General features: G+C 41.7%; 1 protein-coding gene across 1 annotated transcript; it reads right to left on the reverse strand.

The window, feature by feature from the left end:
- Positions 1–1,338: 1,338 nt before the first annotated feature.
- Positions 1,339–54,592, reverse strand: kcnh8 (potassium voltage-gated channel, subfamily H (eag-related), member 8; the record flags this gene model as incomplete). The annotated part of the gene is made up of 16 exons (XM_083899910.1): positions 1,339–1,908; positions 6,453–6,532; positions 6,807–6,925; positions 7,938–8,209; positions 10,151–10,189; positions 10,520–10,734; positions 13,909–14,158; positions 17,299–17,498; positions 20,586–20,795; positions 23,555–23,759; positions 27,374–27,531; positions 28,521–28,758; positions 29,525–29,652; positions 32,484–32,615; positions 36,790–37,023; positions 54,517–54,592. 16 exons carry the CDS (start codon positions 54,590–54,592, stop codon positions 1,339–1,341), a joined length of 3,126 nt encoding a protein of 1,041 aa, XP_083756036.1.
- Between the last annotated feature and the right edge of the window lie 8,110 nt (positions 54,593–62,702).

A 62,702-nucleotide genomic window follows, 5' to 3' on the forward strand; every position in this document is an offset into this window, starting at 1 on the left:
ACTGCTGCCATAACCTCAGATACAGTAGCATCATTTATCACTGCCCCATACTCTTGCATTCTTTGAGGTAAAAAAATACATCTTTAGTATTGATACATTCATAGAAATATAAAAGCATCTCCATTTCCTTATTGTGCTTTTACGTGGGAATATTGCCTTTTGCTCTGTGGAGAAAACACATCTCAAGAGCTGGTTACCCTGGGTGACAATCAGAGAAATGGCCTGCATCATGGATTATGAATATTATTGGTGGTTTGCTCCAGGCCACTTCACAACAGGGGGGGGCGACTATACCTTGTTTCCTAAAAATTACTTGTTCCTAGTTTATACTAAGCCCGTGTCCAATAAATATGCATCAGTAAATGTGAGGATCAGCTATTAAAAGGCTGATGTGTGTTTCCACTAAATAGATAACATAAATGGCAAGCTGGATTTCCACAGGGTGACATGCAGCATGTTAATGTGAGTCTACAGGCACTACTCAAAAAGGCTTGGAAAGGCATGCAGAGAGAAGGAGGAAGAGAGGAGTGGGCAGGTCTGTGGAGAGAACAAGTGGAACGGAGAAAACCGAGAGGGGAGAAACTCTCCATGGGCTCAGTGTGACAGACAAGAGCAGAGGCTGCGCTTCCCGAGGCGTAGCGCACACCCCACCTGTCACCACCACCACTTCCATATCCAACTTCTTCCTCCTCCACGCCTCTTTCCTGAGGGCCAGTGATGAAGAGCACACTCTCTCTCCTTACACCGTCCTTTGCTGCCCGGGACAACCGGCCAGCGACCATAGCCACGCACTGGTCACATGCAATCCAGTGCATCAGGCATGGATTGAGTGGTTAAAAGGACATGAAATGGCACAGATGGGGCAGTTGTTAGCTACCCCTAAACTCCTCCCCTCTTTGTTTCCTCTCCCTCTCCAACATCACAGCCCTCCTTGAACCATCTACAGCCAGAGGCAAGAAGAGAGAGGACAGAAAAAGGACTCTCTCTCCACTGTATCCCTCTTGTCCTCCATTATATGGCATGTTGCTCTCTGAATGAGGTGGGTTGTAGTTTGGAGGTGAGCTGAACTCTTTGACCCAAACCTCTGTATTGTCGTCTAAAAACACTATGTTTCTATAAAGGTAAAGCTATCACACCTAAACCTTCTATACGTCTTTGTCATGCAACTGGATTTTTAATTGCGTGCCTTTTAAAATAAAAAACAAAAGGAAATCTGAGTTGCATCCCTGCAAATGTCCTGCAGTGATATGAGGGCCGTTGATCAGTCGATCAGTTCAGGAACTTATTCCAAAAAAGTGTCCTGGTAAAAAGTTGTGCAGAGTTCAAAACGGAGGGCTGCTACAAATCCTTATCCGGCGTGTGATAGCTTCCCCCTAGTTCAGTTTGAGGAGAACAGCCGGAGCTGTGATGAGGTCCCTCATCTCCCCCGTCCTGCGGAGGTGGACTCTGTACCCTTGACCTGATGGAGCCACAAGCCCTGCCTTTGTGCTGGGACGTCTCCAGTGAGCAGAGAGAAGAGGAAGGCGTGTGATGCTGCAGGTGCACAATTGATGAGTTGGGCGTTGGAGGTGGAGTCGAGCTGGTGGGGTTCGTGGTGTACCTCAGCTGGAGCTCCTGCGGTCTGTGCGTGAGAGAGTCCATGTTGCATATCGCGCCGTGTTGGTGTGGGACTGTGAGCGGGGAGGTGGGTAACGACATGGGCGTGTCTGTCCAGATGGAGGCAGTCTGAGGAGGGTAAGGCTGAGCAGGGTTCAGGTGGGGCAGGCAGGCGCCGCCGTGGGTCTGCAAGAAGTGCGCGGGGCAGCCTGCAGAGGGCGGGGGCACTGATGACATGAGGGTCTCCATGAGTTCAGCCATTCTCTTCATTACTCGTCCAAGGTCAGCCACTTCCCTGCCCAGAGTGCTCACCTGCAGAACAAAAACACAAACAAGTATTAGTACATTTAAAAGCAGTTGTGACTAGATTGCACTCTTCTATAGGAGTGCTTTTACTTTGAAATACAAAAAGAGGACACTGAAACTGTGGGAAACGATCGTTATCTTGGTCCAATTTTGCAGATTAGAGATCTAATCTCGGCTGAAAAGCATGTATCACACGGGCAGTGTTACTGTCCTGAAATGAATAGCAAGCATTTTTCAATGCAGATGCTCTCTGCTCATGCATCCAGTGTGGCCACAATTCACCAATATGAACGGCTGCATCGTGGAATTGGACCGTATATCCTGGACCTCAGTCTGGAAAGCTGCACCACGGTCAGCATAAAGAACTGTGTTGGTGTCAAGTCTAATTAATTGGATTAGTTTGAAGTTTGAACATTTTAAAAATAAAAAACTGGAGATGCGGTTTTAGAAAAGAGTTGAGCTCTGTTGATAATCTACACTCTTAGAAATAAAAGTGCTAAGTAGAACCATATAAGGTTCTTCAGCTTGTCCTCATAGGAGAACCATTTTTTGGCAATTCAACTCCAGGTAGAAACTTTTTATAAAGGTTCCAACTGGAACCCTTTAAAAATGCTTTATTCAGGAAAGGGTTTTTCAGAAGCAAATGGTTCCAGGTCTCAGCCCTTGTAGAAGGACCCTTTTGGAACCCTTATTTCTAAGAGTGTAAGTTAATATGAGAATAAAGCATAATTCCCTATGTTAGCTGCTGGGTTGTGGTCATCCGTCGCTGCTGTGTTGTCTGATGGCGGTGGAATCATGTTGACAGCGTGTCAGATTGGACTGTATACTGTCACTCTTGTCTTTTCTATTTTTGTCAGAGCCAGAGTTTCGACTCGGGCATTGAGCAGCCACAAAGAAGTCATATTGATTGATTGTTAAATATGTTTTGCCAAGGTGTCACATAAAACACAAGTAAATGTCCATTTAGTTTCACATTGGTACATATTGTGTTGCACACATACAGGCCCCCTCCCTCCCCAGGCAGATTTGGACAGATCACAGTGTTGTACGTGAAGCTCGGTCACCTCTCGACGCATTCACACAGTGGTCGAAGCAGCTCCCACCTGGAGCCATGTGTCCTGCTGAGGGCTGAGATGCACGTCCAGCAGCAGTGATGTGTGATGAATGGTCATGAGCGATTTGACTGGCAGAAGCAGATGGCACGTTGGCAGGGATTCACCGTCGTGGCCTCTGTGGACATGCCATGTGCAGAGAGCCACTAATCACCAGCCGCCCCCCACCCTCCCTCATCTGTGTAATGACCAATTATAGCAGCACGATGTTGTATGAAAAACAGCGGAAGTATTTTGACCTAAAAATGACTGACTGGAAAATACAAAATTCTTTTTATATCCTGTGGCGTTTTGCTCTTGGTTAATAGTGAATGAGTTCCTTTCTTTAAAAGTTTGTCTTAATTACATAACCAAAACATTCACGTACAAGGAAGAGACTGCACAAAACACTACAGGAAAGAGTTTTATGAACATGAACCATAGGGTTGTGCCGGCCCTATGGTCAACCTGTGACTCTCTGAGTGCCAGTGGCCGCCATTAAAACTCAATTTGGTTGTGTCTTTATGATTCAGTGATGACATCAGTCATCACTGACCAATAACAGACACAGTACTAATGGCATTTACTGTAACTGAACTAAAGCTAAGATAGTTGGAGACTAATCAGATTTAATGCCCCAAACTTTAAATTATCTTTTATCAGAGAAACCTTCATTTATTTCCATTTGGAACAAACCAAACAACTTTGAATAAATGTAGATAGACCCCCCCCCCCCACCTTTTGCCTTTATTTTCATTCATTTATGTTTAAAAGTGCAGCCTCATCTACAAGATTATAGATAATGGAGCAAACAAAAGTGCGGTCTCGGGTTTAAATGTGCCTTATTATTCTGAGTGGTACATGAAAAGAACATTATCTGACACGTCTCTCGTATTATCGTTGCAGTGAAATGACTGCAGGTCACTGACACCACTGAGATCAAACCGCTGTCAGGGATTATAATGGAAGGGTGCAATCTTTGCAAAAATTTATAACTCATTGAGAGACGTTCAATGCATATTATTGTATTATATTAGATTGTTTAGTTTTCTATGACAGACTGCACTGAGGTGACCTCACAACTGTATAACCCCCACCTGGGGATACAGAGGACATTGATTTGAATGCAAGAGGTGGTGACAGAGTCAAACTCTGCCTCAAGCAACAACAGTGATATTGCGTCTTCACTCTAAAAGCTGGAAGACTCTCAGGCCTAAAGAGTGTTAAGAGCGTGGATCATCGCATCAGTTGCTCTTGGACAGAGCATATTTTGCAATTGGCCTGAAGGCTCGGCTGAGTTTTTCCTCATGGTCACAACTTATTTACAGATGGAAAAGAATCACCCATAATCTGTGTGGTTTGTGCTTCCACCGTGCGTTACAATTCACATCCAAATTAACTGGTCTGCAGAGACCTTTTGGAACGATATGTGCACTAGTCAGAGTGTCCAAAAATCTCGAATAACATCAGAAAAAGATGCTACACTCTTAGAAATAAGGGTTCCAAAAGAGTTTTTCTACAAGGGCTGAGGTTCTACCTGGAACCATTTGCTTCTGAAAAACCCTTTCCTGAATAAAGGGTTTTAAAAGGGTTCTTGGTGGAACCTTTATAAAAAGTTTCTACCTGAAGCCAAAAAGGGTTCTCCTATGAGAACAAGCCGAAGAACCTTATATGGTTCCCTATGGTATAAGTTATTTACCTTATAGAATAGGTCTAATAAGGTGAATTGCAGTTGTAGAATGAGTATGCACAATTGTAAGAACAAATTTGGTTAAAAGAAATCACTTTGCTTTAAAAAAAAATAAAAATCTTTTTGTAGGTTTTAGTATAGCATGGTCTTAGAATAGTCATAGAAATATGTCCAGTCTGAGCTACTGTACAAACATGACAGTACAAAGTGGTGGATGACTAATGAGAATTAATTTTCATGAATAAAAACAGATAAATGCTTAATTCAACATCTAAATCAGTTGTTTAATTTTACAAACTGGACCTTTAATGGTTAATCAAAGGGACAAATCAAGCTCCATATTTTAGATTGACTATTTACAGTTAATTTACTGAAGTTGGTGAACAGTGTTGTGTTTGTACGCAGGCCCCATTCTAACATGAGTTGTAGTTTGTATCACGTAGTGTTTCTTGTAAGTTTAATTAGCAGCTACTGAGTATGTATAGGAAATGCACCCATTGTTCACGGCAGCTCCCTCTCTATAGCTGCACAGTACAATGTCCGTGACACGGTGCAAAGATCACTGCGTTAATCCTCTCTTCGGCCGCTTTTGTTGCAATTCATGCGTCCATATCCCACTAGAATAAATGCTTTCTGCTGCCTAGACACGACCTTAAAGTCAAAGGGCGAGAGGCAGAAGTCGCAGGTCGAGGCAGAGCTGTTGTTCACACAATTTGTACTTCATTAAAAAAACCAGCCACTTCTCTGCGTATCTGAGGAGAATCAGCACTTTTGGTTCAAATGGTCGTACAGTATCTCACGTTTGACCCTGCAACCGGAGCTTTGATTTTCACTGAATCGGATATCGGACAGATAAAAATGTAAATATACAATCCAAAATTATTTGAATAAAAATATGACTCTGTTAAAAAGCATTTTAGCTGAGTCATTTTTGGGCTTTGTGTTACTTTGGAGTTGGAGAATCGTGTTTTTTAAAATGACTGTTTCGGACTAATATCGGTATGGCGAGATACTCGTGTTTGTGATGTCGGTATCGGACACACAAAGATTTACTGAATGGTTAAATAACATTATCTTCATTCAGGTGATCCAACAAAAATATGAAATGTTTCTTTTGGTTCTCCATGGTTCTATAAACAGTATAAAGTACAGTACTGATGACTGAGCACAGGTTTAAATGAATTTATGAGTTGTCTGCAACGATAAATCCTTTTTCTGCCAACAAACCTATTTTTGCTTCAACCCTGCATGGGCCACAAACTAGAGAAGGACGTCATTTATCATGTGTGTGTTAAGTGTTTGTGAAGAGCACATCTCCTATGGCGATGGAATCAACCTTCAAGATCATGCAGAGAGAGTCTCCTGTAACCCACAGAGACAGAGATAGGACACCGGAGTCGAGTGTGTGCAACGCTTACGGTGCTGCACCGCTGTCTGTCACGCGTTGTTGTTCTTTGTCTGAGCATCTCTGCAAACTGTGGCTCAGTGGGAGGATGCAAAAACACTCCTTCCACAAGTATAATGTCAATTGAACAACGTGCCAATCAAAACCATAGGACGCATCATGTATGAAGTGACCATTTTCAAGCTGGGTCACGACCCCTGAGGAGTGTTACACATCCACACAGTGTGCTTGAGAATGCCAGTAGTGACAAGGCACAGCAATCCTGGTATAAAAATACAAATTTCTCCTCCTCCTTTTAAACCAGACATGCTGACAAAGCCGTGTCTGTCTGTCACCATAAGGAAACCATATTATTAATCCCTACCTGCTGGTCAAGATGCTGCAGTTGTCCCCTGGTCTCCTCTGCTTTCGCTGCTAATTCTGCCGTGCTGATCTGCAGCATATCTGTGACACAAATTAGGTTAGTTTACAAATCGCCTCGAAAAATGTTGAACAAGAACAAATTTGCACCCAGCTGTTACCGCATCCAAGGAGCTGATGAATACGCTCGGCATTGACAGAGAGTGCAAATTCACATTAATCACCCTCATTATACAACAGGTCTGCAGGGCTCTGGATGTGAACACGTCTCATGACTCAGGGCTTTTTGGTAGTTTTGGACTTATTGGGTCATAATTTGAGAGGCAAAGTGTGATGTGTGATGCGGGGGTGGGAGGACCTGTGGCAGATGCCGAGGCACTGGTCGGTTCACTGACAGGATAACCGCGGGGGGTGCAGGGGAAGGAGAAGGCGAGTGAACTCTCTGTCCGCTCACTATCTTCATTGCCGTCCACGATCCTGCAAGGAGAGAACACATTAACGTGTTATTTTCTTTTCAATTAAAGGAGACGTACTGTATTATACCCTATTTCTCCAAGTTAACCTAGCTCCCTGGTGTCCTAATGAACATGTCTGTGACATGCTTTGATCAAAATACCTTAAAGATGAAGCACCACAGCAGTTCAATCACTCTGCCAAAACAGCTCTGTTCAGAACGCTTGGTTTTGAGTGCCTGTCTCTTTAAATGCAAATGAGACACAGGAAACTACATTAGCGTCACTGAGGCTCCGGCAGCTAACAGCAGTTAGCATTTGGAAAAGCCATCATTTGGCACATTGCCGTCATGTATGACATGTATCCACTGGACACTTAAATCCTCTGAGGCTGGAAGTTTGTGTAGAACTCTGTGCTGCACTGTGCGGACAAGAATAGAACACTTCATGGACTTCTGCTCTTCCGGATCCACATTTTTTAGGGACAAAGCGAAGCTCCACGATACAACAATTCCAGGAATGTGTCATTGTGACGTAGCAATGAGTGCGGAAGTCAACGTCGCGTGTTTTATCTCCTGTACTTAGACTGAGGTGGACCACAAAAACATGACTAAGTCATCTTTTTTCACACTCATAGGGCCTCCACAGTCCCAAATATAAGTATTCAAATGATTAAAAAGTTGATTTTGCATAATATGTCCCCTTTACGAGTTCACACAATGATGATTCACTCTGTGACTTTGTTTATGGTCCAAGGTCCAATTTCCCCCTTCTGATCGAGTGTGGGATCTATGGGAGGAGGCCACATCACATCAAACCCTGCACAATATGGCACAGGATACAAGATGGAGAGAGTCAAACTTGTCTTTGCAAACAATGAAAGGTCAAACAAATATTGTTCCTCACTCAGCCCAAGTCTGTGTCACAGGTAATGTCCTAAACACTGACAAAAATAGACATGGTACACACACACACTCAGTCACAGAGATACAAGCCTGCACAGGCAGACCGGACGAATCAATGTTGATCGAACTCACCTGGGGCTGAGGTTGGAAGGGTCTAATTTGACGGGAGTAATTTCCTGGATGTTCCTGCGAGAAGTCCTGCAGTCCAGTCCCGCGGTCCTCTGGCAGCTCAGCAGAGACTTCCCAGCGGCGTCCCTGAGGTTCGCAGCTCTGTTCTGCTCCGACGACAGCGACGTGAACGTGGCTTTGTCTTCCTCCTCTTCCTCATCCTCCTCATAATCGTCCCGAGCCTCGATGATGGATGGATAACCCTGCAACACTTGCCCGTTCCTCCTCACTCCTGACTGGAAACAACAGCAGTAGCAACAGAAGACAATTCACCCATCTTTTCAGGACTTTTTTTGTGTGGAAACCCAGATTACATAAGTTTGAAAAAAGCTGAGAGCGAAGATGAGATAAAAACCTATTCATGTTGAGCTGAATCATCTAGAGCACCGGCCTTGACGATGACAGCGGTAAATTACTTGGGAAAAAATTCAGCATTTTGTGCCAGAGCCAACATTTTTATCCTATATTTCTATCCTCCTCTTTTTTCTGCTGTCTGTTGAGATGCTGAAGCTGCATTTGCTCATTAATACCATGACCCTGGAATAAACACTAATGGCTAGTAAGTCTAGGGAGGACTTAACCCTTTAACACCCAAGCCTCAAAATGTCAGTCTGAACATTTCTTTTTTTGCTTTTGCCCATTTTTCCAGAATAACTTTCAATATCTGGCAGTTATTTACAGTTTACTGCATGTTAAAATGGTGTATTAACTATTTAAAATGAAGAAAAACAAAAAGGTTAATTGAGAAAAAAACACTGTAGTTGTACACGAACACCAGAATAAAACATTTAAAGGTGCATTATGTAATAAATCTAAGTCAACTGGCCATAAAATCCTCCTAATATGTCACAGAGACTCAGGAATAATGTTCATATAACAAACTGAACTCACCAACAACAACAGCGCAGCCAAAATATTTGCATTAAAAAAAATGTTTTGCAGACTGCAAATCATGTTTATGTTTTGAAATCACGTTTTGGCATGTGGCGCCACCTACCGCCGTCTACCAATCATTGCAGTCAGTAGAGTCTCAGCTGCCGAGCAACCACGGGTTGCCAGTTACGTCAGAAAACGAAACCTAAAAGACCTCTGTATTTTGAATTTGAATGTAGTAACCATTTTTGGCCACATTCTTACATACGGCACCTTTAAAATGACAGGACAAAAAATGGTGAAACATTTGTTTTTCCAACGATCTCCTCTCTGGCCACAAAGACACTGATTCGCCAGCTTCCTGAAACGGCGCGAGTGCAATTACCATAATAACCACACGGTGGCTTTGATGTGCAAATTCTCCTCTTTCAGACACCGTTGGAATTTTACCGACAACACAAACTGGCACGCATTTAAGCTAATGCAAATTGCACTTGTTCAAACGCGTCAACTGCGATACGCTCTAGCCCCTATGCCCTAGAGTCTGGGCTTTTAAAAAATGCAAGTGTGAAATAAAAAGCCCCGGGCAAAAGCTGCAAATATGACCTGCGCTGTAATAAACTGAAGAGTGTGACAGTGAACTCTGACATGTGCTCAAATAAACACCGAGTCATGAGTCCTCATTCATCAAAACTCTGCTGATCGACTGAGCGATGAGGACGTTATTATAAGAAGAAATAAGGCCGACGATAACCTATCGATCAGTGGCCTGTGATCCAACATGTCACGGTCAATGCAGGTCCAGCAGGTGAATTGATTTAGCTGTAAAACATCCGAGTACACATTATTATATTTGTGTTATTCGTGCAGATTGTCAGCAGTGACAGAACAGCTGCGGGAGAATTCCATTGCCCTCCATTTGGCTCATTTTGGACTCGTTTTATGCAGAATTGATCTCTCTCTCTCTCCCACTTCAACCTGTCGACCAAAGAAATAAAACCCTCTTTCTTATCAGAATCATTATGACTTAGAGAGTGATTGAGTCCATTATCAGTGATGGAGCTGGGGCTCATCCTGCACACTTTTCACAGAATGGGAAAATTGATCCGTAGTTTAATGTTCATTTGAGTTTCATCCTCTTTTTTTTTTTGTTATTTTATTATGGGCTGATTAAAAAGGTTAGGAGTCGTTTGAGTAAATGGTGCACTTGTCTCAAAGTGGCGGATTTAAGTAGAAAACCCTCAGGCAGTGTGTGTGTTTGTGTGTGTGTGTGTGTGTGTGCGTGTGTGCTTGTTCTTTATTACCTGTGTATCCAGTGCAGTTGTGGACAGTCTGGCTTTCACCTGGAAGGAAGCCAGAGAAGAAACACACAGCAATTGAAGAGCAGTCAAGACGTGGCCTTTCTTTTCCAAGTTTTAATTTACAGTAGAGAGCTTTTTTTCACAAGACTCTGCAGTTTTTTATTATTATTATTTTCTAGAGTGGGCAGAAGACAATAACACATGATTGTGTGTAGCTTGTGGTAATGCAATGCTGACATAATAATTCACCTTAATACACTGTGTGCTGTGTTGAAAATACACCACAGTCATCTCAGACACACTCTGAGCTCCTGGCTTCTCCCTCTGCACACGAGCGGAGTCTTGTATAAACTTACTTTAACGTGGACTTACGTGCGTCTCTTGTCCCTCCCTCAGGTTGTACGTGAGGTCCTGCTGGATGTCCTGGACAAACTGGTGGGAGTATTCGGGGTAAAGGTCCAGCACCTCGTACAAGCCCTTCAGACTGATGCACTGCAGGTCACAGTAGGTCAGAGCTTTCACGTCCGCATTGGTTTTGATCACCCGGTCATCTAAGGAGACGTTCGCCCCGATCAGGTCTCCTTTACCTGCCCAGAGAGAGAGAGAGAGAGAGATGGACACGGGGAGGTGAGACACTCCTTCATTCAACGTTAGATTGTCCATTTACAGAAGGAGGTTCTCCGTTTGGCATATGGAGAGGTTTTAGTGCAGTGTGATGCAAAGACATAGAAGACCAAGACTTTAAAGGTGCCATATGTAAGAATGTGGCCAAAAACGGTTACTACACTCAAATTCAAAACACAGAGGACGTATCTGGCAACCCGTGGTTGCTCGGCAGCTGAGACTCTACCGACTGCAATGATTGGTCGATGTTGGTAGGTGGCGCCACATGACAAAACGTGATTTCAAAACATAAACATGATTTGCAGTCTGCAAAATATTTTTTTTAATGCAAATATTTTGGCTCTACTGTTGTTGTTGGTGAGTTCAGTTTGTTATATGAACATTATTCCTGAGTCTCTGTGACATATTAGGAGGATTTTATGGCCAGTTGCTTTAGATTTATTACATAATGCACCTTAAAGATTCAAGGCAGATTTATCCATTTTCCACGTTCCACAACTGTTATAAATAAATGTTATGAAGTATTTTTTTTTACACCCTCTCTAACCCAAAGTTCTCATAAATAGTTGAACATAATTAATCTTGTTAATACATTATGGATTGCTGATTTATGAAATATTGATATGCTCAACAGTCATCCTCTAACCACTGTCGCTGAAGGTGATTTTGAAGGGAAAGTGTCAGTTAAATTCCTAACAATTCAGGCTCATCCCCACGTAAGACTTCTTTAATGTCTCTTTCACCTTATATGAGAACAAAGAAGAGAAACGCAATATTTTTAAGCCACTTATTTGTCAGCAGCAAAATAAAAAAAACGAAGAGTCTATGAATATATGCTTAGACCACAAAATAAACAATGTGTTGAACAGAAAACTAATGACTATGTGAGCAAAGACTGAGGGAAGTGTTTAAAAGGCTACAAATAATCCGAGTAGTACGGTTTATGGTCTATGATGATTATTTATGAGTCATTATTAATGTGCTTTTAGTACATTTTTATAGCCGCGCTGACAGCTGTTTCCTGCTCTCTTGATAAAGACGAGGACGAGGCTAAGATCCCGTTAGTCTTAATGATCCTTAAGCTGTGATGAAATATTCATGATGGTCACTGTTGAACGGTGAACGCGGCGCAATTAACGCACAGCTGATGGAGCAGCAGTCGTGACTGTTCTTATTTCTCTCAGTCCACTCACCCCCCCCCCCCATTCTGTTCCTTTCTGATTCCCTGCATCTTTTATTGATCTTTCAGCTCGTGCACCTATTCCCTGCTTCTTTCCTTTTTTTCCCTTCCTTGTCTCCCCATATTTACCTTCTTTTCGTCTGTGTTCCATCACCTTTTTCCTTATCCTTTAGCTAATCCTTTCTTACTCTCTTCCATTCTTCAGCATCTCCCTTCCCTCGTTTGTTTTCTCTACCTTTCCTTCTTCTACTTTCCCCGTTTTCCTTCACACTAATTGTTCCTTCGCTCCTTTTTTCAATCTTCTCTGTGCCTTTTTCATTCAGTTTTTCTGTCCTTCATTGTCCTCCTCCTCCCCTCTCCATCCAGTCTTTCCATCTCCTTCTCCACTTCAACTCAGCTCAGATGTGTTTTGTTTTCCTGTTCCTTTGTTCAATCTCATTTCCCCCTGTTTTCTCTCATCCACACTTAACCGTACTTCCTTTTCCTACCTCAGATTTTTCTCCCTCTAATTTCTTTCTCAAATCCAAGACTCGAAGCTTTTCTTTTTGTGTTTCACCTCAACCTCTCACCGGGGCCATTCTCCTTTGCCTTGTGCGTCCAAATTAAATAAACACTGGGCAGGATTGAAATGGACAATTCTTCATACTATCTGAAGGAGGTTATTTGGTCAGTGACAAAGAGGTTTTTTTGAGGGGGGTGGGGAGCAACAACTGGTGTGTGAACACTTTCTACTTTTTATCCCTCCCCATTATGTGGCACTGGGCTGTCACTGCAGACTTGTGTTGTGACAAGAAAAGAAGGCGACAGAGAGAAAGAGACACACACACACACACACACACACACACACACACACACACACACACACACACACACACACACTGAGAAAGACAGAGAGAGAGAGAAGCATTTTTCCTTCTTCACTCAGACACTCAGTGTCAGCCTGACCTTCTGCACAGTCAGCAAACAAGTACAGAGACAATGCTCTGTGCCTGTCAAGCCTACACACACATATGCACCCACCCACACACACACACAATTTTGTGCATCAGTAAACAACTCCAGCGACTTCATACACACATGTCCAAAAACACACACACTGTCCTCTGCATTTGAATGCAGCTGCTGAGACAAACCACGCACACACACATACATTTGTTAAGTTGAAAATTGTCTTTGAACTTCATCTTAATATTTGCCAAATGGCTTATACTGTATTTCTTTTAAGCATCTTTTGTAATTTCATCTATTTTTCCTTTTCCTGTAGACCTTCACATTACTACAACAGGAAAAGTGACTACAAAAATGATTAATTTTATCATTGCAACCTAAATTCCCTCCTAAATCAATGAATCGACTTTGATTTAACGCTGCAAACAAAAAACTTACAAATCTGGACTTACGTACACACTGATGTTCAGACTATACGTTGCACGTGCATCGTTTAAACGCCCCTTGACGAGATGGAGCTGAAATGACCTGACTCTGGTGAATTGAACTGATGAAATGGACCAGGACTGAACTGGACAACACAAATTAAAGTGGGCAGGAGTGAATTACAACGCTTCTGGAACAAGACCTGACCACAGCGAGCTGGGAAATAAAGCGGTTTAACACCATATATGGGCACTGGATGATCCTGTACTGCTGAATGAATTCATGGTTCATTATATACTATAATATACATCACATCAACTCCACTGGACCAGTAAAAATGATGAAAATGGTTAATGATATCTGCACAGCTGTAGATAAGTCTGTTAGTTTCTTGCTGGTTGACCATATGTTATGGCAGTTTAATAACAAGAGGCTGTAGCCTTGAGGATAAACAATGAGCTCATTTACAGGCCTTTGATATCAAGCCATGGTGTTGGGGGGGGATTTTCTCTTGTAGATATAATCATGAAAAAATAATTAAAACTCATTCTCCCCTCCGTCCCCTTTTTTTTTTTTATCGTACCCAGGATGGCCAGCACCATGCCACCTTTCAGCACCTCCATGGAACCCGAGCAGACAAAGAAGATGGCCTGGAGTGCGTCGCCCTGTCGGAGGAGGTATTCTCCAGGAGTGCAGAAGGAGGTTTTCGTGTGCAGAGACAGGGAGCGCAGGCAGCCGCGACTGGCGGAGGCAAACATGGACAGCTCCAGGATCTCCTTGTTAAGGTGCATGGTGATGTCAGATCGCAGCTCGTCTGGGAAGTCCTTCAGCAGCTGTGGGGACGATGATGAGGCAGAGGACGAGACGGTGGGAGAAAGAGAAAGAGGCAGACGAGAGTGAGGCAAGCATGACAACTGTGAACATATCCCATGCTGCAACTGGGTGATTAAATTTCCAGTCTTGGTGGCGTTTTAAATTTGATTCTAAGCCACTGCGCTACGGGGAAACACTAATGTCACGTCAAGTTAGGTTTGTCTTTACAGCCCAGAATCAATAACAGTCGGAAAATCCACCTGCAGAAAAAAAGCTGAACGTTCTTTAATGTTATACTATTTACTTTCCCTTCAGCCAATGAACAAAAATGACAGGTGAATCTGGTGAATAAGACACCTGAAAACAAACATAGAACACTCATAAACAATAGGTTGTCACATACTCAAAAACACCATGAGTCACTGATATAACAACTGAAAATACACAACTGGTACTGACACTGGTCAACATCACTGCATCAGATAAGGGAAAAGGGAAAAACGTAAAATCAAATATTAAATTAATGTAAATGAAAAGTAGCAAAATCATTTGAATTTGGTCAAATTGTGGACTATTTGTGGCACAGCTGGAGCGTTGTGTTGTTCAAATGTGTAGATACACTCTCAGAAATAAGGGTTCCAAAAGTGTTCTTCTACAAGGGCTGAGGTTCTATTCGGAACCATTTGTTTTTCAAGGGTTCTTGGTAACACTAATGGTTTCAGTAAGAACCATTTTGATCCAGAGAACCCTTTAAAACCCCTTTCCTGAATAAAGGGTTTTAAAAGTAACACATATAAAAGGTTCTACTTGGAACCAAAAATGGTTCTCCTATGAGGACAAGCCGAAGAACCTTATATGGTTCTACTTATTTCTGAGAGTATACTCAACGTTGTGATCGCGAGGCTGTCTTGGACATGAAAAAGTGGCGTCGTCCAGCTGTCCAGACTAAACATACATGTGTATACAGGCACAAGACATAAGCAACCAAACACCGTTGGGAATGTTCCTGTCACTGAAAAGAAAAAAAACCACCCCATCGTGTCGTTTATCTGCCCGTCTCCTTCAGGACAAAGATCTGGGGCTCAGCGTCACACAAGAGTCGATCAATGAGCCATCAGAGCCAGGCTGGCTTTAATCAACAGGCCCATCTATAATTCATCTGTCTGAAATTCATCATCATCATCATCATTTCATCTGAGGGCTGGTCTGGGCTCTGACAGCTGTCTCGCAGGGACTCGCAGCCTGGAGGGACGAGCTGCTATTAGACTCGTGCCTGGTTCCTCTGAGCTTGTTAAGGAAAGGTGCTCTTTGCCTCTGTGTCGCTGTCGTCATGGCAAATTTAGCTCTTTAGTTTATATATTGACCTAATTTCCGTCTGACACAAATATACATGCTGTACATGGAGTTAAATTCCAAGATTGTCAAAATGCCTTACAATATTTATTAGCTTGCATATAACAAATATTTGTATAAAATTATACTATAAGGGCCACATTGATAAAAGAAAAAAAAAACAAAAAAAATAATTCACAGACTTCGAGAATAAAGTCTTAATTTCACTACTTTTTTCCGCATACATTTACAAGAACAAAGTCGTACTGTACTGCTGTACTAATTCTCGTAAATTTACGACTTTATTCTCGTTAATTTAAGACTTACGAAGTCTGTGAAAACATTTTTTTCTCAATGTGGCCCTAATACTCTGTAAAGTTTGTCTTTTGAATTTTGAAACTAGTGCCTAAATCTCTCAAAAAGAAGTTAAGGTTGTAAAATCTCTACATTAAAATATGTAGAAATGTAAAACAGTACTTTTATAAGCTAAAATGTTTCCAATACACTTTAAATTCATAGAACTCCTAACTTAAGGTGGTGACATTTTAATGAGATAATGCTTTCTGCATGGTGTGCATGGATTATCTCCAGGTTCTCTGGTTTCCTTCCACAGTTCAAAAACATGCAGAGGTTAATTCAACACTAAATTGACCTTAACATGAGAGCGGATGGTTGCCTCTTTCTCTATGTAGACCTGCGATGGACTGGTGACCTGTCCAGAGTGTCCTACTCCAACTTTTGCAACCTTGTGACCCTCAGGTGGAAAATAAAGCAGAAGGAGCTGCTATAATTCCCAGGCCACACCCCTAAATGACACATCGGTTGGTTCCAATCTTGAACCTTAAAACCCCAGAGGTAATTAGCACTTGGGCCAGCAGAAGGCGCACTTGGCGACGCTTGGCCTTAAATCCACTTTGAATCCATCAGAAAAGCAAGACAGTGATTGTCATGTTGTTTGTCAGAACCATGCAGGGTGAACTTCTGAAACTGAAACTGAAGAACACAAGCAAACTAAAGCATCCCCATGACGACCACAGCAATCTGAACGGTGGTGTGTGGAAGTATTCTTGGGCCTTAGATGAAGAAGTAAGGAAGAAAATCTGTGTCTGCACCTGGTCAACCTTGCATGGCTAATAGTAAGTGTAATAATGAATAATGTTGTGGTGTGTAGGTGTGTTTGTGTGTGTGTGGGTGGGGACCAGGCAATATTGAAATGTCTTTGAAAGAATGGCACGTTCCATAATTTTCTTTGAAAGATTTTTTTTTTTTTTTGGGGGGGGGGGGGGGGGGGGGGGGGGTGACAGCCCTGTGGCCTCCTCTCCTTATCCAATCATGTTTTATTCTACATGTCACTTAACAAGAATTTGACATTCACTACAAGCAGCCTAAAAAAAGGTCTGTGGGGGATTTAAAACCGCGCTGAATCTCCCCCCCCCCCCCAAAAAAAACTCTGTTGTCCACAACACGATAATGCGAGACAGAGAAGTGAAGCCTTTGTCTGCTGCTTGTCAATTTTATTCTATACTCGTCCTTTGTCCTGTCCTTGTCAGTCAGTGCTGAGGAAAACAGCATGCTCTTCTTACCCTGTAGGGGAACATGTGGTATTGATCACATTATGACGAGTTTAACCGTGGCTGATGTGTGATAAGGGATCCAGTATGTGACCTTTTTAAATGTAGTATTGATTTTTATATGCTGAGCTGTTGGGTTTCAAAATATGTTAAGTGAAAAACGGAGCAGGAGGATTTTATTCCAGCTTAAATGTACACAGTGGGAAAAGTAGCAGAAAAACACTTGAAAGTGAAAATCGATTGGCCTCGCTTTCTACCTCGTTACTGTCGATGCCGTTGTTGACCGACCAAGTCGTCTGGAAGTACTCCAACATCCGCTGCTTGAGGATCTGCGGCAGATGATGGACGCGTATGAAGTCCTTGAGGTCTTTGGTTCTGGTGTGGTACTGGGACCAGCGCGAGTACATCCTCTGGATAATGGCGGTCACGTTACCAAAGACCAAGGCGTGCATCAGTGCTGCGGGGGGAGAGGAGGAGGAGGAGGAGGAGGAAGAAGGGGTGAGTTACAGACAGAAAGAGCACAGTGAAGTCGAATGGAAGAGTTCAGACTGATAATGGTTTTGTCCAGACAAGGAAAAGACCATTTAGATCATGATATCTCACTGTGAATGTTGATGATTGGGATTTGCATGCTTTGTTTTCATGCTTTCACACCCAAATAGACTTCACCAAAACAGTAGTAGCATACACCAATGGGCAGCGTTGGAGTATATTGTTATAAATAACACTTACTGTTAGACTACTTAGATTACCTTTCAAATCAGTGGCTTTAGGTCAGCAATTCTGGAATTTCCGTAGCTGATTCAGCGCTAATATTCAAAGCAAGAAATAATTCACAAGGGGGTCATTATTTAAGAGGGAAACTAAATTTAAAAAAATGCAGTGTGCAACTTGAAACGTGATAAAGTCGTATAATTAGATCTAAAGGTCTCGACTGTTCGGTTGGTCATTTTTCTCATACGTTGGGCTCAATTCTGAGGGGGTTAACATTCATAAAAACTCTTGAAATTTGGCATGGAGGTCGGGTACGCAAACATTGCGATAATGGCATAGGGCCCCAACCCGTGCCTAGCCCCAGGGCCTCATAGCGCCCCCCCCAGAAGTCAGGCTATGGTTAGACAAAAGTAGTCCGATCTGGATGAAATTTGAGGAATTTTTTGGGGAATTTTTGACGCAAGATAAAGTGGTCAAATTTGCATAAAATGCAACATTTTTTGTTTTTTCTTTTGTGTATAAGTCACACATAGTTGTTCCAATTTGTACTAAACTTGGTACAGTTGTTGCTCTCATGATTCCAAACAAATTTCTAATGTACTTCCATTAGCTCCGCCCACCCAGAAGTCAGCCATTTTGGAAAAACTAAAAAATTACTAGGTGAGGTCGGTGAAAGGGCCCTTTCATGAATGCGTGCAGTCCTAGTTATTATTATAATTATATATAAGCTTTTTTAGTGTTTTAATTACTGTTTACTCATAATTTTAATTGCATGTTTGTTGTCTGTTTTACTTTGAAATAGTGTGCACTGTCATCCTTCATATTTTTATGACATTTATAACATCATGATTGATTATCAAGATTATTATTTTTTATAATTTATAATCTCTAAACAGTTAATTGACCAGACTAGAAGTTCACTGGCCCCTGCTTTAACGCAACCACGTGACTTTGTAATTGCAGTAACGTTGTAACCGCTGATGGGAACATTACTGTGATTAAACAACGGACCAAACCATTATGTTTGCTTTTCAAGCACTGTTTTTTTTTTACAACTGTTTTCACGAAGGAAACCACTTTTGTCCGATTAAATAAGCTCGGCCGCAGCCACCACAGATAATCACGCTCCTGTAAATGATGGCGATGACGCACGCCTCTCACTGGGAGCTGTCAATTTATGTGAGCGATTAAAACGGAAACAAAAAGCAAATAGTATGTTTACATTCATGTCTTGCACCTCCCAGAGGAGAACACACTGATGTCTGAACTGAGAGGAGCTGATCTGATTGGAGTGACATATCCCTGCCCTTTGTATGCCCACACAGATAATATATTCCCCTGATCTCGTTCAGTTCTCTCCTGCCAGTGTTGCACGACTCGAGACATGCAGGCGCAGAGACTCTGAAGGCATGTCTGGAGCGACTGTTTACCGACTCCAGTTTTCAGACAGTCCCACCTTTCAATCACAGCGCTTGTTTATTTCAATCAAATGTAGCAAATACAGCAGGGTAAAGGGTGTTTTGCTGTTGAATTTGCTTTAATAAGGTAATAATCCAATTTCCTCCACAAACTCACTGCGTTTGACCTTTGAACTGCTATAAATATGAACAGGTGTCGTGTGTTAGTTTTCATTTCACACCGACCCACAAGGGACAATATGGAGGTGTGTGTTTTTTTGTGTGTGTGTGTACTTGTTAGGACCTTCTCTGGCATAAACACTGACCTTGTCAGGACCAGAAGTCCCAGAACCTCTTCTGAGGAAGTTCAGGCCTATGATTTTAGGTTAGGGTGAGGCATTAACTGGTTATAGTTAAGGTCAGAGATGAGGCTTTGTTTAGGTTGTCCAAATGAACGGAAGTCAACATAGTGTTTTAAGAATAGCTGCACAAACTGGTCTCTCTCTGTGTGTGTGTGTGTGTGTGTGTGTGTGTGTCTCTGGGACTGTTGCTGCCCCAAGGCAGTCAAGGACATTTAACGTTTATTGCTGAAGCCGAGAGAGAGAACTGTCCACAGGGAAAATTCTAAAAGAGAGAGACCGCTCTTCATTCCTAAAAACACACCTATAGTGTAAAGAACACTTTACACGTTGATGTGCATTATTAACCGGGTGGGAGGCACAGGTTCAACTCACAATTACGACAACAACACAATACAGTGATTCTCCAAACGTCGATGTACTGCAAGAACATCATATAATGAGACCGTTGTCCATTTCTCCTTAAGCTGCTTCTGTCCTCATTGCAGCGCCACCACAAGGAGTTATGAAGCAGTGATATGCACGGGTGAGTCAAATAGATGGGAAAATGTGTTTAAATTGGCATATTTTTGTGATTTTTTAAGGATTTTTGCCTTTATTTGGATGGTTTTCAAGATATTGGCATGGTTTCTAAACTGATTTTCATTGTATACAATGACTAATTTGGCCCCACGGTTGGCGGTTGGTTAGCGAGCTTGCCTTTGCAGCAAGAAGACCCGGGTTCAAGCCCCGGTTGGAACAAGGGCCTTTCTGCATGGAGTTTGCATGTTCTCCGTGTGTGTCTTCCCAAAGTCCAAAAACATGCAATTTTGGGGATTTGGTGAATCGAAAAATTGACCGTAGGTGTGAGAGTGTGAGTTAATGGTTAACTGTCCAGGGTGTACCCCACCTATCACCCTATGTCAGCTGAGATAGGCACAGCAGCCCCCGTGACCCTCCGGTGGAGGATAAAGCGGTAGATAATGGATGGATGGATGGACAATGACTAATTCAGTCCAAATCCTTGAGGGACAGAAAACAGGGTGAGAGAGTTGAGGGGAGATCACATACACATGAGCGTGTGTTTTTGTTTACCTCCTATGAGCATCACACAAATAGAGAAGATCTTTTCAGCGTCGGTGTTGGCCGACACGTTGCCGAACCCCACGCTGGTCAGACTGCTGAGGGTGAAGTAAAGCGAAGCGACGTAAACACTCCGGACAGAGGGTCCACTGCTGGTCCCGTTGTCGGCTCCTACGGTAAAGTACGGAGAGTCCAGACGCTTCCCCAGCTCATGGAGCCACCCTGGATTTGAGAGATGAGAGTGGAGATAGTGAAGGATGAAAGGGGCTGTCACAGCAGCACAGTCAGCAAGAGGCAAATCCAGGAAAACGGCTGTTAAGCGATGCTGTTAGACCCGACTGAGGGAGCGTTTGTTGTGTATACACCAGCAGCACAGGGGCAGAATGTGTTTTCAATACATACTCAGTCTTGTGTATCTAAAAGGGATACTTGAGTAAAAGTACAAGTATGTTACCAGAAAATGACTTTGGTTGAAGTTGAAGTATAATATTACGTTTTAAAGTACATGAAATTTACTGTACTTAAGTATCAAAAGTATTTTTTCTCAAAAGTTAGAATGGAGCCATGGTAGCTCAGTGGTAGAGCGAGTTGTCTTTCAACTGGAAGGTTGTGGGTTCAATTTCTGCCTCTGCTAGTCTATAATGTGTCCTTGAGCAAGACACTTAACCCCATGTTGCAGTGTGTGAATGGGTGTGAAAGATGTGTGAATGAGTGAATGGCAAAACTGTAGTTTTCTAGCTCATCAAAGATAGTAAAAGGTGCTAGAAATATAAATAACAAAGTAAAGTACAGATACGTGAATGTTTGTACTTAAGTACAAAATACAAATACAAATACTTTGTTACATTACAACACTGCTCATACTCAAACCAGCGTGTAGCAGCCTTGCTTTACTCGAGCAATGTTTCTGTTGCATGCGTTTGTCTGATATAAAACTAATCACAATATCGCTGGGCGACACAGAGTCTAATCAACGCTATAGAGAGGGTCATGTGGAGCTGATAGTTTTAATCAGCACTGTGTGTGTGTGTGTGTGTGTGTGTGTGTGTGAGCTTAATTGACAATGATAACAGACATTTGTTTATGTTTAAAATTGACGCTCCGCTGTTTCAAACACAGAAAGCTCGAGTTATCTGAAACAATCCAGACAAAAAGGCCTGACTCCCCCTCCATGTTACAGCCAGAACAATGGATGTAACAGACTGATCCTTTGGATGGAACCAGAACTAATCTGTGGTCAGTACAGTGTGGAGATGTGTAGCAGATCCCAGGAGAATCGCTCCGCGGACACTGATGAATGGTAATTGGATGGAAGTCCCTCATAGCTGCGCGGCTTCAACATCAGAATCGCATAATTAGGATACAACACATTAATCCTGCCTTGCGCACTGACCCGTTATTTTATGACACTGAAATGCGGTAATTGGTAAAGGAGGAGATCTGCATCGTTCCGTGTGACCCAGTCAATGCTGACCCAGAACCAGTTATGAAGACAACAGGGCCGAGGTAACGGCAAGCAACGTGTGCTCATCGATACTGACCAGAGATCAGCCCAAGGGGCCTCATTATATGAGGGACCTGGAGGCTGAGGGAGGGTGGGAGCCTGAGGGCGGCATCATTCATTACAAGAAGACCACATTTGCACACACACACACACACACACAAATGATGAAGTATAATTTTAACAATCAACATAGGAATAAACGAATCGATGAGGAAATAATAAACATCATTTTGCTGCAGGAAAAAAAAAATACACTGAAACAGTGAGAGGAGCAGGCAAAAATGCAGCAGTGCCTCTGACACCCACTCTGTGATATGACAGCATGATGAGTCTGTTACATAGCTACTGGCAAAGGACCTCTTGAATCAGTATTTGGTCCTTCAAACTCCGCTGCATGTGGTGTCTTTTCAGAGAGGATTGTCATGTGACCGCGGTGCTCTAACGCCCGAACGGCGCGTCGATACTTGTGCCAAGTGATTTATTGTGTGCGAGATGGTTTCTAAATCCTGTTTCAATGTACAGTAGGTATGTAAGCGCAACAAAAACAACACGAAGCAAGAAGCAGCAGCTCTCTGATTTGGAAATAAAGAGCAACAAATCTTCAATTTGTCTTTGCTTCTCCACAAAACCCATACCCAGATTTATATGATCACGTAATGGTGACTTTTTTTTGGTGACCACAATCCTTGAGCCATTTAATTCCAACAGACTCCTCAGTCCACCGTTTCCTTTATATTGATTGCGCACAGAGCTTGACAAAGTGTTCGGCTCCCTCGGCAAGAGAAATGTAGATAAAATGAAAACATTCAATCCTTCATCTCTGCTCAGTCAATACAAAAAAAACAAAAACATGTTCAATTAAGCACATTTATCCACCACGCAGAGTCAGAATGAATGACCTCTACCTGCTGCTGTGGTGAGAGTTCTCTCGTTTCTACTGATTTAAAATACCAATGAAGAAGTTCTCCATTGAGACCTAGAAAAAGACGGTTTTAATCATGATTTTTTTGGTTTAATTGTTCTTATTTTTTCCCTTATTTACTTACAACAACCAAATCCCTATTTAATCCTGGTTATTTATGGATAACTGGATATATTTACAGAGTTACAGAGAGCGACCTGTACTTAATACTCTTGTAGGGATTTCTTTATTTCGTCTGAATATGTGTCTGCAGTGGTATTGTGTTTTTGTCACGATTCATCAAATTCAATGTCATGCTAACAATGACACACTGCCAGTCTATCTTTTCACATCAAGGCAATGAGCAGCAAAATGAAGAAAATCGCAGTCTTCTTTCAACCCAGAGGAGTCAAACAAAAACGAAACCTTCACATCATCAGCTCCTGACTTTACATACCTCCTAAATGTGTGTGTGAAGTGTGTGCTGCTGAAAGGAAGAATGCAGCATCATCAGCAGGAAGAGAGTTGGAAGGTCTTCACTCATACTCCATCATTTCCCCCCTCCCAAGTACTCACCGATATCCCAGTTGTAGGTATTGGCCTCCATCTCCATCTTGCCGATGATGTACCAGATGCAGGCCATCCAGTGAGCCAGCAGGGCGAACATGGACATCAGCAGGGTGAGGACCACCGTGCCGTGCTGGGAGTAACGATCCATCTTCTGGAGAAGCCGCAGCAGACGAAGCAGGCGCACAGTTTTTAGCAGGTGGACCACAGACACCTGCGGGGGAAAGAAAAGGACCCGAAATTATTTTCAAATTTCAACGTTTTGCTTTTCATAAAGGCCAATCATGGTGGGTGTCACAGTTGTCGTGTGTTTTCACTGTCACCACTTCATCTCTCCGCGCAACTACATCTCCTGAACGCGTGTTTCTTTCCTTGCTAAGCAGTTACCATGATGACAAAAACTCCCTTTTCATTTCTTGTGATTTGCTGGTGTTGTGCTAGAGGCATACACACACAGAGAGAGAGAGAGAGAGGGAAAGAGAGAGGGAGAGCAGACGGGAACAGAAACCATGAAACCGAGGAGCAGACTGAATTCGTCTCCCTTCTAATCTCAGGGGAACACTGATAAATCACCTCCGTACGCACAAGTGTTCTTACACAAACCACTGTGAAGTGGCAAAAAAAAAAAAAAAAAAAAGAAGCTCTTGATCGTGCTTCAGACGTTAGAGGACGCTCAGACGCTCTCATGTTCTATTATTACACAGGCTCGTAAACGTGCCAACGACACGGTCCATTGAAATATTCCCTGTAATGAAGGAGCCTTGAATACAAAACTGCCAATTAGAGTAATCAGCCCAACGCTGGCAGGTGTGTTTGTTTTGTCTTAAACTCACACTACAGTGTTTCTCACACTCTTCTCTCCGTCACGTATTTAACTACCTTTTCCACGAGCCCTGCATTTTGCCTCCTCAACTTTACTCACACACACACGGAGTTACTTTCACAAACATGTGCTGTGGATGTGAATGTCATCCATTGTGCACTTGCTCCTCAGGCAATGTTCTCCACCGACAACCATTTGGGACTTGCTGCCATGTATCCCCCACTGGCAGTATGCTCACGTATACATATGCCCCTGAACACACACACACACACACACACACACACACACTATACATTAGTTGGATGTAAGAAAAGTGGGTATGTTACCTTTTCTTGAGAATGTATTTAAGTACACCGTGACAGGACAGGCGATGGTAAGTGGGACACCAATCCCGCAGAAAAGGTGCAGTATATACGTAATAACTCGGTAAATAGAAGGATGTGGGACATAAGCAACAAAGAGGGAGGGAGGAAATAAGTGTGTGTCAGTGAAAGAGCGAACAAGAGATCACACTGTTTTTTTGTTCAAGCGAGAGTAAAAGCATGTGATATGTGGACAGTCTTTATCAGAGCTGCTCCTGCACTGTCTACAGTATGTTTTATGGTGGGCTTTATTCCCCCCCCACACCCTCGCTGTGAGAAATAGAGAGCCGCTGCACCATGAGCAGTAATGAAGTCTCCTGCTGAGCCCTGGGGAGAAGCTCCATCTTTTCTCTATCATCTATCACCACCACACATCCTACCTATGGAGGGAGAGAGCGAGAGAGAGTCCTGAGCAACGCCACGTTCTTCCCCAGCAGCTACGCAGGAAACATGCACCACCTGCCTCTTTCTCCCTGAACTGCCCCTGCTTCCACAAACCATTCAGATTTTCCATTTCCCTTGATCATCGGGTGTGAAATTTACATGGCGCTGTGTGATTGCTTACTTTCCTTTACACAAATCCTGATTACAGTATTTCTCTCCCCCCCCCGCAGCCCCACTTTTAACCCGTCAAGCCAATCACAACAACTCGACCGGCCTTTTTCATTATTATTTACAAAGTAGGCGTCCAGGCCTGGGAGAAACGGTAGAACAAGGAAGTTTGATAGTAGTGGTTTGTGTTGACGATCTACTTAAGCACAATCATGGTCTTTTTAAGTCAGCTCCGTCTTAATCTGAAAACCTGCTCAGATTTAGGACCGTTTTTCTGCCTTAAACACTGACTTTGGGAGGGATAGCGTTTTGTGTCCGAGCAGCTGTGCAAACCTGCAAGTGTGTGGGTGTGTGTTTTATATTTCATCCGCCCGTGGGACTACAGATGGAAATGAGATAGTAGCTTGAGGTAGTACAAAGTATCTTTTCCGTCGCTGAGTTTAATGTACTTTCTCCAAAGTCCCTGATGTAAATTTAATAAACTTTACCACACGAAACACTTGAAAATCAGGTTAAAGTACAGACTTGACAACCAGTAAAATGAGATAGTTGTAAGCCAAACACTTTAACATAATAAAAAGAAAGTAGAGACACCTGGCAGAAAAAAAAAAGAGGAAGGAAACTACTGTGCTGTGGCCATTTTGGTGATAGATGGCTGCAGGCCTTAACGGTGACATCAGTGTGAATGTTCTCACGCAATCCTCAGCAGTAACTGGTCATTCCTGCTCTCCCGGCGGCAGCAGCAGCAGCAGAGGCAGATGAACTTGTGACCCAGTAGTCCTACGACCGAGCCCAAACCTACTGGGATTGTGTTGTATTTCCATTAATAGAGTCTGAAACTAAAAAGGCACCTTCACCTGAAGCAGCCTGCAGCTGCACTCAGCCCATCACCATTCCTTATAGCATATAAAAAATTAGGGCATTTATTTTTTAGTTTTACATTTCTGTCCATTTCTTTGGATGTCTCTGTGGGGAAATATGGTGTTGATTTACCAGCTTCCTTCCTTTGTTTTGTCCACTCTTTTGTATCTCACAGTCCATCTAAAGCTGTACCTTTTTACTCACAAATGAGTGTCGTCATATTAGGTTCACACAAGGCTGATAGGCAACCTGTCACGCTGCGCACAGGAAGTGATTTTACGTCACAGATGACTGAGGCGATTGGTCAAAGAACATGCTATTGTGCTCGTAAAGCGGTAGAAGTTTCAGAAACCTGGAAGTTTAGCAGTTTGACTCATGGATAAATGCTTCCTGTAACCAGATAGTGAGGAGTGGAGGGTGTTGTGGGATCACCTTGACACACGTCATGCAGGGAAGCTGGCACTGCTTTAGTAATTACTCAGAATTCCACGTGGAGGTGAAAGAAGCTCCACACGTTGAACGTTTTTTCAAATGAGGGCCTTTCTGTTCGAGTAACAACAGCGTAAGGGACAATCAAAGTGACTCTTTCTCCAAATTAGAAGAAGAAAAAAAAACCTCCATAAGCAAGCAATCAAAGCCTCCCGATAGTGCAGAGCAAGCCAAGACAACATGGTCTACCTAACTGCTCCAGATCTCTGCTTCCTCCTCCGCTCCACTATTCTTAAGGGGGTCATATATTTGACACGAGGCAGAGCAGGAAATGGGTTTTAATGACACAGGTTTGATTGTTTTCACAGCGCTCGTATACTGTACAATATGTGGAATCGATACACGGAATCAAAGCAAGGCAACGCAGCGCTGGAAAGGAATCTATGTGATCTGTTACTTATGAAAAAGTTAAATGTGCTGCACATGCACCATGCACCGCCGTGATGACAGGATTACACAGAGGAGCTGTGCTACTGTACACGCCATCAATCATAGATTTATTTTATAATAATACTCAAGGTCATGTTCAATTAGGTCCTACTTGTGCTTTTCCTTTGTATTAGTACATAAAATAAATCAATGTTATTTCGACGGATATCTTTCATTTGATCACGTTACATATTAAACAACAAACTCATTTACAATAAGAAAGTAAATTAGATTGATTGATAATGAGATTCAGTCTCTGTCTCTAGCAGTGGTTGTGTTGGTGTTGTTGATAATGAGCCAATAGTTACTCACGACGCTGACTCTGAAGCCGTAGAGCAGGTCAAAGGGCAAGGCGGCCACCAGGTCAATGATGAACCATGTGGTCAGGTAGTGGATGCAGATCTGCCGGGCATCAAAGATCACTTGGCCCGATTTGCTGACGTAAGAGGTGCGGAAATTGAAAACGATGTCTGACGGGAAAACAGAAAAACAGACAAGACAGAAAATTAAAGAGGTTAGAGTTTGGTTGTCGCATATAAGTCTCAACTTGAGGTCAGGTGGAGGGTTGATCAGAGCTGGTACGATTGAGGGACCAACCTGATTTGATTCTAACATGTTTTGATGGTGAGAGGAAACCAAGAACCTGGAGGAAACCCACGCAGACATGGGAAGAACATGTTAACTCCACACAGAAAGCTCCCATACTGGGAATCAAACCCAGCACCTTCTTGCTGTGAGGCAACAGTGCTAACCAGCTAACCATTACTAACCACTGTCCCTCCTTGCATTTAAAGATACATAGATTCCAGTAGTGATTGCTCTAACAAACCAAGGTAAACTCAGCTTCCTCTAAAATGTCGTCAGATATGTACTGTGTTGTATTTACGTACATTTCAATACTAAACGTGTGCTCGAAAGATATTTGAACGTGTCAATAGTTTCTCTATGTGATGACACAGATGTGGCAAAATCGTCACTTCCAGAGAAGCTCAGCTTCTCCGGGAGTCAATGGAGCAGTGGATGCTGGGGTTCTGTGTGATGATTGGAGAAACTGTCTGAAAGACAGGAATCTGTTTTTGATTGACAGAGTTGCGGAATTATACACGACAGAGGAGCCTTTGCTCAGGGATATAGCCCATTTTCATTTCTCTATATACGCTGTAAGTAAAAGAAATATTATATTATGTTCTAGTTGTTTGTTTGCAGAATTTATGTAAGAATGTATGTATAAATAACTGTGGGCTTCCCGTTTTTTAAAGACCAGACGACCGGAACACGGTGTGAAATCAGTAATCTGTGACTTTCCGTGTAACCACACTCTAACAAGGTTTTGAACTGGGACCACAGAACCCATTTTAAATGCTCCCATAGCCCATTAAATTTAAATCAATCCAAATAGATGCTTTCCACTTTCAAATAACTCTGCAGGTGATAAATATAAATGAAATCCAAAACGCACCTATGATGAATAGTATCTCCACAGCGATGTCGCTGACGGTGGTGCTGCGCGTGAGGTCGTCGTCGTCGCCGATGAAACACACGTTGTACGGCACCGTCACGGCGACGTAGAACGTGGCCAGCAGAATCAGCCAATCCCAGCCGGCCTTGAACGTGCTGTAGTGCAGTAAGATGAATTTGGACTTCTTGGCGTCGGCTACCTTGTACTCGGGCAGAGCGGGAGGATCCCCGAACACATTCTGTACCGAGATAAGAGATAACAGTCGCGTAATGTGCTTACTTCACTCTGATGCAGTGAAGGTTTACTACACTAACGCACCACGTTTTCTAGAGTTTCTAGGAGTTACAGAGCTGTTCTTTAGTTATACAAACATGTAGATGAAAATATCATGGTATACATCATCAAATCCACAGTTATAATGCAGCTGTGAGACCCTATGGTATATTTATTCCATCGTGTATGCAACTTCATACATCACCGGAGCTAATTAACTGTCCCGTTCGGTAACAACACATCCTGTTTACAAGTGTATTGACGAAATTTTGCTATATGTACAAATGAATCTCATACATTTCACAACCTTGCTTGGTTTCGATTTAAGCTAAGTGACCTCTTCTTGGCTTCTATCGATATTTCTGTGACATTTTTCCAAGAAATAAGGCAGAATTAGGGAATTTAAGAACAGGTAACATATGGTGAGAATCTGGATTTTGTCGATAAATGAATATTTTTTCCGTCACAGCACAGTTGTTATTGTTGTGAGAATAAATAAGACTAAAACAGGGCTACATAGCAAGTGAATCTCTTCACAGTGGTGCTTATTGGAGATATATGTTCTAACCCTTACCCTCGAGAGTCTGTTCACCCCAAAGCAGATTATTTCTCCTCACCTGTCATTTGATTTTATGGATAGTTTAACAACAGTTGTTACCTCTCTGCCTGTGTTTTACAGCCCTTACATCCATGTTATAGCCTCCCTTGTTGCTCCGTGTGTTTGATGGTACCTTGTTGAGTTTAATCTTGCTCTTCTCTCTGCTGTGGAGGTGACCAGAGATGTGGTAGAGCACCGTGCTGCTGCGGAGACGAGACGAGCTGAAGTGAGAGCCTGTTTTCCCCCTGCCGCGCCGTCTCTCTGTTAACACACACACACACACACAAGTAGGTACATATACCCCCTTCAACACTTTACCCCCCAAGGTCAACTCCTGATGAATGAATCAGTCATTATGCTTGATGAAATACATAATATTCATGTCCTGAAATGCGACTCATGAATATGCAACTGGAGGAAAAGTGTTTCAAGATTTTAAACCCCTAAAAATGTATTTTTCAGGGCTAAGACCTGGTTTTAGGGTTAGGGTTAGAATTAGGTTAGGGTTAGGGTTAGATAAGGTTAGGGTTAGAATTAGGTTAGGGTTAGGGTTACAGTCTCGGGAATGCATGTCTTCACTATGCTATACAAACATGGGTTGGGGTGTGTGTGTGTGTGTGTGTGTGTGTGTGTGTGTGTGTGTGTGTGTGTGTGTCTAAACTATAGCACCACACCACAGTTTTCAACTTTAATTAGTCAGTGCAGAGGGAGAGATGCATTTATGATGGATTGCTCCTGGTTGGGCTTTTTGTGCACTTTAAGTGTCGTCATCAGAGATAAAAGTAGACAGTTAGTGCAGGAGCGATGTGTTCAGATTGAGGAGTAATTGCAGAAGTCGCTTTATTGCTCGTGGTGTTTTTCGAGAACTGTAAGAAAAAAAAGAAAGACTAAGGCCTTACTGGCTCGAGGGCAAACTGTACAACGGCAATGACTGAACTGAAGAATAGACACGATAACTGCCGCTGAACTTCCATGCTGAAAGTATGTGCAATCGGCGCCGAGCGTTGCCAGCGTGCGAGTCTACGGACCCCAGATGAGGTGAACAGACAGGGCCCATCCATAATGTGCCGGAGCCTTGGGGGGGATGTGATCCGGCAGAAGCACAGAGACACTGTCTTATTTTTAGATCTAATGAATTTCCCTCTGCATTTATAGGCATTCATGGGTACAGAGGGGGTTTATGGGCAAGAGGGAGTGGATGACAAAAGCGTGTAGGGGGAGATGGGGATATAGGAGATGAAGAGAGAAAGGTGAGGAAAGGACACCAAGTAAAAGAAAAGGAAGATAAGGATGGTAAAAAAAGAAGAGACATGATTGATGATTAGCGAAGAGGCTGTTGATGCAAGAGAGTGGGTTTCCCTCTTCATTGTCTCATCAGTGTTCAGGACAGAGACTTATCTGGGTCACATCCATGTCTGTCCATCCTTCAAAGACGTCCTCAGCATGGATGGAGGACCCCATTGATGTCGTACAGTGTCTATAGTGTATTTGTGTTCACAATCGTAACTCTTGTACTTTGGTGTTTTGGTGTTTAAAGAATTAAGTTAAAACATTTTTGATCTTTCGAAGCTAAAGTTTGAATAATTATTCAAGCAGTCAACTACTTTACTTTTGCATTTATGTTTGCAAAAAAAAACTTTGCTTCTGCTTCTTGGTCCGTTCTTTTTACTGTGATGAGTAAGTAACAGTAAGTAAATGAAGAGGCAGCAGGTCTTAGATGAGTAAAGTCAGTTTGCTGACACACACACACAGAGAGAGAGTTAGTGACCTTCTCTCTTGCTTTGTAAGTCGTTTCTGGCTTCAGCTTAGATGTTGCCCTTAAGCTCGTCCTTTGAGGAATCTGATCTTGACCGCAACTTCATTTCCTTTAGTTTGAATTTATAATAATGAATATACGATTAAAAGGCGAAGGGCAAACATGAGGTCAAATTCCAACAGGGACATTAAAGAGACTCTGTGCTTTTGCTTCAAAAGGGATCGACTAATATATGAGATATTAGCTTTGTGCTAAAGTGGGGAGTGTAAACAGTGGATTTGTTTTGTCTACACATTTTAACAATTGGTTGATGGATGAATGAGTGAGCCACGGCCTTAACAATATTCACATAATTTGACAATCGTCACAGCAGTGAGTGCCACAAGAACAGATAGTTAAAGGTGCCATATGTAAGAATGTGGCCAAAAACGGTTACTACATTCAAATTCAAAATACAGAGGTCTTTTAGGTTTCGTTTTCTGACGTAACTGGCAACCCGTGGTTGCTCGGCAGCTGAGCCTCTACTGACTGCAATGATTGGTAGACGGCGGTAGGTGGCGCCACATGCCAAAACATGATTTCAAAACATAAACATGATTTGCAGTCTGCAAAATATTCTTTGTTTTTTGCAAATATTTTGTCTGTACTGTTGTTGTTGGTGAGTTCAGTTTGTTATATGAACATTATTCCTGAGTCTCTGTGACATATTAGGAGGATTTTATGGCCAGTTTCTTTAGATTTATTACATAATGCACCTTTAAAATGATGCATGATACAATTCTTTAATTGTTGTCTTTTATACCAGTCTTGTAGGTTCTAAAATGGACATATGAGATCAGCACAAGAACGGTTATAGTCTAAAATCAAAGGGGGAAGACCATTGTTTTGCAAATTGTTTTTAGAATATCACGAAAAAGCTCACTAATTTCCTGTATGTAAACATGTGGCTGATGTCTTTATGACTGACAGCTCAAATGTCATACTTTTCCGTGGCGCGTCTGCAAGTGTGAATCCTTAAAATGGCACCGTTTTCATCTATGGACATCATTTTTGTGAGTGCTTCACACACAGTGTCAACAATATGCACGTAACATTATCCTGAAAATACATGACTCACTCTTTCAATGGACACTCTAACACCACCAGAGTCTTATTATATTGTGTTTCAAATGACTGCTTCCACAATGACGTTACGAATTCGTGTGGTGGAATATGGTCTAAATTGTGGCGCTTCGCACACACGCACGCACGCACGCACGCACGCACGCACGCACGCACGCACGCACGCACACACACACACACACACACACACACACACACACACACACACACTGACCTTCCTTCTTGTCCTCTTGGATCGCCTTAGCTTTAGTGTCTGTGATGTCTTTAAATGAAGCCAGAAAGAGCACCACGTCTCCTTTCTCGTTCTTAATTGGCACGATGTCCAGCAGACACCAGAACAGCACAGCTGCAGGAAGAAAAAAAAAAAAAAACACTCCTATTATACACCAACTTTGATTGTACTGAGAATGGATTTACAATGTGTGTGTGTGTGTGTGTTTGTGTGTACACCAGTGCGTAGAAATAGACATATTCCCACACTATTAGTATGCCTATCTCCGGCTCCTATCTCCCCGTGGGAGAAGCGGATCCTTTAAATAGTCAAAGTCCTTGTTCCCCAAGCGCAGCAAGAGATGAACCTATCTTTGAGGTCCAATCTGCTGCTTAATAGATAGATTTTCAGAGGAACTAGAGGGCAGTGTCTGTGCGAGCATGTGATTGTCTGCACCAGCAGTCCACATCCAATAAGATACTGATTATTTGGGCGTATAGAATACGTGGAACATTCACAAAAGCAGAGGTTATATTATACTACATTTCACTCTAATCTATTCGGTGATGAGAAATGAATCGCTGATTAAGAGGGATTTCCCATGGAGTTCCCTCCCATCACTACCACTCACTAAATATTCCTCGCCTGGTGATGAGTCAATTACAGTGTTTGTCTGTGTGTGTGTGTGTGTGTGTGTGTGTGTGTGTGTGTGTGTGTGTGTGGCAGCGCTATCAGGCACACACTGAGAGGAAAGAACAATCCTGATTGCGAACACGCAGCTTTCTGTGTTTTTTTTTTTTTTCTCAGGCAGACAAGTGGAGGACAGAGTCAATCAGCTTAGCGTGGAAGACAGAGAAAGGCTGCAACTGGCACAAGCATTACTGAGCAGGAGTAGGTTTTTTTAAAAAAAGAAAGAAAAAGAAAATGATCCTGCCATCCAGAGACAGGGGGAGGTGAAAGGTAACAAGGGGGGAAAGTGATCGAGAACAGAATTAAGGGAAGAAGGGGGGGGGTGAGAGGAAAAGACAAATACAGAAAGACACAGAGTGGAGAAGACATGTCACAGCTGTGATGCAATGAGAAAGTTAGTCTTACGCGAATCTGATCTGTCTGCGGGATCTATTGGAGCTGCAACTAACGATTATTTTCATAATCGATTAATCTGTCGATTAATATAGTTTGGTCCGTAAAATGTCAGAAAATGTTTGTCAAACCTGAAAATGACAACGTTCTCGTTGATGACTCAGTTTTGATGATTTCTTTGTTATGTGGAGCAAAGAAACAAAGAAAATATTCAAGTCAAGTCAAATTTATTTATAACGCACATTTACAAGCGGCTGAGCCGCAACCAAAGTGCTTCACAGAAAGTGCTTATGTGCAAATACACATTGGAAATTGACTAGTGCAAGTAAAAGACAGACATTTTCCCATTTAAGAGGCTAAAACAATCAGAAATCTTGTTTTAATCATGAAGAAAAGTTTAAAACCTGATGAATCGATTATCAAAATAGTTGACGATTCATTTAGTAATCGATTATTTAATTGTTTCAGCTCTAGAATCTACTGAACCTGCTCAACATAACTCCCTGATGAATTCATCACTTCAGAAGAGTACGGTGGCCCAGAGGTGTCAGGCCAAATACAAACGCCACAACACAAATACAAATGCTACAACACAAATACAAAAGCCAGAACACAAACACAAAAGCCACAACACAAATACAAAAGGCCTGATACCTCTGGGCCACCGTAGAAGAGTGTATGTATGACGCATCATTAACTAGAAGCACTCCCCACAAAATAGGGATAAAAACAGTGATAGCGTCTACGGATCACTTGTTCCTGGTTCCATTTGGACATTTCCTGAAAAATTAATCCAAGTCCTTCCACAACTTTTCGAGTTATGTTGCTAACAGACAGATGGACAAACTCCGGCGAACAATATTGACCATGTGTAATTAATCTGTTCTGGAAAGCATCATCATTATATCATCAATCATATCACACACGGTGAGCACACTTAACTCTTAATCCCTGCACACAACCCAATCGACTTTTGTGTGATTCAAGTATAGTGTTAGCTGTTTCCCTGACTACGGGAAACTTCCAAACCGACCTGTTCATGAAGCTACTGTATAGGGCTCTATATTCTAATAATGAAAAACAAGACACGCTCTTAAACCTGATACAGTCATTCATCAGCGACCGATAATCCCATTTCCAAGCTCACATATCAAAACATTCCACTTCCTCGGCTTGCGCTGGTAGAGAATTCCTCTAAAAAGCACAGAAAAATCAACTTTGGCTTGTTTCGTTTCCATGACGACAGGGGCAACATCTGCTCAGGAAGATTACGTAACAAAATAAAAGCACCACCACAACAGCAGAAGTGGACCTTACAGTGAGAGCGAGCGGTTTTTGTCGGCGATACAGTTCAACGTGGACGCTTTTACCGCTCAGTTTAATCATTCGTTCGCCCAAACACAAATGACAGACTTCATTGAGCGGTGTTTGTCTCCTTTTGTGTCGATTCAAACCGCTGAATCAAAGCGAAGGACAACTGCCGTAGACGGCATATCAAGGACACGTGGCCCCATTCACACACCACAGAAAGCATGTACCCAGTGATGTGGTCATTATTTTTTTTGACCTCATTTTGCTCACTGACTGGCCAGCTGGCTAATCAACAAACCAAACCACACCAACACCACAGCTATAGCTGTTATAGGCACATGGTATTTAATGGAGACGGGTTTGAAGAGTCATGAGCAGCTATGAACGTTTACAGAGATAAAGGCTCTGTTTAATCACCTTTTAATGAGAATGTACCAATTCCTGAAAACAAAAGTTGACAATTTATTTAGCTTTTCTACAGAAATGCAACCATTTTTGTTGTATTTGATTAAAACTCAGAGGGAAGAGAATCACATCATAATACCTTATATCGTTAATTAGACAGTATACTGTGCACTGCCTGACAATAAAAGAGTCACATGCTCAAATATTTTGTTTACTGCCTTCTGTACAAGCCTGTGTGGGCAGTGTTATGATCTGGGGTTGCTTCAGTTGTGTGTACTGGAACTGACTTTGTAAAAAAAACACTGAATGACTAGATCTTTAGCCTCCTTAGACCTGGAGCTCTTGTTTGTTATGCATTGTTTTTAATTTCTCATAGATATTTGGGCTTATTGGGATCCGATGAGTATACAAACTAAGCATCATCTTTTGACGTGATGTAGTTTTTCAGAAAAATTATGTCCCACATACAGAGACTCTGTCGTTTCCATTGAACAATGAAATCACCGTTGTGTAGTTAAGTGGAAAAACAACTCTTTATTTCCAACATGAACACATGTTTTGAACACCACAGTGCAAAAAAAAAGAAGACAAGAAACAACAATTTCGCCTTTCGGGAACATCGTTTTGTCTTTTGGTTGCTTCTGCACCACAGAATAAGCCTATTTTGCTGCTCGAAAAATTGCACACTCATAATGAAACGAGTATAACTCTGCAACCACAAGGTCTATTTGAATACTTAGGGTGTCATAGTGAAGGGAACACATGCAGGATTTACTAAGTATCAGTAAATATCAGTGCATGTGTTACTGGTGAAGAGTAAATGGATACAACAAAAACTGACAAGCACTTTCAGGATGAGTATCTCTTTAGAATGATGCAGCTGCAGCTCTGAACTTTGATCAAATCAAAGTACAATATGTGAACTTCCTCTCTCTGCAAAGGTTGACTTGGCTCAAGTGAAGCAAAACACAATTAGAGAGGTTTTAGTACAGAAAGAGCATCTGTGTCATTTGTATTGTATATTCTCATGAATAAAACTGCTCATTTAAGTTTTATATCACTATTAGTGTTCAATGAAATAGTTTATGGCTTTGTTTCAAAGTTTCAGTCTGACTTCTACATATTTTTTATTCCAAAAACGAAAACACAATGTGGCAGGACTGAGCTTTATCCCAGTACAATAGTAGCTTGAGCTTTGGTCGTATATCCTCAGAATCCGTGGAGTTTCTGCTGTCATTTGAGTTGTATGCTGGTGTGTGTTCTGGATAAAGTGTCGTAGCGTAGCGTCATGGAGTTTGAGATGTAGCAATAAATTAAAGTTGTTAATGTTTGTCACATTTAAAATAGGTTGATACTGTCTTCTAGCCCTTGTAGATTCTGATTGCAGAATTGGATGTGAAACATCACTATATTTGCTTGTGTTTAGTGCAGTATTCCGCAATATTTTGACCCAGAGCCTCTCTGTGTCCCCCAATTGGGGGCTCAACGACTTGACCACTAATAATCTCACCTGTCTTTTTGTAGAACATGATCTCGTCCTTAAATTCCTTGCGCTCCTCCAAGGCCTCGTCGATGCTAAGGATGATGCTTTCACTTGTCTCGGGCCCGTAAAGGAATTTGCAAGCGCAGCTCTTCTGCATGACCTCGGCTCGAGAAAATCCAGTGAGCTCACAGAAGCCATCGGAACAGTAGACTATGGGAAAGCCCTTCGACACCTGAGCATTGGCCAGGATGAAGTTGCTGTCTGCAGGGGAAAGAGGAAAGAGACCTTGTCAGGTTATCGCGGAATATTCAAAGTAATACACGGATAAACTTCACACTCAATGCTATAACATTTAAAATAACAGTGTGTTTTAGCCAAAGAGGTACAATATCAAAGTTTGTCACAGAGCAAATAAAACAATTTATTGTAAGTCCCAAAATCAATGAATCAGTGTTATCCATCCAACACAAACCGCCAGTTCATCGCAGGGTCAAGGTTCAGGTCCATAAATATTGGGACATTGACACAATTCTCTTCTTTTTGGCTCTATACACCACTACAATGGATTTGAAATGAAACAAACAAGATGTGCTTTAACTACACACTTTAATTTGAGTATTTACATCCAAATCGGGTGAACGGTGTAGGAATTACAGCACTTTCTATATGTGCCTCCCACTTTTTAGGGGACCAAAAGTAATGGGACAATTGACTGAAAAGCTATTTCATGGACAGGTGTGGGCTATTCCCGCGTTATGTCATCGAGGGCATTCCTAATGTAAAGCAAGGAATAAATAAATAAAACTCCTTAAATATTAGCATTACATGTATTCAGATTAAATAACTTCATAATGAAAACGTATACCATGGTGTTTTCTGATGTAGCCGCTTGAGGTGAACAAGCTGTCACATTTAAATGTAACCACTCACAGTTTCACAGTTTAACATTAACAGTCAGGTCTGAGGGAAAAACACCTCCAGAGAAACACACACACACACACACACACACACACATCTGGCTCTGTCACTGTTCACTGCTCCACTATATTCATTATGGAGTCACTAAAGTTGCTTGTCTTTGTGACTGCTGAGCAGCATACAGTGGGTTTACCAGAGCTTTCTGCTGACGCCATCTGCTTGCACGGTGAAATATAACGAAAGAGGCGAGCGCACGAAGAGTGAACACACCGCGTGGGAGCCGGGAAACCGAAAACAGTGAGCTGAGAGAGGCCAGGATGTCTATGCAGCTGACGGCAGGGAGAGCAGAGGATGTATAAGAGACGTGATTTTCAATATATGTACTCAGAGTTGGAATGTAACACAGTACAAATACTTTGTTGCTCTACTCGTTATTTATATTTCTAGCAACTTTTACTTTGACTCCACTACATTTCCTCTAACTATCTTTGTTTACTCGTTACTACCAACTAAAATTAGAAGAGTTGGTATCATGGTCTGTATTAATATAGAGCTTTTCTAGTCTTGATGAACTGCTTTACTCATCCGCGGATCCTTAAAAAGTCTTAAAAGGCATTGAATTCATAAATCTAAATAAGTAAAACGGAACTTAAGGGACAGGAAATTACATCAGCCACAGAGGCTACAGGTAGCTAACAGCAGTTAGCATTTAGAAAAGTGATCATTTGCAGGCTCTAGCAGGCACATTGCTGTCATATATAACATGTATCCACTGGACAGATAAATCCTCTGAGGCTGGAGGTTTGTGTAGAACTCTGTGCTGCACTGTGGAGCCAAGAATAGAACTTTTTGCGGACTTCCGGTTTTCGGATACTGTTGCCCTCGCCAGCACTCTCACGTGTTACTGTACTTAAATTGAGGACCACAAAAACATGAGTGAGTCATCTTTTTTCACACTTTGGCGATTGGTAGGACCTCCAGAGTCCCACATATAAGGATTTAAATGATTAAAAAGTTCATTTTGCATAATATGGGACCTTTAAAATGTCTTAAATCCCATTTTCAAAATGTTAACACAAGAAGAAGCTTTTATGATTATTGTTTTGCAAGTGGAAATCCCAAAATAATTGGTCACAGTTATTTTAAAAAAAAATTATAATTTATCAAATGCCTCTTGCTGTGACATCACGCAGATTAGGACAGTGGAACCAATAACATTTGGGCAACGTTGTCCCTAACTAATGTGTTTTGGGCAGCTTTGTTGCTTTTGTAAAATTGGTCTTAAGTGGCATTTAAAAAGTCTTAAACTGAACTTCCTTTCAGCTATAGGAACCCTGTTATACAGTAAATGCCAAATACTTTAAGACTCTTACTTAAGTAGTAAAAATGTGACTTCAACTTCTACCAGAGTAATTTACTGGTAAGATTTTAGGTAATTTATTTAAGTGTATGTACTGTACTTTCTTTAACCTCTGCTGTCGCCCACTTTTGAAACTGAAACTAAAAATGGAACCAAAGTCAACCCAATTAGGGACTCTGAGCTGAATTGCTGCTGTAAAGTGACTTTTAACACACAGATACAACACGCCGATTGAATCTTCAGCTCAGGTAGACAAAGGCCAGTGTGAGCTGCAACATGACCATCATTACCCTCAATAAAAGCCTGAATTAATGAAACCTGACTCTTGAAACCTATTCCCTGTGTCATCAACTGACCCTGAATTCGCAACACAGTTAGTGAGAGCCGCAGCAAAGGGGGGGGGGGATTTTAACAAAGAGCAAATTTAAAAAGCAGGATTGGGGGTGGGGTAATCAATGGGGGAGTGATGTCGGTGAAAACAGAAATCTATCACAGCTAATTAACCTATTTGTGTCAAGTTGTAGATACACAGGTTGAAGTAGACCAGCTGTTTATACCTGAGACCATCTATTATGCTATGGTTAGGCAGATTATGTGTGTGTCTGTGTGTGTGTGTGTGTGTGTGTGCGTGTGCGTGTGTGTGTGTGTGTGTGTGTCTGCTGTAATTTCATAAGCCATCAAACCTGTTCAAACGAATCCACGCACACATTTTAAAAAGGTACATGTTGCATTTTACTTACCCTGCCCAAAACATTCTGAGACAATATGAAAAATCACAGTAAACGAATGACTCCAAAGTGACGCGAGCGTCTTTCATAATCGCCGTTTGAGGCGCCGCGCTTCGTTTCAGAGAAGCGTTTCACTTACATTTCATTTGGAAAACTCAATTTTCTGCATCAACAATTCCTCTCCCCAACAGCCGCCGTGTTTAATTGTTTCATGTTGTACATCGGGCTTTGCTGAGGGACAACAAGCGCTGATGAAAACATGGGAATACAATGCTGGACGGCAACACCTTTGCATGTGTCCCTCAGAAGACAGAAGCGACATGTTCCTATTTTTGTAATCTCATTGTAATCTCTCTTTCTGTAATTCAGCAATCAATAATTTCTCCTGCATGCTTGCTGGTGCGCCATAAAATCTGATTATAGTCACTTTTTCTAGAATAATGTTACTCTGAACAGCAAACAGGGCATTCTAGTTTTATGTAATAGTAAAAAAAACTAACAGATTTATTAATTCAGTTCTGTTCATGGACCAAATACTTAGACACAGTTCTGGAAGAGACAATCATATCAATGTTTCCACAAGATACAGCAATAAACCTGCTGTTTTTCACCAGCAAAACAACATTCTGTGCATTATTTGGTCAACAGATGAGTTTATGCATCAGGTTTCACAGTAAATCTACAGAATAAGTCACTTATTCCACTTATTATTTTTGCAATATTATAAGAGTTATCATTGCAGCAACACATCTAGAGATGAAACAATTACTCAATTTATTGACTATTAATTAAAATGATTAATTAATCAGTTTTAAGCTTTTTTTTCATTATTAAAACTAATACAAACTAAACTGTCTCACAATGGGCTAATCCCAGTACAAGTCACACAATAATTACATAATGTCAGTTTATTAAAAATTAAACATTAATTCTACTGGTAAATATATAATTTCGTTAAAGGCGCCATATGTAAGAATGTGGCCAAAAACGGTTACTACACTCAAATTCAAAATACCAAGGTCTTTTAGGTTTCGGTTTCTGACGTAACTGGCAACCCGTGGTTGCTCGGCAGCTGAGACTCTACTGACTGCAATGATTGTAGTCCGCAAAATATTTTTTTTAATGCAAATATTTTGGCTGTACTGTTGTTGTTGGTGAGTTCAGTTTGTTATATGAACATTATTCCTGAGTCTCTGTGACATATTAGGAGGATTTTATGGCCAGTTGCTATAGATTTATTAAATAATGCACCTTTAAATTAAGCACATCACTAAATAGCAGTGAGCCAATCACCCATGCTGTGAAGAAACACTTTTTTATTATTTATTTATGGATTCAAATACATTCTCAAAAACAACGAGTGCAACTGAAATTAATTGCAATCCTACACACACAGATATGGCCTTTAAAACCTGACTGATTCACCATTCCTGCAATCCTTGAATTCTCAATATTCAGGAGTTAACCTGGTCGCTCCAGTCTTACTCTGACCAGCGTGAATGACGGACTTAACTATGAACTTGTGCAGTGACGGCAATATTCGCTCACAAAGCAGAATTAAAAAAAAAAAACACCAGCAAGAACCTCTGGTCAGCAGTAGTTCTTCTCTGACTGTGTGGCCTAGACAGATGGTTAGAGCGGGTGTCGGCGCTGGGACCGGCTGTCAGATGTGAGGCCCCTCAGGCTCGCGGGGGTAAGCAAGAGAGAGAAAGTGACAGGACTGCTGAGGAACCTGCAGCTAAAACCTGCAGCTCACATCGGCGGCAGCTCTCACAGCAGCACGAGAGGCTGGTGCTGACAGAAATATATTGTTTACGAAAAAAGGAACACACACACGCACGCACAAATACTGCGTCGTGGTGGACGCGGTGGTCCATTTGCGCGCTTATATGCTGTCTGATGTTTGCATGTGTGCAGTCGTTTCATGATCCAGACTGAGTGACAGATGTCAGAGGTTCACCAGTGGTCAAGCTAAAGGCATCATCTGTCCTCATCTGTGAGGTTGTCGCTTCATTGCAGGACGCACGAGCATAGAATAAGCACCAGAGATTACATATATTATTTAAACATAATGGAAAACCAACATGGTCCAATGTTTTAAAAGTATGTTTTAAAAGTTGCTGTCAGGAATAGGGATGAGCCAATATGGTCCAACATCAGCCATAATCACTGGGAAAAAAAAGTCAAATCTGATAAACCCCCTTAATATGGCATGAATGCTTCACTAAACACAGGCAACACGCTGTGAAGAGAGTCTGCTGCCACTGTCATGTGACCAGGACTTGAGAGAGAGCTGCAAATGTCTGCCATACAGTTAGTTAGAGCATTATGTTTTTGTGTTTTTTTAATTGGCTGGTTATAAGTAGGCAGTATAGATAAGTGTATTTGCACAAATGTCATATTACAGTAACAGCTACGTTGTTTAAAAGATGCTAAATACTGTACCATTTCTATTCAGTGTGATGAAGTAAATTTAATAGTTTTTCATTAACTTTTCAAGGACCTAGAAAATGCATTTTCAATTTCCAAAACTTTTCCAGGTTTTTCATGACCGTACGAACCCTGATATGTGTGTGTGTGTGTGTGTGTGTGTGTGTGTGTGTGTGTGTGTGTGTGTGTGTGTGTGTGTGTGTGTGTGTGTGTGTGTGTGTGTAGAGACAGTTTGAGTTATCACACAATGCTTTGTCCAATCAGGAGTGAGAGCTCCATGTAGAGGAGGTCCTCTCAGGTCATGAGCTTTGGGTTTTTGTCTGTAAATAATTCCCAATAGCGCATTCATGATGTGATGTAGATCAGTGATTCCCAAACTGGGGTACACAAAACACGATTTGCATGAGCAGCCTGATTACATTTTGAAACTGGCATACAGTCAAATTCAGCCAAACGAAGAAGAAAAAAAGTGAACTGGTGTTGCTCTTTGGTCATTTTTTAAAATAGATCTATTTGGTGATAAATAATTGACTTTGAGAGACTTAATTTGATGTGTCCTGATGTGTTTCCACTGTGCAGGAGTATGCATGGTGCATGGATGGAGGTCCAGGACTGTGAAACGTTGGGGAACCACCGATGTAAAGAGGAAAGAGGGGGATGTTAATGGAGGCAATGAATGGCCAACATCACTTATGGTAAGCTCTGAGATGTCCCTTAAGATAGAAATCTCTTCATCAGTGGTGACCTGGCCAAAGATAGATCGATAATAACATTATTTGATTAAGGAGTGTCAGTGACTTTTAAATCAGACTTTTAAGTAGCTCAATACTCTGCGGGACACATGATGTGATGCCTCTTTTAGTCCACATCCATGACCCTGATTTTAAAATGACAGACTCAGACCAAATCAAAACAAATTCTCGTCAGCACGGCCAACAATGAATGACTGGATGACTGTCATTACAGCATGTGGTGTGCACCTGATACACAAAGTGGCTCAGTGACAGGGTCATACTGTATGAAATCTGCTTAAGTTAGAACAGTTTTGGTTATTTCACATGATGAAACATTTCAGGATGCATGTATGTTGATGCTTTTCTCGTTGGTTCGGAGCAAAACAGTAAAGTCACATTTAGCCACATTTAAATCAAAGTGTAATTAAACACCTGCAGCGATACTTATGTTAACAAGCCGCTGTGACTCCACGCGGCACTTGCAAAGCAAAATAGGAAGGTTTTTGAGTATAAACCACTAACATTTACTTTAATTGTTGTTGTTTTTTATACTTAATAGAGAAATACTTGTACATGTACCCTATGTCAGTCTGGGACTGGCACCGGCGACCCTCGTGTGGAGGATAAAGTGGTAGAAAATGAGTGAGTGAACACTTGTTTCCTGCAGCTGTTTGTTGTTCTTAAGACTGATAAATGCTGTTGTCATCTCTGACATTTTTGATAAGCTCAGCGGAAAAAAAAGCAGTGACCGCAGCCACCCAGTGTTTGTGCTCCTTATTATAGATGTAGGTCATTTTTCACGCGCCGTCTCAGTTGCTGCGAATCCAAGTGGTTGACACACGCGTTTTCGGTCGACACAAAACGTAATTACCATTTGCTTGACCTTTTGTTCCGTGTCTTTTGCTTTGTTCTTTCACAAAATTCCATCATTTGTCTCTTCCGCTAACTTTTCTGGAAGTACCAGCCTCCTCCTGTCCTACTTTCTATGGTGCCGTCAACATCATACCCCTCCACTTTTCCTTCTACTGTCTCCTAGCTGTGTTTCCCTCCTTTTCTCTCGCTCACTCCCAATGCCCTTTGCTCCACCCCTCTTTCCCCGATTCCCTGCCTCCCCCGCCAACCTTCGCTCCCTCCATCATTCCCTCCCAGCTGTTCTTTGTGTCCCTCCTACAGTTTTGGATCTTTCCACCTAATTATTCTTCATCTTCTCTCTGCCCTTGGAATTCGACCAGACAATCCATCTTTTCCTCCATTCATTTATTTCCTCCGCTCTTTGTCCATTATCACCTTCTTCTCCACCACGTGTGCGAGACCATCACGCATCTCTCCTCCGCAGCCTGAACATCTGCTGAAGAAAATCTCTGAATCTGTCCCTCAGTTTCCTCTCCACATGTATTCCCTTTGCCTCTAACCTCAGATCTGCTCGGGATCGACTCCCCCTGTCTCAACCTCACCATCACCTCCTGTATCTCCACAGTATCTTATTCTCCATTCTGAATTTCTTTTGGCTAATTGCTCCGGTGTAGAAGCCCATAGATCATCCCCCCTTTCGTGCTCACACTGCTGCATGACAGCTACTGGAGAAACCCCACAGGGACACGGAGAAGAGAGAGAGAGGGAGAGATGAGGGAAGACAGAGACAAAGAAAGAGGGGAAGGACAAAAGGGGAAAGAGGGCAGGGAGAGAAGAAAGAGAGCAAGTGAATGTGAGAGAGAGATGGTTGCACGGCCTTCTTGCGCAATAAAAGTGAACTGGCGTGACTTGTAATTGGCGGTGAATGAAAGCTCTGTAAAGAATTTGCAAGCTATTAATAAAAGATTCTTGTGAATGCAATCGAACCATCAAAACAACACCATGAGGAAACTATTTCCTCCTCTCATAAAGCAATTTCACTGACAAATAACCAAATTTCATTATATAAAATGGGAAACTCAGGTGGAAGTGTTGTATGGAACTGTTGTTGTAATTCATCTGTTGTATCCCAGCTGAAATTTGTTGTCATCTATAAAGTAGTTTTTGCTTAGTTAAAGGTGCCATATGTAAGAATGTGGCCAAAAACGGTTACTACATTCAAATTCAAAATACAGAGGTCTTTTAGGTTTCGTTTTCTGACGTAACTGGCAACCCGTGGTTGCTCGGCAGCTGAGACTCTACTGACTGTCTTAGATTTATTACATAGTGGCTCGAACAAAAATATCCTATCAACTTATGGACAGAAGAAAAATGAGAGCACCCTCTGCATAGGAGCGTGCGGCCATCCAATCCAGTCCAACTTTATTTATAAAGCACTTTTAAAACGACAATAGCTGAAACAAAGTGCTGTGCAGCAGAGACAAATAAATAAAACGTGTGACCTAATCGACCTAAGAACAAACAATAAAACATACAATGAAACAATACTGTAGAAGATATAAAAACAACACAAATAAACAAGTCGTACAATACATTAACACCTTATGTTGGAAAAATCTTAATTCATGCCGTAATAGAGGTAGAATAAGGTGTATAATAATGTGCTTAATGATTACTAATAAAGGGCTAGTATGCTACTTATATATGTTAGTAAGCATTTAGTTAATGGGGCATATGTGTTCCCTAATCTAAAGTGTTACCGCAAATATTAACCATTAATGTGGCAGCAGTGTAATAAATCATTTTCCAATGATTGCTTGCAAGACTACGTCAGGAAAACACCGGTAGTTTTGCAATTCAATGAAATGCGTGTAATGCTAATGCAATGATATCAGGTCAGAGTAGAGAACTGAAAAGCAGCACAAACTACATCATCAGGTGGTTTCCTTCAGTACACTCTTCTAAAAATATGGTAGCAGAGGGAAAAAGGGACTGTGCATATAACTTGAGGGGGTATCTTTCACACAAGCACACACATTCTCGTATTTATATCCATTTTAAGACTCGCATTGACTTCCATTCATTTGGACAGCCTACGCAAAGCCTTATCCCTAAGCGTAACCATAACCAGTTAATGCCTAACCCTAACCATAACCTAACAATTCAAATGTTATCCCTAAACTCAGTCATTTCCCTTAAGAAAAGAGCTTAGGACCAGGTTTTGGCCTCTATTAGGATGACTGGTCCTGACGAGGTCAGTGTTTATTGCCAGAAAAGCTCCGAAATAGGTAACGAATACAAGAAGGAAAACACACACACACAGTGCTTTGTCCCAGATTTCTAGTTTTAAACAGACTCACAAGAGTTCCACGTAAGTATTCAAAACTGCTCGACAGCCCCATGCCACCACTCAGAGCAACCCCAGAGCTATTTCTGGCTCTCATGATAGGTGAAAAAGCATGTGGAAGCTATGGAGGGAGAGAGAGAGAGAGAGAGAGAGACAGAGCAGCAGACGTGGCAGGCAAAGAAAAAGATGAATGACAATGCAGGTAAGAAAGTGAACGATGAGGACAGGTATGGACAGGTGAGGGGAAGAGGAGGCAGAGTGATGAGGGCGTGGAAGGGACTAAAGGCAAAAACAGCGATGTGAGAAGTTGAAGGTAAGCGAGACAGAGCTGTGAGAAGTGGGATGATGAAAGACGGAGAGATGTGGTTAATAGAATTGGTTTAAAAACCAAAAGTAGAGAGGATGGAGAGAGCGAGAGCCCTCACCTTCTTTCGCTTTTGCCAAAAAAAACACCATGCAGGCCTCTAGGAAAGTGCAGAGCAGGCACAAAACCTCAGCAAAGTCACTCCAGATAGAGTTTCCATAGTTACCACTGATGCACACCATGGCAACCAAGGTTACAACTGTAGAGCATGCCTTCGTAATATGTTCAAGTGAGCACATAAAATTGCCATTTGTGTGTAAATGAAAGCTCCAGGTCAGGCTGTGAATCAATTATTTGACTGAGGACAGTTTTGACATTAAGTCATAACACACACTCACACTCTCACACACACACACACACACACACACATGGTCAGCGTCAGTGGTGGTGATCCTCTCACGCACACACACGCTGTACAACTGAAGACGGGAAAATCATTAGATAAATCTACGGCCATTATCACTTCTGTAGCTCTTTATCGTACAGTCCCTCAGGCTCACACCAACTGAAACATTACACCAGGCATTACATTGCTGTAATTGCACAGTCTCCCTCCCTCCCTGCTACTCACTCACACTCCCATGGATAAAAAATATATATTTCACTCTACATTGTCTGCTTCCCTCTCTGCTTTCTGCCCATGCCTCTCTCTCTCTATCCCTCTCTATCCCTCTTCACCAATCCTTCCATTTGGAAAATTAATTGAGTCTAAAAATGGCCGACTTGGCCCAGACTTCTCTTGTAGGGACCCCATTTGTCGATTGTTTTGGACAGTCCATTAGAGGCGGTGATTAGGGGAGGAATCTCGCTCATTAGATGCGTTAACAAGGCAGAACATCCACGGCTCTCACGCACACAACGTCCCAAAAGTTTCGGTGGAACAGACGAGGCGGTTTGCCGTCTTTAAATATACAGCAGCAATCGAGGTCTAGTTCCCTCAATCAGCAGACACGATCTGCCTGCTGAGTCTGTGCTGATGATGCTGCCTGCATACTTCGTCAAAGCCTTGTTGAAAAAACCCCCCCCAAAAAAACAATAAATGACAAAACCATTACATATTATTCTAATCTGAAACAGGAGGAAAGAAAGGATGTAACGATAATGGCTTCTCTCTCCTATTACTGCTATTTTTAGCAAATGTCTACCTTAGACATGAGGAACGGTGCATTTACACAATCACAGCACAATATCCAATATACTGTTCTTAACAATCACAACAAATGCAACTGCATATTATAAACTACTATTAACCATCCAAACACTCACACAATCTTACCTAACCCGGTGCCTATAAAACAACTTTACCTATAACTTCATTTCGGTACAAACTCAATTAAAAAAACACATTCTGGTTTGCTTTGCAGTGAGTGAGCAGGAATTGCTGCAGAGTGCTATTCGAGGAGGGTTTTGTAATCCAGTCTCGTTGTGCCACAAGGTTGCGGACATACACCTGAGAATGACTGACAGTCGGACACACCGACACCACACTGAAAATGGCGGATAATATTAATTAAAAACACTCAATTTAACATTCCGCACACTTGGCTGATTCCTCAGACAGATTCATTTAACTGTCTGTCCCAAAAGTGTCAGAAATTCTTCTTTGAGAAGGCTCGACACATTTTTAAAAAGCATGAGTGACTTGGGAAGAAGAACTGGACATGCAAGAGATGATATTCTAACAGCTTGTTTGAATGGTTTGGATGAGTTGAAGCTGCTTTCTTGAGGCGCGCGTTTGTCCTGAAGTTGATCAGCAAGCAGTTATTTCAGGGAAAAATACACAGTCTAAGAAAGCAGTGAATGTTGGATTTACATCCATGTAATTGCAGGACAAACTAAGTCTGTTTCATGTACTTAACTTTTTTTTATTGTTGTTGTTGATGGGGTAAATAATCTGCCTCTGTTTGATTGTGAACAGAAATTATATTTTTAGGCATCCTTCATCTGCTCTGTCAAGCAATACTATCAGACCTGACTGAGCAAAGCTATAGCACTTATGATTGCACTACTTAGGCTGAATCGCTAGCTGCTTAGCAATAGCAGCTAGCTAACCACTTACGAAAGGAACTCCGGGATAGCATCGGCTACGACTAGCTAGTAATTCAAAAGAAACTTGACTAGTGATTCAGAAACACCGTTGACAATTGAAGAAGACCACAATACAATCATTACACATGACTGTCATAATTAAAATACTGAAAATACATTTTGTGCGAGTCTTTAACGGCCAGCTTTCAAACTTCGCTGACAGGTGATGCGGCAGAAGCTGCGAAATTCCTCAAAGCCCTCCGTTTCAAGTGTGGTCCTGAGGAAGCTTCGTTTCGAGGTCTACGTAGCCCTACGGCTTGGCCCTAGCCCTTAACCCTTATGAGAAATGAGACAGCCCTACCCCTCACACGAACGCGCAAAAACAAGGGGTAGGGGGAAGGGGGAGGGTTTAAGGGGTGGAATTGGGATTCAGCCTTAGTGGTCATTTGGTCATTTTGGTCATTTTGTAATGTGTTGTACTGTACTTCACAGTTACCCTCTGTTGTTAGCAGCCACTATGGTGCTGCTTCCATAAAGGGGACATATTATGCAAAATCAACTTTTTAATCATTTAAATCCTTAAATTTGGGACTCTCGAGGCCCCATCAGTCGGCAAAGTGTGAAAAAAGATGACTCACTCATGTTTTTGTGGTCCAGTCTAAGTACAGGAGATAAATTCTCATTGGGACGTCACAATGTGCTAAATTCCTGGAATTGTTGTCTCGTGGAGCTCCGCTTTGTCTGTATCCAAATACCGAAAGTCAGCGAAAAGTTCTATTCTTGGCTCCACAGTGCAGCACAGAGTTCTACACAAACCTCCAGCCTCAGAGTATTTATCTGTCCAGTGGATACATGTTATATGACGGCAATGTGCCTGCTAGAGCCTGCAGATGACCACTTTTCCAAATGCTAACTGCTGTTAGCTCCCAGTAGCCTCTGTGGCTGATGTCATTTCCTGTACCTTAAGTTTCGTTTTAGGCTTTTTTAAGGTGGACCTAAAGAGATACTACTAAACCGAGCGTTCTGGACAGGGCTTCTTCCTTATGGTATTTTCACCAAAGCATGTCACAGACATGTTCATTAGGACACCAGGGAACTAGGTTAACTTGGAGAAACAGGGTATAATATTGCCCCTTTAAGATTTAATGTAAAAAAAAAAAAGCTATTATTTTTCACCAGGAAACAGCACAGCACCATCCTTTCTGTTTATTTTTACCCCTAAAATAAAACAGTCTCATTATTAAGAGGGCTTTGGAGAAAAAAATGGGAACAGCAGTGGCAATCTGCTGCCAGTAAGTGAGAGCCCCTGTGCACCCTGCAGCACTACAGTCAATGATGATTGATTACGCCTTCACAGTCTCATAACTGCACTCATTACTTCTTTCATTCTCTGGCCAGGGACACCGTCAGACCTGCTCTGTCAAAAGTTACCGCAATTACAGAATATCTATAACATTATAAGAGGGCAATATACTAAGATATATGGAAGGGGAATTACAGTTGTTGATGTCCTCCTGATACATACATTAAATCTCTCCTTAAATAAACCTTGTTCGTAATCACTAATTAGTTCCCTGGGTCTTACTGCAGGTCATAGGTTGTTGGTGCGACTGAGCCTTAGGGACAACTGTTATTATAATATCCACCGTCTTCTGTGAGGCGGCAGAATCTGATAGTAGCAGCTTTTTCTTTATTACGTGCGATACTCTGATGAGTTCTTAAACATTCACCTGACACCTACTTAACGGCTTAATTAGACACGCCGCAATTAAAGAAAGTTAATCAGAGGAGAGGAAACTTCTGCTTTACTTCCCTTATGTTCGAAGACAGACAGCTGAGCGCCGACGCACACACACACACACACACACACACACAGATTAAGTTCTGTGACATCAACCAGACAACCGCTCCACACTTCCCTTTTTCCACCTCGCTCCACTATCTCTCTTTACGCACACACTCTCTCTCTCTCTCTCTCCTTTATTCGCATACACACTTAAACACCACCGCCACCGACGCCCTGTACTAACTCAACACACAGCTGTTCCAAAGTCTTTGTGTCAGTGATTGTGACAGTAATTACCTGCCTGAAAGTAGTGTGCGCTGAGAGCGAGGAAAATAGCGGTCTTAAAAGAGCGGTTCAGGGTGGGGAGCACACACGGAGAGAGACCTTACATGGCGTCTGCTGCTTCATTTGGCAAGAAGGACGACCCATTATGGTTGCTATGTCCTCAATAAAGGACATCATTTTTTTTGTTGAAGTGGTGATGATACTGCAATAATGACACCAGCTCTGAAGTATTAAGTATATATGGAACTACTTTAGTCTATGTTTATTTGGCACCAGTGCTGTATATGTCAAGGACACTGTCTTTTAAGTGAAAGAGAAACAATACACTGTCTTTTTATTTTTAAATGATTGTACACAGTCTTAAATAATGGCTGTGTTAAAGGAGACTGGAGACCTAAAAATGTGACAAAATCTACTTTTGTCCGCAGTGGCAGGCTCTTCAACCGTTCAACAGTTCAACCAAACAGCAGGGCCAGAGGAAATTAAAGCACCCATAGACCGGAAGTTCCAAGTTTTTTTATGTGTATCTGCGCCATTACCTCGTTTATGAAGCCCTAAAGTTTCGAAACAAACAGTTCTCAGCCACTGCTGAGAACGCTGGGTTTTATTGTATTCTCGGGCTCTGAAAAAGCCTGGAATCGTGTGTCGTAAGGATCCCGTCTCTGAACAGCAGATCCTCCTGCTCAGGGAACTAGCCCGGGTACATCCGGTTGCGTACATTGAACCGCAGAAGAAGAAGAAGAACGTCCACTGTGGAGGTGTTTCACTTGCGACAGTGTCTTCTGACTCTGTGTCCAGCTCCGGGTGAAAGTTGTAAAAAAAGGCACTGTGGCGGGGAGTCATGACGAAGTCATTTTTAAACATTGTTAAAAGACCGTTCCAGAGGGGGGAGCTGCACTTCTGAGAGCTGACGCGCTAATTACATCACTTCCATGTATTGGCCAATCACAAGACAGTCTGTCTTCAGGTGGTGAGATTTCGGTCCAAAAACAGCGCGACTGACGAGAGCTTCAGTAAGGAGAGATTTCTTGTTTGCAGCAACTAGGAGGTTTTTGACCATAAAAACAAGTTAATGTATGTAAGCAAACCTCCATAACTTGTGTGATAGGACCACTCTGTAGGAGCTTTAACGTATTATAACGTAACGTTTAACTTATCACTCTACCAAAGTCACATTAAACAGTACATTTACTGCAATGTTACTGCGCATAATAGACGCTACCACTTAACCTCATATATTTCTGTCCCTGTTCATTTATTTTTGAGGAAACCACGGAAGTGACTCCAACTTTCAAAGTGTTCAGTCCACTAACTTAGTGGCATGTGTGTTAGTGTGTGTGTGACCTATAAATAATTCCTGTGACAAATGGGAACCTGGTAGTTCTGACTGGACTTCCTGAGGGGATTCTCGTTCAAAACAGTCCTCCAGCTTCATTCCATCATTACACCATTTTACCGTAAATGAAAATTCATGTCTTCTGACACTGAGGATACACCAATCGTTTAATATTCACTTTATGCTATATCAATTGTTATTGCACATCACCACATGACGTACCATCAAAGTATGATGTGCTCTATTCTTGTGTAAACTGCGATTTTGCTTTGTAAACAGTGACCTATCCAGTCTTAGTATAGACTACGTGACAACATGCGAGTCACGCTCCTAACTACAGCTCCAGAGATGGATGACAGTGTTAGTTTAGATGCAGTAAACAGCGTCGCTCCAAACCAACACAGTCATCTGAGGTTTTATTTTGTTTCGGCTAAGTTGACAAAGCAGAGCGAGACACAGAAATACACTTTTGAAACTGAGCTGAAAGATGATACTTTTTTATTTCAGCATCTTGACCCGAGTCAGATGTGGGATGCTAGGAGGAATATTTTAACATTTTAAATAATAATGTTATGGATATTTTTCTTGCTCCCTCTCCAAGGAATTATGAGTAACTCAAAAGCTGCTAGTTCCTCCAAACGCACAAAAAAATATATTTTAACATTTTATTCATCCATCTTCTACTGCTTTATCCTCCATGTGAGCGGTGCTGGTGCCAATCTCAGCTGACATAGGGTGAAAGGTGGGGTACACCCTGGCCAGGTCACCAGTCCATCACAGGGCCACATAGAGACAACACATCCACATACCTACGGTCAATTTAGACTGTCCAATTTCCTGTCCACAGCTGTTAATGAAACTTATATTGAGAGTTTAACTGTCTTATGTGTGACACCTCAGTTAATTTGAATAGGCCTCGCGTGAGCTTTTCTCTTGGTTCAAATCCAGTTTAGAACTGTCTTTCTTTCACTTTCATCCATTTATCCTATGTCGTTAAAAAGTCCGACCTGCCTGCCCAGGATTGGGATGACGTCAAAGGGGATCACATAGCAGTGATACTGGCACTTCCTTTACATCTGCTGCTGGCCAGGCCATCCGATGCAATTCGTCCCGTCAGGCTCCACTGCCCCTAGTCTTCCCCATCTTGCAGTCCAAGTCCAACATTAATTTCTTCCACCTCACCAACTCAAGGACAGCGGTTCATTCTCTGGGGCTGGTTAAAGTGCCACTGTAATCCCTTTGCATTAGAACAGAGACTCAGTTCAGACAAACTGAATGTGTGTTGCTCCTTGACATTATAGCCTGCTCCTCCTCATATATCACTGGTACTCGACCCTGAAGATGGATGTTTGTGGTTGTTATTGTGTTTTCCCCCGAAATGGTATAAACATAGAGCAGGGGATGTAGTGGGAGTATGAGTGGGGTACTGATTCTGTACATCCAATTACAACAGATGATGTATGTTCACCAAGTGAACAACAACAAAGACTGTAGTGCCACAATTTCAGAGATTCTGACTATTAATGGTGGAATTGGAAAACAGTTAGCAATGAGTATGCCCTCTTATTTAATGCATTTAACTCCATGGTTCTTTTTTGAATCCAAGATTTAATAAATCTGTGTAAATATATATTAGCCGATACAATATCCAAATGACTGAATCTGATAAGAACAAAAGAAGAACACGAGATGTGATGTAATCCAAAAACCCAAAAAGTAAATGGTTAATTATGAATGTGCACTGAGGGATGCAGTATATCTTGGGATATATTGCCTTATCTGTAAACACTAAACAAAGAAAGACTGTATTGGGCTTATATTGGTATGAAAAAGACATGAAAAAGTGAAGCCAAGCCCCTGAAATATACATAAACAAACAGACAAACTGAAAGGATGGACTGAGCATCTTAGCAGGACGCGTCACACGGAGCAAATGTCACCTATTATACAAGATAAACACTTGTTCATTATCAGACAAAAAGAAGAATACAAAGAGGAGAAACCAGACAAAAGTTGTCTTTTAGAAACCCCAGGCTCTGTGTCTTCCCCTGGAGCCACTGACCAATTAATTTTGATAAATGCACCTGCTCGTTTCAGACCAGCGGGAGAAAGAGTCTTCTGTGAGCTTCACCTACAGTAAGAAATAACGTGTGGTCAGAGAAGTTAAGCATGAGCTCACAGATTTCAAATACATAACACTGTGTATGTGCGCGTGTGTGAGAGAGACCAGTTCAGCCTGTGTCGCTGTCTGTGGTTCTGAGCTGGTTTCAGCACCGTGGACAGCGACAGTCTCAGCACACACAAATTGCTGTGTGAGTGCCCCGACTTTCCACAACTGTCTGGTGCTGAAACACATGAAACCCGTCCTTCAGACTGCTGTTTCAAATCCATTTTTATTTGAAAAACTGTCCACGTGCATCAAGGACAACAAACCTGAAAAAGCATGAACGTCTTTGTGCTTGTTTGGATTTTTTTTTTTTACAGGTGTTAGACTAATCTTAAAATGATCTCTAGGACATGGGAGTTTTTGTAAATTTCCTAACAGAATAGAAAACAATAAAAATAATAATTTAAAAGCAAACTTACGAGTGCCATCAAACCGTGTGGCTATAGTGTCCAGAAACGTGTTCTGTGGCGCTAATAATCCCTTCATCACAGGCATTTTCCCTGCTTAATGTCGAAGTCCCCATCAAAGTTACTGAGGAGAGGGTGAAAGTCGTCCAAATTGTGTGAGGTGCTCCCACTGAAGCCGCTGAAACCTTTATGAACGAGCAGCTATTCGGTCAACTCAGCACAACGCGATCCCCAAGTCGACGGCGAGTGCGCCCGCGCGCTGCGCGCACCCGCGCGCCAGCCGCCTGTGGTTGCGTGTGTCAATGACAAGAGGGAGATGAAGCCCACAGGTGCAGTTCAGGTGATAGCCGGGGACGACCGTGAGAGCCCGAGACTCTGTCAGCGGGGCCATTATTGTGCCACTGGATTCAATGATCGTCTCTCCTCAGCGCGTAATGGTGGGAGGCATCAGTCACTCTCATCAACAGCAACTGTGGTCGAGTGGGAGAGTTTGTCAGTGTGGAGGAGACACGGTAAAAAAGAAAAAGTCAGAAACAGAGCGTTTACATCTGTCTTTTTCTGAGCAGCGAACTGCGTCCTTATTACACAACAGAACAAAAGCAGCCACAGATGGAAATCTCATTAAAACAGATTCTTAGCGCCCTGTTCCATCACTCCCTGCATAATAAAAATACATACAAAAAAAAAACAAGTGAAAAATAGAGAAAAGATTTGTTCAGGCATTATGCAAAACAGACTGACAGGAATAATGAGGCGAGGGGCAGAGAAAGGTGGGGGAGCATTTTCTAGTAAATAAACAAAAACGAAAGAAAATGAAGTAATTGCAAGACATATTATTGCTTCCCCTCTCTCTCTCTCTCTCTCTCTCTCTCTCTCTCTCTCTCTCTCTCTCTCTCTCTCTCTCTCTCTCTCTCACTCCCTCTCTCGTTGCCATACAGTAACCAGTACCCATACAGTAAACTGCCTTTAGGCAGCTGACTAGATTTTTAGCGTCACCCAATGGCGAAAATAAGGCATGACAGTGTCCTCAAAACTGTAAAATGACACAATAACGCCCTCATGTGGACAATGCAACAACATGTTCTCAGTCTGATGATCCAGAAACTTTTGAAGACCCCACAGTTGACCCTCTTGTTTTGTTCCTCTTGCTTCTGTGTCATTTCCTGAAACAACAACGTGGATTCCCTAATTATTATATTATGAAATATAATGTTGTTATTATATGAATTGACACTTCACAATTGTGTTTGCTGTACACATGTAACCGTGTGCATCTGGCTCTGAAATGACTTGAGATAATTACACAAGCTCCAAAAAAAAAACTCATCCTACTACTTTTTAATTATGCTGGCAATGAATCAGAAATAAAAGAACACATTCTTAAAATGAGATTCGTTTTCACAAGAAATTAAGCCTAAAATTGAGATTAAATTAACAAGTTATAATAACCAATAAATTAAACAAAGACTTTCTTGGTGCAAAAACAAGAAAGCATTCACAGTAACTACACAGTGTTTTGTAATCAACTCATATAATTCTTACAGTGTTACTATAGTTACATGTTAATTAAGAAGCTGTAAATATATGTCTTCAATACATGAAAACAGAAGGAGAAAAGAAATACAGCAGTGAGAATAATAAGAGTAATGCAACATCATCTGCTTTGTTTCATTCTCTGTATCTGATGTCTTTTTTAATGGCACCACTAGGGGTCATCAGAGTTTGAATGATCTAATCCTAAATGAACATGCAAAGCTAAAAGAAATGCGTGATTACATACCTATTTTGAATGTATTCAATTAATGTGGATGCAATGCATGTGCATTTTTACCTAGGTAGGTAATGTGCATTAAATTATTTATATATTAACCTTTATTTAACGTGGTAAATCCCACTGAGCGTAAACGCAGAATTAAAACACAAACAAGTACATGTGATGGAATCAGCCTGAAAGCTGCTTCTCTAATGTTCAGCTCCACCGTCTCTCCACTGTGTTATCTGCTCTCATGATAAACAGTCACATCAGATCTGCCCTCGTGTGAGTGCATGTGTAACATATGCAGCGGTGCGTTTGTGCTTTAAAACTCCCTCGCTGGGTTTGCAAAGGCTACACTGTGCTAACGTTTGAACGTAATGGTTTTTACGATGCCCTCTGGTGCTGTACAGGAAATGGGCACGGCTGTAAAAAGATAGGGTATAAGTTAATTTTACACACACACACACACTTTGACAAAGCTAATGACTCATAGTGTATGTGGACTATAAACACAGCCACATAGTCTCTTATATGCACACACCCTATCACTCACAAAACACACTGCACAAGCACTTCCATTAGAGACGCTTTTCTAACACAGCTCCTCCAAATTATACCTTTATCCCAAATCTACCAACAAAACAAAACCCACCACCTGAAGTGAAATCTGGTGGCCATCAAACTCAAGTCTCTTTTGTCAGAGGCAAAACTTTGTGACACAACACAAAACTACCTTAACCCCAGGGTTAGCACTCTTGCCTTTGCAGCAAGAAGACCCAGGTTCAAGACTCCTCCCACAGTCCAAAAAGCATGCAGATTAGGTAAATTGGACACTCTAAATTGACCGTAGGTGCGAGTGGATGGTTGTTTGTCTCTATATGTGGTCCTGTGATGGACTGGCGATCTGTCCAGAGTGTGACCCCTGCCTATGCCAGCTGAGATCGGCCTCATGTGGAGGATAAAGCAGTAGAAAATGGATGGTTAAATAATATATAAACACTGCTCTGCTTGTCGCCTACTGTCTACCTGTGTGTTACCGGATTTTTTGTTTCCCTTTAAATGCCTTCATAATCTTGCGCATCCCTATCTTTGTGACCTGCTCCAGCCTTATGTTCCCTCAAGGTCGCTAAGATCTGCAGATCAGCTCCTCTTAGTTGTTGTTTCAACTCCTAAATTGTGGAATAAGCTCCCACTCCACATCAGGCAGGCCTCCACACATGAATCTCGTTTAAAAACGCATTTATTTTCTATTTTTATATCTAACTTGTTTTTTTGTAAAAGCTTCTTTTATTGGCTTTTATTTGTGTCTTTTAGCCCTCATTAGCCCTCTTTATTTATTGTCTTATTTGTACTGTATGTGCTGCACTTTGGTCCACCCTGTGCTTTAGAAATACAATTGGATTGGATTATATTTGCAGAGAGAGTTTCAACAACACTGTAAAAACGGCATTCATAATCCGACTTGATTAAACTGTTGGAAGTAGTTCTCGTGTTTTTCTGTGGGAGATGAAAGTGTGAATTTTGTGGTCATTTGTGTAGTGTTTGTGTGTGTGTGTGTGTTTGTGCAAACATCAAACATTATGCATGAGGCAGAGAGAGAGAGAGATACACAGTACACACAGTCGTCACTAACTACATCATGAGTTTATAATAACCACATCGCATCCATGGCCAATGAGTTGGAAGGAAAATCTAACCTAATTTGGTGAGATACACGACTGTGTGAGTAGTGGGGTGTCCCCCGAGATAAGGCTCTGATTGAGGGAGCCGTGTGCAGCACGAGCACCGTGTGCTCTGTGAGTGTGTAATGGCCTTAATTATCATTCAGCAGAACAGCCTCATCGACCATGTATCAAGCCACTGATAAAACAGCACAGCCGAGTGTGACAGAGTGAGAGTAATGTGAGAATATAAACACTTAAAAGGTACTCACACAAAACTGGAGTAGATATCACTTAAATAGAGGTGGAAAGAGTACGGCAATATTCTACTCAAGTAAAAGTACTTAACATTTTAATTACTTACTGAAAATGTACTCAATTTAAAGTAGCTTATTTAAAATATATGAGTAAAAGTTACTTAGTTACTTTTTTAACAAGGTTGGCGTTCAAAAGAGAAACACAATGTATCAGTCAAAATGGGTCAAAGGTCAAATGTCACTCCTTAATTAACACCTATGAACCTGTCCTCATTATTCACCCATCCTCATCGTTCACCTGTCCTCATCGTTCACCTGTCCTCATCATTCACCCATCCTCATCGTTCACCTGTCCTCATCATTCACCCGTCCTCATCGTTCACCTTGTCCTTATTGTTCACCTGTCCTCATCATTCACCTGTCCTCATCATTCACCCGTCCTCATCGTTCACCTGTCCTCATCATTCACCCGTCCTCATCGTTCACCTTGTCCTTATTGTTCACCTGTCCTAATCATTCATCTGTCCTCATCATTCACCCGTCATCATCGTTCACCTGTCCTCATTGTTCACCCGTCCTTATCGTTCACCTGTCCTCATCGTTCATGTATCCTCATCGTTCACCTGTTCTCATTATTCACCTGTTCTCATCAATCACCCTTCCTCATCGTTCACCTGTCCTCATCATTCACTTGTCCTCATCATTCACCTGTCCTCATCGTTCACCTGTCCTCATCGTTCACCTGTCCTCATCATTCACCCATCCTCATCGTTCACCTGTCCTCATCATTCACTTGTCCTCATTATTCACCTGTCCTCATGTTCACCTGTTCTCATCCTACACCTGTCCTCGTCGTTCACCTGTCCTCATCATTCACTTGTCCTCATTATTCAGTTGTTTCTCATCGTTCACCTGTCCTCATCATCATTCACTTTTCCTCATCATTCACCTGTCCTCATCATTCACCTGTCCTCATCATCATTCACCTGTCCTCATCATTCACCTGTCCTCATCATTCACCTGTCCTCATCATTCACCTGTCCTCATCCTTCACCTGTCCTCATCATTCACCTGTTTCTGATACATTAATTTATTTATTTTTTATATTTTTTTAAAAATCCAGGCCAACATTTTTTTTACTGTATATATATTACACTTCCTCCATTTTCCACCCAGCTGAGTGACATCTCTGTCTGTGAATTAGTCACCATGAATAATGTGTAACCAGCCATAACTCGCTGTGGCTGGGGAGATAGTTAATTCACTTTGTTTAATTAGTCAAGGGTAGTAGAGCATGCTCTCGCTCCCTTAACACACACACACACACTCCTGCTGCTGCTGCTGCTCAACATCCACCCACAACGTGGCTGTGGAAAACACAGACCTGCATCCACACCACTGTCACACTCTCCCTCTTACTTTCTCTCACAGTCGTACAACACCACACACCTGCCTGTTTCTGCTTTGGGACGTCCTCACATGGACAAGTTTCATGGACAAGTTGGAGCATGCAATGTGGACTTCTTGGTGAAGGTGCGCTGACAAAGTGAGGTTCCTACAAAACAGGACAGAGGAAAATGCTGTAGTTTATGCTAACTGATTCATCTGTGTCAAATCAAATGTAGTTTTTTCTTTTGTGAGCTTCATGAGCGTTGGGTACATTTGGTGCTGCAACACTGAGATATTTTCACTGCAACTTGAGCAGTTAAATGATCATTAGCAGCACCAAAAGTATTATTATTATTGTTGCTGTTATTATTATTATCATTATTTGTATTATTATCATGTAAAAACTGACATTAGCCATTGACGTCACATAAAGATCAAAGGTTTGTTGTTCTATTATTATTATTATTATTATTATCTGCAATGACACAGCCGTGTGGTAGTGTGTCACTTCCTGATTTACTATTTTGAATTATTTTCTTTATTTTCTCATTGAAAATGAATGTAGAAAAAAGTTCAGTATTTCATAAAAAGCTGAAACGCATTTATCATTTTATCTTGTGTGCCTCTGTAGGGTCAAAGTACCAACAAGTGCACATTAAAGTCACTTTTCAAAGGATAAACAGACGACATGCCGATACTGTTTGGAGTTTCAAACCAGAGAAAGAAAGGAGATCAGGATATTCTCTCTATGTTCTTTGCCAGGATGCCACGATGGGAGAACTGGTCCCAGGTCCAGAAAAAGCAATGGACAAAGCTGGAGCTGGTGGACCCACAGGTCAGCACGTCGTCTCTGAAACAACAGGTACCTTTTATAGATCGTTTTTTGTCTAGTCTGTCACAGTTGTCTGCTCAAGTACATTATGATCCAAAATGCCATATAATCCCCAAAAATGGCTTTTGAAATTTGGTATAATTGGAGCTGCCTTTGTAATCATGTGTTTATTTTTCATTTACTACTGTATAAAAATAAAATTGTTAATATACAATAATGTGTCTGCGACAAGAAGCAGGCACAATTTCTTCACACATGTTCTAGTTTTAATGTGCTGTTAATGGAGTGCAGCTTGATTACAGTGCCAGCGAATGTTTGATAATAGTTTCATGTTAATATGAAGCTGCACGTGACAGTAATATGGTTGTATCATTTTTGAATTTCAGGTAGCAATAACAGGCCACTCCTCAGCAACAGGTCCCACAGTCCCGCTGATCCAGTATCTCAACGGACAGATGGTTCATGTCCACGGTGTCCTCCATGATACACAACCTTTCATCATCCAGTCCCCACAGGTCCAGGCTTTACAGCTTAAACACACACATGTTCACCCAGCCTCACACAGAGGACAGACAACTTTTAGTTTTAAGAATTTAATATTTGGCCTGACATGAAGTTAGAAGATTTGTTTGATTGTATTGTTTTTTGTTTTTTTCTTGGTTCTAGATCTCCACCATAGCAGACTGGGAGGATTCACAGGAAACACTAGACAGTGTGACTGAGTCTCAGCAATGCAGAGAGATCCTGTCACAGTGTCTGTCATACAGGTAACTGGATATAGGACAGAATGCTAAATGTTTGATTCATTTTTTTATTTATTTTTTTTGCTTCAGAAGTCATCATCGCTATTTCCCAAACAGAAGACTGTGGGCTCAATTCCTATAGTATAGTACAATACAGTATAGTACCGCACAGTAGTGTATAGTATAGCATATCCAATCCAATCTTTATTTGTTAAAGAGCCACAGTGGACCAAAGTGTACAGAATAATAAATAAGACACTAGTATAGTACAGTATAGTATAGTACAGAATAGTATAGTGTAGTATAGTATCAGTGCAGAATAGTATTGTACATAAGTGTGCATAATTGTATAGTATTGTACAGAATAGTATAGTATAGTATAGTATTGTACATAATTGTACATAATTGTGCAGAATAGTATAGTATAGTACAGAACAGTATAGTGTAGTATAGAATAGTGCAGAATAGTATTGACCATAAGTATGCAGAATTGTATAGTATTGTACAGAATAGTATAGTATAGTATAGTATAGTATTGTACATAATTGTACATAATTGTGCAGAATAGTATAGTATAGTACAGAACAGTATAGTGTAGTATAGAATAGTGCAGAATAGTATTGACCATAAGTATGCAGAATTGTATAGTATTGTACAGAATAGTATAGTATAGTGTAGTATTGTATAGAATAGTGTAGAATAGTATAGTATTATACATAATTGTGCAGTATAGTATAGTACAGAATAGTATACTATAGTACAGAACAATATAGTATAGTACAGAATAGTATAGTATAGTACAGAACAGTATAGTGTAGTATAGTGCAGAATAGTATAGTATTGTACATAATTGTGCTGAATAGTATATTATAGTGTAGTATAGTGTAGTATAGTATAGTACAGCACATAATAGTATAGTGTAGTATAGTGCAGAATAGTATAGTATTGTACATAATTGTGCAGAATAGTATATTATAGTGTAGTATAGTATAGTACAGCACATAATAGTATAGTATAGTATCGTATCGTATTTGCATGAAACGTCACCATTGAAAAGTTAACATCACCTTGTCCTGCTCCACTTTGTTACCATGGAGAACTCCAATACCCTAAAGACAATAATGAGTGCGTGCACAGCATGCGGCAGAAAATAATAAATAGATTTATGCGCAATTGTCACATTTAATACATTTACGGAGCGCGCTGGTGAATTCATTATTACACCATATGCTAATGCAGCTGGGTCTGTAGCCTATTTATGAGTCAGTGAGTGTGGGGAGGGTGTCTCTCTCTCTCTCGCTCTCTCCCTCTCTCTCTCTCTGTGTCTCTCGCTCTCTCCGCGTGCGCACAGGGCTTTGAAGTGTAACCAACAGCCGCTGTTAGCCCGGTGTCAGTGCAGAAGCCTCGTATCTGATGGGGAACGATCCTCCAGCATTGTTCTCTGCGGGCATTGATGAGCATGTACCGCTGCTGCTCTCTGGATGTTCGGTCCCTCTGAACTTCCACTGACCTGGCACCGTTACACAGACAGGATACTCGCGCGCTGCTGCTGCTGCTGCT

This window comes from Microchirus variegatus (assembly GCF_963457635.1).
Source record: "Microchirus variegatus genome assembly, chromosome: 13".
Taxonomy (NCBI): Eukaryota; Metazoa; Chordata; class Actinopteri; order Pleuronectiformes; family Soleidae; genus Microchirus; species Microchirus variegatus.